This window comes from Girardinichthys multiradiatus, chromosome 18 (assembly GCF_021462225.1).
Source record: "Girardinichthys multiradiatus isolate DD_20200921_A chromosome 18, DD_fGirMul_XY1, whole genome shotgun sequence".
In the NCBI taxonomy this organism is placed as follows: Eukaryota; Metazoa; Chordata; class Actinopteri; order Cyprinodontiformes; family Goodeidae; genus Girardinichthys; species Girardinichthys multiradiatus.
In genome coordinates, this window is record NC_061810.1 from 47329427 (window position 1) to 47398961 (window position 69535).

The 69535-nt window shown below is 41.8% G+C and overlaps 2 protein-coding genes and 1 long non-coding RNA gene across 10 annotated transcripts; 2 read left to right on the forward strand and 1 right to left on the reverse strand.

The window, feature by feature from the left end:
* Positions 1 to 967: 967 nt before the first annotated feature.
* pak4 (p21 protein (Cdc42/Rac)-activated kinase 4) lies at positions 968 to 47446 on the forward strand. Of its 3 annotated transcripts, none has more exons than XM_047391495.1 (11): positions 968 to 1131; positions 29036 to 29275; positions 29912 to 30129; positions 30215 to 30413; positions 30836 to 31069; positions 31749 to 32207; positions 32535 to 32668; positions 33963 to 34089; positions 39539 to 39664; positions 41558 to 41692; positions 43066 to 47446. In XM_047391495.1, exons 2-11 carry the CDS (start codon positions 29075 to 29077, stop codon positions 43219 to 43221), a joined length of 1989 nt encoding a protein of 662 aa, XP_047247451.1. In that variant the 5' UTR covers positions 968 to 1131; positions 29036 to 29074; the 3' UTR covers positions 43222 to 47446. The 3 variants fall into 3 exon arrangements, with proteins under 3 accessions (XP_047247451.1, XP_047247452.1, XP_047247453.1); XM_047391496.1 differs by lacking the exon at positions 968 to 1131 and adding an exon at positions 16368 to 16745; XM_047391497.1 differs by lacking the exon at positions 968 to 1131 and adding an exon at positions 27466 to 27577.
* Positions 29181 to 32836, reverse strand: LOC124883971. Of its 3 annotated transcripts, none has more exons than XR_007042364.1 (4): positions 32592 to 32836; positions 32253 to 32354; positions 32070 to 32168; positions 29181 to 29314 (listed from the first exon to the last, which is right to left on the reverse strand). It is a non-coding gene; the product is annotated as an uncharacterized LOC124883971 (long non-coding RNA). The 3 variants fall into 3 exon arrangements; XR_007042362.1 differs by having other exon boundaries at positions 32482 to 32621; XR_007042363.1 differs by lacking the exon at positions 32592 to 32836 and adding an exon at positions 32456 to 32495.
* Positions 47447 to 56517: 9071 nt separating the features above from the next.
* zgc:152863 (uncharacterized protein LOC562658 homolog) lies at positions 56518 to 68295 on the forward strand. Of its 4 annotated transcripts, XM_047392310.1 has the most exons (6): positions 56927 to 57442; positions 57892 to 57946; positions 62479 to 62585; positions 63648 to 63848; positions 66272 to 66413; positions 66905 to 68295. In XM_047392310.1, the coding sequence occupies exons 3-6, from the start codon at positions 62492 to 62494 to the stop codon at positions 67233 to 67235; spliced, it is 768 nt and encodes a 255-aa protein (XP_047248266.1). In that variant the 5' UTR covers positions 56927 to 57442; positions 57892 to 57946; positions 62479 to 62491; the 3' UTR covers positions 67236 to 68295. The 4 variants fall into 4 exon arrangements, with proteins under 4 accessions (XP_047248268.1, XP_047248266.1, XP_047248267.1 ...); XM_047392312.1 differs by lacking the exon at positions 57892 to 57946 and having other exon boundaries at positions 56518 to 57442; positions 66908 to 68295; XM_047392311.1 differs by lacking the exon at positions 57892 to 57946 and having other exon boundaries at positions 56927 to 57414; positions 62473 to 62585.
* Positions 68296 to 69535: the final 1240 nt, after the last annotated feature.

Sequence of the window (69535 nt, forward strand, 5' to 3'; positions counted from 1 at the left end):
AAAAACAACCGTCAAGCCTTCTGAACTCAAGGGTTTAGTCCACACTGAAATCAGCTCACTCCCACCAAAAGAGAAACCATGGAACTACAGAATGACACCAGCAGACCCTTCTGTCCCATTAAAAGCGCTAATAATGAACCAAATAAAAGTGTGCTTAATAAAAACACAAAGAACCACGCCTAATAGTTGACAATTTTTATTTATTTGTTGATACAGTTTTCATCTAATACACCAATTGTTTCATTGAGAATATCTCAAGATTCCCCACGTGATCTTTGAAGATCTGCAGGTCATGACCCCAACTATGGAAACTACAATTTAAATAACATCTTTGCTAGTGAGAAATTGTCATACAAATATATATAGCTTAAAATAATGAATAGCTGTTAGTTTAAATAAATTAAGTAAAATATCTTGTTTAAGTAAGTTATTTGTATGTTATTTGTGTTGTATATTTGTGTAATAAACAGACAAACAATAAATAAATAAATTCAAGACTTTTTCTGCCTGTGTTGGCTTTGTTTGTTTTAATTATTTAAAACTATTGATTGTACCATTGCCTTTTTCATCTCTGTATGTTCAACACTATAGTTTTAAGTAAAGAAGATAATGATGATGAGTTTCTTTAAATCTGTAAATCTTTAAATCTGTAATAAACAAGAAAAAATGAAACGGGTCTAATGGACTGTTCTATGATGGCACTTTGTGAGTGGTTTGGCATTTATGACCACATCAAAAGATAATTTAAAATAAATTACAACACAGGCACTAGTCAATCCAAAACCGTAAACTCTGATAGGGGTTTTAAATTTATTTTGAGCAAAAAAAAATCTAATTAAAAATCTCCAGAATATGTTGGTGTAAGGACATGAAAAATAGAAAAACACAATAACAATCAGATGAAAATGTCGGCGGGAATGGCCGACGCTGATCCGTTTCCATGGTGACGCTCGGCTCCAGTTTCCCGGATGTGCTGTTTTCCCTGTTCAACATGGCGCTGGGAAAGTAAGAGACTTCAGCTAATGTCAGACAGTTTGGCCAAACTTTTCCCGCTCATGCTCTTCTAGGTCCGGGTAAAGTTTACAGACACCCCTCCGAGGCAGCGGGAAGAGTTTCTCCGTGTCCTTCTGGGTGAGTGCGCGGCCTCGGGTTTAATAAATGTATTTAAATGTTGTTTTGTGGCTCCGCTCCGCGTTCAGGAGCTAACAGGAGCTAACTTTAGCCGCTCTCAGTTCTCTCCAGGCTGGCTCCGAGGAAAGCAGAGCAGCCTCCTCTCTCTGTTTTAATAAAAACTCGCTCACAGCCAGGTGGAAAGTTTACTGGTTCTTATTAATCACCTAAGCTAAATGTGATAAGGCACTTATTAATGTGAGTCCAGTACATATCACCGCCTAAACTGGTTTTGGGATCTGTTTTTACTGTAAGACCCTGTAACGTCGCTACAAAGTACACCATAGTTCTGGTCAAATTAAACAATTTTATCCACGTTTAGACTGATTATAATCTGGCCTATTATTTTAGAGTTTGACGAATTGTTAAACTTTTGTTTCCTCTTACATGATGTACACGATGTATATTTGTCATTTTCGAGAGCTAAAGGAACCAGAGGTGTGTTTTCTTTCCACTAACAAGTATAAACTGATGACAAAACCGCAGCTTAGTACTGAAGTACTGATTTCATCTAAAGGATTCCACGAAATACGGAAAATATGCTGAAAAATAGATAAATCTGCTCAGAGTATTTAGGTTAATGACATCACAAAAGGCACAACTATCGATTTGACATTAGCAGTGTCCTTCGCTTTGTTTGCGTTTTAAAATCTGTTTTACTCTTCTTCCAAACTTTATTTTTAAGCATTTTAATGTTTTATATAAAAAATATAAACACCTGAAGATTATTTATTTATATGTTTAAATTTCACCGGTTTAATAGGAAAAGCAATCTATGCCTGGGATTAAATTGAATTCTATAATTTTAAATGCATAAAGTTCTTTAAGCTTTTCTAAATTTTCTTTTTTTTGGTAAACAAAAGGTAGCAGAGGTGCTTCATTATGAGAGGTTAAAAAAAATGTTTTTGGGAAACCCTCTATAAATATGACCTTACAATTTATATATTATTTAATCAGTTTTACAGACTTTGTTCAACTTTGCTTCTAGATGTTTTAGGATATTATGAATAAAATTCCACCTTTACCCAAAGGGTCCAGTGACATGGTGGGCAGATTTTTGGCAGCTACTCGTATTTTCATAATGACAGAAATTAAGGCAACTAGTCAATAATCTTTAAGAGAGTGGCTGTTTCTATTTTTTGGTACAGGAATGATTATTCCTTATTGAAAGCATGCTGGGACCTTACATACGTAAAAATAAAATGTCTGTAAAAGCTGTCAACAGCTCATCTTACAGAACAAGTTATATTTACAAATCAAAATGACCTACATGATGCTGCAACTTTTACTCTGAACATCAGTGTAAGTAGACAAAGTCCACAACTTCTGCGACATTGCATGTTTTACTGTGAATTTCAATTTTCTCTGCCAGATTCCGTGATTGCGTCTGTGTTTTCCACACTGCAAAACTCATAGGACCCTACATTAGTCACCATTATGGCAAACAAGTGACTTTTGACATATTTTAACATGGGATGTGACACGTTTGAGTGAAACCGTACCTTAAATCCATGCAGTGTTCTCACATATGCCTTAAATGTTTTACTGCAGCCATACGGGACACAAATAAACAGCTCTGAAGGAGAAACTTTAGTCAAATAGGACAAAAGAGGCAAACAAAAACGAGATTAGAAATTGACGTACACCAAAGAACTCACTAGTCCCCTGCCTCATGTGATGTCACCAGGCGTATGTATGGAAGGTGGATTCTGATCTTGATTGAATAAGGATTTACAGCAAAATAGCAAAACAAATAGAAAACTGGCCATGACATGCTCTATATTAACAAACGATACCTAAATTATACCTGGGCTGCACGGTGGTGCGGCAGTTAGCCTTGTTTTTGTAGCAAGAAGGTCCTGGGTTCGAATCCTGACCTCTTTCTGCCATAGTTTGCATGTTCTCCCTTTGCATGCGTTGGTTCTCTCTGGGTACTCCAACTTTCTCCCTCAGTCCAAAAATATGTGATTGTTTGGGTCTGAGTGTGTGTGTTTGTGGTTGTTTGTCCTGTGTGTCTCTGTGTTGCCCTGTGATGGACTAGCGACCTGTCCAGGGTGCACCCTGCGTCTCGCCCAATGATGGCTGAAAAGTCTGGGTAGTAGCTTTAAACTGTCACCAATGAACCGAAAACTATAAAATTAAAGTAGAAACTGTAACATTAAACCAAAGGTATAGTGATGGATATTAGCCGTATATAGAAAAGCTCTAGTATAAGTATTGGTCCTTTTAAAAAGCCTATGCTTTGACGTCTGTTGTTTTAAAAGGACAAATTACTTGCTTGACTTATTTTCAACATTTCTCATTTAAACTTGGCAACACTTTTCCTAAAATGAGTGTTTTCCCTAAGAAGAGACAAGCTGTCAGCCTAATTTTTATTTAAACTTGACACTCTTGTTCAACAGTGTACTAGAAATATAATTATGTCCAATTGCTCCTTTTTGTTGTTGTTCTGGAACATTTACAGAATATTATCTGCACTGTATTCGTGTTGTGCCTATGATCAGTCATGTCTGCAGTGAGTGGAAAGAAGAGCTTGCATTAGTAAAGTTGTGCGATTGGTGCTGGGCACACAAAACACATTCTTGGGATGCCAGAGGAGCATGCAGGGGTCACTGTTCTCTCACATTATACATCATACCTAGGCAGCAGCGTTGTCTCCATCTTCTCCAAAACCCTTATTGCACAGTTAGGTTGCTGTAGATTCACAGTCTGTAAAGGGAATGGTCATCTTAAATGCTTGAATAGACTTGATTGACCCAAACGTCACCATAAGTATAATTGCCCTAACAATAGTTTATAAGCCTGGAACTGATGATCCATGATTAGCACTGAAGATACAAGAAAATATGTCCAGGTGCCTGTTTGGATTGAACCATGGCAACACGGTGAAGATGGATTTAATGCTAGGAAGAAGTCAGGATTTAAGTTCATCATCATTTTTGGTGTCAGAAGAGTTCAGGTTTGTAAAATCTCTACTTATTGAGGTACAATTTGGTCTGAAGATAAGTTTCCTAATGAGAAAAAAGGTCATAAAACCTGTGATGATTATTGATAGGTTATCATTAAAGTGTCGAGTTTAAGAAGCAGGTTGTCGTCCCTTCGTTAGGTTGTACCCAACATTTCATCACAGTCTTTTATTCAGTCAGTCAGTCATTTCCTACCGCTTCTTCCATAGTGGGTCGGGGGAGCTGGTGCCTATCTCCAGCAGTCTATGGGCGGAAAACGGGGTACACCCTGGACAGGTCGCCAGTTCATCGCAGGGCAACACAGACAAAAACAGGACAAACAACCATTTACACACTCAATCACACTTAAGGGCAATGTAGAGAGACCAACCTAACAGTCAGTTTTTGGACTGTGGGAGGAACCCGGAGAACATGCGAACTCCATGCAGAAAGACCCTTGGCTGGAAGTCGAACCCAGGACCTTCTTGCTGCAAGGCAACAGTGCTACAAACTGTGGCACCGTGCAGCCCTGCGCCACTATGTAATGATTTATTATGAAATCAGAAACAAGCAAATTTTTACCCATGTGCTCAATCATAGATAGTCAGTTTTTCCTCTTTGTAGTTGAGTAATTTGATATTATGGAGGTTCTGGTTATCGAGGCAAATATAATATAATATTGATAGTGATTATGATCCTTGTTTGGACCAGTTGACTCTTAGCAAATTAGGCAGGAGTTGCTATAGAGGTTTTAAAAAGTTACAGTAATATTTTCAGTCATACCATTCCTAAAGTTTAAAGCTCCCAGACACCTCCTGCTCCTCTGGGGGGAGCCCTAGATGTTCCCAGGAGGCATCCGATACAGATGCCTGAGCCTCAACCTTAACTGAGTCCTCTCGATGTGGAGAAGCAGCAGCTGTACTTCGAGCTGCTCATCCTGTCATATCTCTAAGGGAGCTCATTTCAGCTACTTGCATCCGGGATCTCGTTCTTTCGGTCACGACACAAAGTTCATGCCCATAGGTGAGAGTAGGAACATAGACCGATCGTTAAATTGAGAGCTTCACTTTTCGGCCCAGCTCTCTCTTCACCACAATGGACCGGCACAGCATCCCCATTACTGCGGCAGCCGCACCGATCTGTCTGTCGATCTCCCACTCCATTCTCCCCTCACTCGTGAACAAAAACCCGAGACACTTGAACTTTACAAAACACATGTGGACCGGTTGGACAAACTCCAATGAACCGAACTCCTCCCAGGCCCGAGTTTGTGCATCTGCCACAGGCTGTGCCGCAGCTTGACAGCATCCCTTACTGCCGGTGTCCACCACCGGGTTCGGGGATTGCCGCCGCGAGAGGCACCGCAGACCTTGTGGCCATAGCTACGGGCAGCATCGTCGACAATAGATGTGGAGAACATGGCCCACTTGGACTCTATGTCTCCAACCTCCCCCCGGAATATGGTTAAAGTTCTCCCGGTGGTGGGAGTTGAATACATCCCTGGCCGAGGGCTCTGCCAGATGTTCCCAGCAGACCCTCACTACATGCTTGGGCCTGCCAAGTCTGTCTGGCTTCCTCCTCTTCCAGCAGATCCAACTCACCACCAGGTGGCATTACAGCCTCTCTTCACCCGAGTGTCCAAGACATGCGGCCGAAGGTCTGAAGACACAACTACAAAGTCGATCATCGACCTCGGCCCGTAGGCTGAAACGACACTCAGAGACCTGTCCCTGGCCCGAAGGCACAGGGATGCGACCCTCTCATCCACCGGGGTAAAAGCCAACACGAGAAGGCTAAGCTGGGGGGCGATAAGCAAACACACCACAACTGCCACCTCTCCATGTGGGCCCAAACGAGATCTGATGACATGATTGGTGGGCGTGGCCTACTTTTTCCACAGCGCCCCCTAGAAAATAAAAATAAAAATCAGCCCCAAACCATGCTTTCACTTAGGATTTTGAAATTTGGTACACATTTGTAACTTCTCAAGACCTACAAGAAAGTCTCTTGGAGCATTTGTCCAAAACCCACAGGAAATTGGCCATTTTGGATTGAAGTTGCCATTTTGACCCCATTTTTGCCATTTCTAGCCCGCGTATCTGAGCGAACTCCTCCTACAGATTTTGGCTTACAGACTTCAAAATTACTCTGGTTGCTCTGAAGGCAATGGAGATCAAAAGGTATCAAAAGCTTTTCACTACATGAAAGCATGTGGGCGTGGCCAAGCCTGAAAATGACCTCTCGCCATAAAAGACGAAATTGATATAGCTCCTATAAGGAAAGTCGCAGAGACATGAAATCTTCTGAGATTGATCTGCCTCTGGCCCCGAACAATATTCACTGATCAGATGCTGACATCATCGAAGCTCCGCCCCCTGAGACCAGGAAGTGTCATGTTTTCCTTTTAAAGCTCCAAATTTGATGTCCTTCCCCTAATTAATATTAAACTGTCCCAAGTGACAGATAACAAGATGGTCTAAGATAGAATCCAGTACTGACTTGTTTGGCTGGAGGGTGTGGAATTGCTGTCGTGGCAAAGTCTGATCTTATGGCATGGCCATACATTTGGCTCTAAATTACACATGCATGGTCCGATTTACTCCGAACTGAAAATGGTTGATCTTTGTCATCCCCCAAACAGCTCTATTGAATTACGTTGGAATTTGGATCACTTGAAGTGACCCCTAGGACACTTCAAGTGCTCTATATCCCTCATACATCATCGGATCCACTTGACATGTAGTATACATGATCATGGGTCAATCCCATTTACATGTTGAGACAGTCAATTGGTGACATCACTTTAGCCCTGCCCACTAACAAACAAGTGAGTGCATCTTTCATCAGGAAGGTCAGATTTGAGCTACAATTTTAATTCTTCTCGCCAGAGCAGTACTCGGCTTGACTGAAGATTGTATGAAAGCCTGCTATCACTGCCACCTAGTGGTAAGGTGAGGAACTGAGCGGCGGGATCGTCCGTGGCGTGGAGTAGGCGATGCCATGCTCCAGCGGTTGGTACGTAGGCCGAGCGGCGCTGAGCTGCGAGGGCTGCCCAATGCTGCTTGCAGCTTTAATTGTAGTTTGCTTTCCTGCTGGAAATGAAGGTCATATTTTCAATTTGCATTATTATTTAGTAGAAGCATTTGAGTAAGGAATTACGTATAATGAAGCTTCAAATTTCATTGTAGCTTCATTAATTCATAAGGTGTATTTTTTTTTTTTTTTTACTGAAGAGGCAAAAAGTTTTGGCTAATGTCATCAAATCACTTTCTAATATCAGGTCTCAACGATGTTTCTTCAGGGTGGATTTCAGCTGGTAAACTGAGGTATAAAGGTGGAGGAAAAAAAGGAACTGTGAGGTGGCGTTGACAGGCGAGTCCATCAGGGGGCAGAGCTGATGGCAACAGGGGATGTGGTCATTACTTTGATGGCAGCTGACCCAAAAGTTCCTTATGGAGATGAACAAAAGGCAGCTGCTGTTCAGATGTCTTCAGTGAACTCCAGACATCAATACCCACAACACCAAAAAAGATGGGAGCTACAAGCTAGAAGCAATAAGAGTTAGTCATGGGATGTGTCTGTTGGGATTTATTATAAAACATGATGATAAAAGTTAAGCCGACTTGAAAAGTTTACTTCACAAAGCTTACCTTAATGTGGAGCTGTGTAGCTGAATATAAAAACAGTCCATATTTATAAATCTGACAGTAAAGAAGGAAAACATTTAAACTTGTACACTGTAGAATTGCCGGCACCATTAAAACAGAATTTCTTTCTCACTGATATTGAGTGATTTATTTGTCGTATGACAGCAGCTTGGAAACATCCATATAGTAGTTTGTGATTTTAAATAAGGTAAACTATTGTTTATTCAGTTAAGTTGTTTGCAGTATCGAGCTATTTTATTATTGTATATTTGTGCTCTTAAACAGAAGATAATCAAGCATGCGTTAAAGTCTCATCTTCATCTTGCCATCAGATTTAACATTAAAATGGCTGATTATGATTGTATAAACAGGACTATTCTTGCTCATCAAACCGATGATTTCTGTGGCCAGTAACCCACATTTTCCTCACTCTTCTATTTCTTTTCTATAGCATTGATGTTCTCCTCATGCTCTGTGAGTTGTGGGTTATCAGGGGGAGTGAAAGTTTGTCCGACTGACCAAATATATTATTTGCATGCAAAGTTTGATTGCATAGCACATCCAAATAAAGCATCCATGCAGTCTTTTGCGGATGAAATGTTGCACACAATAATGTTAAAATGATTCCCATTCAGTACACTGTGCTGCTCTAGATTTAAAGAAAAATGTGGTTGAATATTTATGGAAGTTAAAACAATAGGAATGAGGGAATGTGGGGAGACAGGATGCAGAAATAACAGCTCAGGACAAATGGTTAAAATAAAAAACCTTACGACTGCAATAAATGTCTACAGAATCAAACTAAACATGTTTACGGAAGTCCTGGCTGGGAAATGGGAATATTCGGAGAAAACAAAGAAATAACAGGTCAAGCCCAGTGTTATGTAGTATTTTTAGCAACAGTTATAAAGAGCTGGACTTGGTGAAAAGAAAGAAAAATCCTCTAAGGAATGACTGAACCAGCCACCTCCAACCCAGGCCTGTAGGTGCTCGGGATCAGAAGCAACAACTATTGCTGGACTGAAAAAGATATTCCATGTTAGAAGAGCAGCAAATCAACAGCACTTGTGTTTGGTTAAAAACCCGTAATTATGTCATCTTGTAAATGTATGCTGCGGGGCTTCAACCTTGAAACATTTATCAGATTGAACAAAACTTGCAGAGTCTCAACACAGAATACTGGAAAATTCCTGCAACACATTTAAATTAAATGTATTGTGTCCAGCTAATGTCGGCACAGAAACGCTCCAGGAGGGGTCAACCATTGTCCTGGAGGGCACTCATGGTGCTTTGGGTTTCCGCTTCTGCTGTCTTTAGAGCATCTCTAACTGACATGAACATGGAGTGATTAGGTCTGAACAGTAGAAATCAGACTGTTTTATCAGACCTTTGCTTGTACAAGCACAAGCAAACTTTAGTGAGAAGATTTGGGGAGCCGGAGAAAAAGAGCCACAAGCTTGTTATTGTTGGTATCGACTGAAAGCTGTAGGCCTGATAAGGTGAAGGACAAACTTCCCTTTGTTACTTCTGCAGCAGATAAGATGTGAAGGAGCTGTTTACTTACAGTTTAGTGATGCAGAGCATTGTAAGTAGGGGATTATGTTTACATTCCAGCATCTTAATTAGAGTGAGGTGTTATTTGGGTTAATTTTGTGAAATTTGCTTTCTATGTACATAAATTCCTCTGATGTAGCTCAAATTGTTGCAGTCTAAAGAAAACAAGAGAATTCGCAAAAAACAGACTTAATTTTTTTAGATTGGAGAAACGTTGGATAATACAAAATCTAATTAAAGTAGTATTTTTTTAGTTTGTATAAATGGACACAGATGACGGGGTGCAGTGGAGCAGGAAGCAAAATGTTAACTTCATTCATGTTAAACCCAGTTTGATGGAATGAATGAATGAATAACTGAATTATTGAATGAATGAATGAATGAATGAATGGCTACAACAAAATAATGAGTTCTATTCCTGCAGTGCATGTCAGATTCACAAAATAGTTACACAAAAAAAATTTTCCTAAATGTGGAGGTACAGGTTTTCACTGACCTGTATCCCCTGTCTGATGGGATGAGGTGAAATTATTCTTCCTGCACCACGCTGACAATTTCTCAATCTCATCTGTATAATGAGTACTATCTCCCCCTGAGATGAGTCCAACAACAGTAGTGTCATCTGCATATTTGATTGTTGCATTGGGTGGATGGGCTGCAGTCCAGTCATGTGTGTACAGGGAGTAGAGATAGAGGACTGAGTACACAGCCCTGCGGAGCACCAGTGCTGAGTGTAATTAGGGTGGATAGGTGAGGCTCAAACCTGACGATTTGGGAGCAACTGGTAAGAAAGTCTTGTAACCAGTAAGAGATGGCGGATGAGAGGCCCAGGTGAGGATATCTGGAAGGATGGTGTTAAAAGTTGAGCTATAGGCTATGAACAGCATCCTCACATAGGTGTCCAAATGGATCAGTGCAGTATGTACGCCATGCCAATGACATCCTCAGTAGATCTGTTAGCACGGTACACATATTGATGAGGGTCAAAGTTGAATGGAAGGCTGAGTTTGATATGTTCAATGAGTCTCTCAGAGCTCTTCGTTATAGCTGGTGTCTGAGTAACAAGCCTGTAGCTGTTGTCGTAAGGGGCAGGCTTACGACAACAGGTACGATGATGGAGGATTTCAGACAGGATGGATCTTTAGACTATGTCAGGGAGATGTTAAAAAAGGCTCCAGCAAGTTGATTTGCACTGGCCTGAAGCGCCTTCCCTGGTACTCCATCAGGGCCATTAGCTATGTTTGAATAAGCCAACATCAGCACACGTCCCACATCCTGTTCCTACAGAATAAGGGCACTGCTGGTGTATACTTGTGAGGGTAGTAGAGATTTAGCAGGCTTACTGACTTCAAACCGGGCAAAGAAGTGGTTCAACTCCTCTGCCAGTGATGGGTCAGCCTCAGTGATGCTGGCTGTGTTTCCTCTGAAATTGGTAATTTGCTGGATCCCCTGACCTATCTTGTGCTGGTTGTTGTTGGTCAAGTGGTCTTTAATTCTCCTTCTGTAAGCATCCTGTACCTCTTTCATTACACGTTTCAGATTTGCTCTGGCAGAATTGTACAGTTCTTTGTCCGCTGTCCTGAGCAGCTTTTTCACTCTGCTCATCATCCAGGGCTTTTGGTTGGGAAATGTTTTAATATGGCTTTTTTTAACTGCGACCCTCTAAGCAGTACTAAATATAAAAAAAGAACAGTCTGTGTGTATTCCTCTAGACATTTATGAGAGAACAGCCCCCAGTCAGATGTATCAAAGCAGAAGGCCTACTTTCCTTCAGCTGTGTATATTTTGGAACCGTGCCATACTTTATTTGAGATACCTGTAGTGTTGTCTTTTTAAATGGCCGATGCGTTCTTTGTTTCTGGCTTGTGTTCTCGTGGTGGTTTCCAGTTTTGGTTGTAAAGTCATGCTCAGGCTTGTGTGCTCCCAGTGTTCTGGAGGCCTGACAAAAACAACACAGAGAGACTTCTGGATGGTGGCAGCATCAGTTCCAGTGTTTCCTGGTATATGCCAGTTTGTTACAGTGAGAAGGGTAACATGAAGGCATGAAAGCTTTCTGCATTGCAGTTTCAATAGTCTGGATGATATGGACTGGACTTGACCTTTTCATAGCTGCAAGATTATTTCTCAGGATCCTTTTGTAGTCTCTATTATTATGGTTTCCAGAACAGGCCTCCTGAAAGAATCTCTCCATTTATCTTTACATTTCTCAATCTGCGAGTAATCTTCAAACGGCTTTACTTGATCCTGTCCAGCACAGCGGTAGCTCCCCAGCAGGTTCACACTTCACATGTCTGCTCTGTCTGAATAAAGATCAGCATTGTCCAGGACTGTCTGTAAATCTGAGATCACATGAGGACTGTTTTATCCTAATTAGAGAGAAGGATGATGTGGTGCCATTCAAGAGAATGTCATCCTCTCATTGCTTCTGTTTACAGCTACATGACATCGTTATGTAATGACTGCTGCCATGATGTTTAACAAGACACTGTATAAGAGTATACTCTCAGTGGTTGCAAAGATTGGATGAAAACTTGGAGCTTTTCTGTTGCAGCTCCTAAACTGTGGAGGGCTCTGTTACTGTCTTTAAATCTCGCTTAAAAACAAATGTTTACTCTCTGAACTTCACACCAGCATGAGATGCTGACTACAATGAATTTGCATTTGCTTTTTGTTGTATGTGTGTAGAACTCATTTTTTAAATGAACCTTCATGTCCCATGTTTGTTGTGTTTTACATTTTATGCTCTGACCTCAGTTTCTTTCATGATGCAGATTATTGTTCAGCACTTTACTCAGTGTTGCTTTTGTTTAAAAAAGGTTTTCTAGCTAAGGTGGTGTAGTAAATAGATTGATTAAAAAAAGGACATCCCTGGATGATTATAAAATGTGAAAGCAGTCAACATGAAGTCATCTGGTGGTTTATTTACTACATTGAGCCAACAGTTTAATCATTTTAGCCTTCTGTGTTTTGGGTTATGACTTACTGACAACAGACTGTATAAACAGGCCTGGAGAAAATTGACACAAAACGGCTATATAATGCACAATGTATACATTTTATCAACTCCAATCAGACGTTTGTGCTTGGATAATAAAATTGACATAGATGTTATATTTAGAGTTTGGAGTCTGAAATTGGATAATAAAATCCATTCACATTTGTCGTTTTTAGGGTAAGAAATGAGTAATTGATAATAAAGCTCCATTAACGGGTAAAAAAGAAACGGTTTAGTGTTTTACTACTTTAAAACAAAAATAAAATAACAAAGTTGACATTTTATGCTGTATCAGCATCTTATGTTACTGATTAGAATTGCCAGAATTACTAACTGTAATCGTTGGTGTATCTCCTAGGGAAGCAGATCTCCAAACTCTCATTCCCCGTTTAACAGTACTAGACTGAATGAAGAGCGGATATGCCTTTCCTTTCAAGTAGTTTTTTTACTTGCAGTAACAGCGTCCACACCGAAGAGAGTGCAATTAGTGCCTAGCTAGGATATGTTCACTGACCAGAAAAAGGTCAAATGTACGAGTTTCTAACCTCTACCCATTACCAGAGTTGTTTAAGCTAAAGATCTTTATTTGTACCAACATTAAGGCGGCTTATGGTTATTAATAAAAACATTTCAAAGCTTTAGTTACGACTCTCCCTGTGCATCTATTTCCTGAGAGGCATTATAAAGGTTGTTGGTAGTAGAAGCTGTTACCCGTGTGACTCCTCCCTCCATGCGCTGGTAATAAATGACCCCCGGGCATCTCCGTAGATGAACCAGCATGTTGGTCTTGTTGCTGCTAGCTCAGGCCCCACATACTTGCACAGCGACACAGTTTAATCCACTGTAAATACTTTTACTTTGATATGTTGCAGAAAGAACAGTATAATGCCAAAGGTGCTGTGCGTCTAGTCACCATGACAACCATCTATTTATGTGAGGTATGCTAGTTGAAATGGGAAAATAAAGACATACTCAAAAAGACCTGCATGAACCACCTTCTTACCTCCACCTCTGTGGGTGTTATTTTCCTTTTTTTGTAAACTGAACGGTACCATTTCTAGTATTCATAAAAATGTGATCTAATGAAAAAACGCAAGCTAACAATTCCATCTTGTTTTTTCTGTTCCTGTTGAAGTCGTTTTTGTTTCCTGCAGGAACAGAAATCATCACTGGATTTATCATTACTCAAGTGGCCAGTCCAGTTATACGAAAACTCATATGACATTTTCAGTTGCTTATGACTCATTGAATGCTGTTTCCACTGAAGCACATCGAGGGCAGACATATTTTCAGTTTTTCCCAGAGCATTTCTAGTTAAGCTTTGACTCATATACCTTTCTTTCCCATAATTAGTGATGTGTTTCCTTCTTCAACATTTATCAGGTTACGTTCTATATCCTTGACTTTACACACATTTAGAACAGCTTTTATAGTGTAGTTTGGTACACATGGCTTTAATAGAAAGTTGAAGCTTTAACCTGTCGTCATGAGAAATGTAGTTAAAACAAGACACAAATAACTTCATTTTAAAAACATTTTCCTTGTGGTTTCTTTGTTCTAGATTGATGATTAGGCTTAATTTTAATGGGTTATTTCTATGCTGGTATTGTAATTTATGCAGGTGTAAATTAAAAGTTCAAATAATTTTAAAATGGACAGAACGTGCGGAGTGCTTTTGTTTGAAAAAGATGTTTGTGTCCCCGTTAAGTAAAAATGCCATGAAATCACGTAAACATTAGAAGGATGGAGAACACAGCTACTGTGTGATACATCACTTAACCTTCATTGTCAAATTTGACTGTTTTGCATATTTTTGCCATCTTTTCATAGTCATTGTTCCCAAGCATATGTTTGTGCCCTTTTGATTGTATTTGTCGCCATAATTGCCCTCTAATTAATCTGTTAAACTTCAGTGAAGTTTTTAGAAGTATTTATTTTTGGGGGTCAGAGGATGGAAAGCAGGAAGAAGGTTCCCTCAGGCGTGTTCAATCAGAACGTATGGAAGTTACCTTGTGTACTCATTTACCCTGCTTTTCCTGCTTGTCTTTATCATTGACCTTTCCACTTTCCACATTCCACAACCTGCCTTTGAAAGTCAGCCCTCATTGGCTGCAACACTGCGTGCTTTGTGTGAACTTGGCCTCTGGATTGGCAGCGTTGTGCGTCTCTGGCTCTGATACGTCGGGTGAACCAGTTTTTGCTGTATTTGTACTCTCACAGGAATGTCAACAAGCTTTGTCCTTATTGGGGCCGAGGCTTTGTAGTCTGAGTGTAGATATTAAATATGTTCCTGGGAGCTCTAACAAGCTCTCTTTAGGAACTTTAAATTGGACATATTTGTGTTCTGATGAAAATGAAGAGAGCAAGCTTCCTTATTAAATGTTTATCCATTCATTAATTAGCATTTTTATTATTCGGCCTATGTAAACTATCTGTTTATTTTGCGTTTCTGATCGTAGGTAAGAAGTGATCCACACTCTTAATTCTGTTGAATTTCTTCCTGAAAGCAAAGCAAACTATTTCTAACATCATGTGTAGTAATTTGGCCATTGCTGTCTCTGTGGTGCTCAGTTTGGTGATAAATGTGTTTATATTAACAGGCAGACTTGGTATTTCACAGCAGCGTGCTTTGATTAGATAAACAGGCTAATTCGAGGCAGACTCAGCCTGTTGTGTAAGAGGGAGTCATCATCAAGTGGCACAATAAGCATTTGGAGGTTAGGAGCACAATATATTCTCATTTTAAGCTAAAGTGTTGACTACTAGGGATGTAACGACACACATATTCGTACAGAAAATATCCAGCACAGCCGTGTCAGTTCATTACGCACATGTACCCTACGAATACAGCGTTGTTTTATACCTGAACACATGCAGGATGTTTGCGTGTGGAACTAAGTCTGCAATGCAGCGTTCTGTAGGACAGCTTTAAAAGGTGACAGCAATAAGAAACAGAGAGGACTCAGCTTTCACTGAACTCTGATATTTGGGAACATTGAGGTTTATCATGCAGCTACAGTGGAGAAGGAAAGGCGGACGGAACCAGAACTTTGTCAGCGTATTTCAACAGCAGTAAGGTGCGTGCAGTGGCTCAATCTACACTGAACTTAGTCACCTTAAACAATGTAAACATCACAGGTACTGGAAATAAATTAGCTGATGTCCAGTTGATTACCTGTAGCATCCAACATCCCAAACTCCGTACATCCCGTGCATAGGCAGAAATCACATTGTGGATGGGGGTCTGGACCCCCCCAATCTGGACTAAATGTAGGTTTGTCCCCCCCAATAAATCTTTAGAGGAAGCTATATAAAATGAAATAAGAGGAACCTAAAAATAACTGTATCAACAACAGACTAAACCAGATACAGCTGGGACACTAGGTTCAAAGCAACTCCAAAGGGATTTAAACACGTTTTACTATTAAATATAACAGTCTTAATGAAACATTTCTAAAGCTTAACATTGATCGTTTTGAAGTAGTTATTGTAAAATCTCATCTATCCAGACGATGGCTATGCCTGCTTATACTTCTATATTCAACCAAATCATCAGTCAGTTCTATACTTTCTACTTTTTAAAGTTTTAGAACATTCTAATTAATTTCAGAAATTGAAAAAGGTTCTTTGTTGACAGTGACCTAAGTAAAAAAAATCACATATTTTTATTAATTTTTCTTCAGTGACACCGAACTGGGACTTTAAAACCCAAACACCTACTGAACTGGGATTTTTGTGTACCATAAACTTTGCACTTGTTTTTCTTTTCATTGTCAAGTTCATAGAACAGTACGATTGTTTAAAAACATGCATTGAAATCTGTTACATGTTGTAAAACAGTAGTTGGGTCTATTTAATGGATCAGCGCCGGCAGAACCACCGACAGTGAACACATCACGGCTTGTTTTACATGTGCTTTCTGTCCGCTGCTCACCGCCTTTATTACCTAAAATAAAACAGTCGCGGCCTGGAAATGAACCTGCCAACAGGAAGTGTAAAAAGTCAAATCTGCATCACGTGACTGCAGGTTAAAAAAAAACAAAAAAAAACACCTGCAGATCCGTTTGTGGGTCGGGGAAAGGGAAGAGAGGAAGAAGAGGCGTCGCTGTCTGGGTTATAACCCGTGTTTGGCTGCTTACAGAGCCGTGCTAATCTCCCTCCCCTGACCGGCTGTCTCACCCTTAACGTCACGATACTGAAACCAAAGGAATGCGACACGTTCAGTGTTTCCGAGCCCACGGCCACTCCACACGGCGCTGCTCCTCACACGGTTAAATGTCACGGCTTCCGTGTCCGTTTGGAGTGTTTTAATGAAGACTGTGGACTCGGTTTGACTTGGATTTCTCCGCGGAATCAACTTTGTTGCTCCAGGGTGTCTGCTGGGTTTTCCCTCGACGTGTTCTCAGGTGGATTCGGTTCTGCTTCGGGTTTAAAGTGAGTATTACTGAGAGTAAACGACCCTAACTCTGAGTTTTAAACACACGAAACAAAGTTTGATTTCTCCCACTGCTGGTTTTTCAAACAGAAATAAAAGCCCTCATGTTAGAATCTCACGGTGAGTCAGTGGGGGTGGCAGAATAATAACCTTATTGTCATCAGGGGGGATGATTTCTACCGGACTGCTGCTCCCAGATCTCCCACTGTTCCCATTCAGACCTGTTGCTAACTTGGAGACAGCTGGTGGACTCCACCATCACAGTCATCTGTCTTTATTTGCACAAGTGTTAGTGACACATGGAGCTAAACAGAGAGGGGGAGGATGGTGATGCTTGCAGTTTAACCTGCGCGTGGAGTGGGTTTTTGTGCAGAAATTATAGTCTGTTTTATGAAAACGGGAAGAACCCTCTTGAAAGTTAAGGTCTGTGCAGAGAAAATGGAGCTGCTACTGCCTGATCTTTCTCTCTTTGTTTTTGTGCTTTCAGCTGAAACCTGGAAGAAATAAGCATTTTTTTATCAGTACTAATAAAGTAATGAACCTTTGCTGACATGCTACCACTCACTGACTTTTACCTGCTCGTAAAAATGTCTCATTAGAAATTAAAACTATGTGAGACATGTGGTACTTTCTATCATAGCTAGAAAACATAAAATGGATGATTATTTAAATGTTCTTTTACATGGAAAGGACACCAAAAGATCCCCATCTACGAAGGTAGCTAAAGAAACAGAAAAGTTATAAAACATTAATCAGCTTTGGACACTCCTATAGCCTAATACTCACTCGTTTCACATATTTGAGAGTGTTTTGTTATCTGAAATTAAATGGCAAATAATCACAATGTTAGGAAATCAAACAACTGCAAAAACGCTGTTGACAACAGAGTTCTAGATTGATTCTTCCACATTTTCTCACATTTCTTGTTTTCCAGCATCAGTTTCCACAATTTTCCAGTTTTTAAGAGCGTAAGCTGTATGTCAACTCAAAGCGCTATCAGCTGTGTGCATCTAGGAGTTAGCCAGCTGGTTACATAAACTGTTTGCATGCAGAGCATTAATACATGGTCCTTGAATTATAAAAACGTATTAAATATATCCAAGCACCTTGTAGCGATTATGCTCGACTTGATGCTGCAATGATGATTGTGATTGAATTTCTTCTGCAGCTTTAAATATGATCAAATGGACAATAATAAGAATATATTTTTATGTGACATTATAAATATTGTAAATAAATATTAAGTGTGTATTTAGAGACTACTACATAGATATAAGCATGATCCAGTTTCTGCCATCAAGGTAAACCGAGGTTCTCCTGAGGCAGGATTTCCAAATTGCTAAAACTGTTCTTCATACCATTTCAATAGTTAAAAGACCCATTTTTAATGAGAAAGTGCCTGAGTGGCTGATATTTTCACCTGCTGCACACTGCGCCCCCATGTGTTGCTGGCTAAAATGGGACTACCACACCATTGATCCATTGGATTGGTGAAAAATTGCTGATTTGGCAAAAGCATATGTGCAAACACGGCCTCTGTTCTTTTCAGTTGAACAAAATGGACAACACTCACAAGTTTTCATTCTGACCTTATGGACGACCCCAGTATTGTTTCTGGATAAGATGTTTAAATAGGCAGGAGATCTAAAAGCTGGAGGTTTTGTGAACAGCATCTCTATGATCAGTGTGATCCATTCTTGTTAATGCGTGCTGATTTTAACCATTTTTTTAGTGGAATTTTGGTTGAAATGCCCATCTGTAGTTCCCTTCCGCTACCACTGTGTTTTTGACTAAAACTGACCTTTTTATGACATCCTACGGCCACGCAGTCTCTTGCCGTAAGGAAACCACAGCACTGCAGAACCTTCATGTTTCACCTCTGTGTCCAAACTGTCCAAAAAATCGCTTCTTATGGACTGAAGCCTTTTATGCAACACATCGGATGTCTTAAAATAACATTACATTAGAAATATGTGTAACAAAGTCCATTTAGGCTAATTATTAAAATGTTTTGACACATGAACACAGTGCTGTGAACAGGCTGGTAGTCACTAGTAGCACCCAGTAGATCCAAGGTCACAGGCTGAGCTGTAAGTTTGCACAGGCCTTTATAAATCTGGGAAACACTGCAAGATGGCCGCTGTCCTGTGTCTGCAGCAGTGAGAGAACAACCTATAAATTTTCACCTCAGATTCAGCGGCAGCTAGCTAATATTAGAATATCACAACAACAAGGGCAACGTGAATGCTGCTTTGTGGTGTAGAAAGTTTAAAGCTGACGTGGCATTGTTGAAAAGCTATGTCGAACTAACACGTTAGAAATTGTTGCTTTTGGCTGGTAACCTTGTGTGCTCTGCTAGTTCGTTTGGCAGGTTACCAGTCATCACTCAGAGACAGTTTATTATCTCAGTTCTGTGGTCAGCTGTAAAATTTCAAGGTTTATCTGTCATTGTGGTCAGCGTATAAAAAGGCATTTCAGTAGTTTAATTAAACAGATTTCTAAAGTCTAAACCATGGAAATCAGGATTTATATTGGATTGGAGTGAAAATCAGTAATAATATACCTGAGCTTCGTTTTCACAATTACCAACTTCAGAATCATCATTCTGTTCAGGTACAAAATAAAATGAAGTTTTTGCTTCACAAAAACTAAAGTAGAAAACCTTGATAAACTGACTTTGCACCTCAAGTGTTTCATTTCATTTACCAACAGAATTGAAAGATTATAACATAGATTGGGATAATCTGGTACAGCAAGTTCCATAAAACCTCATGGTGCTCTGCTTGCATTGGCAGGCTTTCCCTTCCAGCACACACTACATCTTAAACCTATTTTTTTAAGAACCATCATTCTTGTGGTTTTAAGAGTTTTTAGCTGTCAGTCAGCTGTGTATGATAATGTCAGTTATCGGTTCAGTTGCGAGTTGTTCCATAGATCTTTATTTTGGTAGGTTTTTGGTAGGCTTGGTTTTTATAATATAAGTAAATCATTTCAGGTACGTTTATATCTGGCACAAGGTCTTGCAATATGAAATGGCCAAAATATTTCTCATTAGAAGTGCTGCCTATTTGCAGCAGGCATGACCTTTCTACTGTGAAGTTAGCTTGTAAAGCTGTTTGTACTTCAGTATTTCTTTAGAAGTGCACCAAACTAAATGTCAGGAATACGTTTCATTGGAGTTTACAGCAAATTTTAAAATGCGCTTTCCTTGATGTTCTTTATAATTAATATATATTACTTGGGCATAAGCCACAGCCCTGCTCCATATATGATGCATATTACACTCCCTGGCCAAAAAAAAGTCACACCTGGATTTAACTAAGCAAATAGGTACAAGCCTCCCGTTGGATAATTGCTGCATGGGCGATTATGTTTCAGCCGGCAACAAGTTATTTAACCCCAACTGGTGCAATGAGTTGCTTCTCATTTCTTAAAAAACCATGTCGAAAGACACATCCTGTGGTCGTGGAAAAGATGTCAGTCTGTTTCAGAAGGGTCAAATCATTGCCATGCATCAAGCAAAGAAAAGATCTAAGGAGATTGCAGAAACTACCAAAACTGGGTTAAGAACTGTCCAACGCATTATTAAAAATTGGAAGGATAGTGGGGACCCATTGTCTATGAGGAAGAAATGTGGCCGGAAAAAAATCCTGAATGATCGTATCGGCGATCACTTAAACATTTGGTGAAATCAAATCGAAGAAAAACAAAAGTAGAACTCCAGCCATGTTTAATAGTGAAAGTAAGAGCATTTCCACACGCACAATGAAAAGGGAACTCAAGGGATTGGGACTGAACAGCTGTGTAGCCTTAACAAAAACCACTAATCAGTGATGCTAACCGGAAAAAAGGCTTCAATTTGCTAGGGAACATAAAGATTGGACTCTGGAGCAATGGAAGAAGGTCATATGGTCTGATGATTCCAGGTTCGCCCTGTTCCAGAGTGATGGGCGCATCACGGTAAGAAAAGAGGCAGTGATGCTCCCATCATGCCTAGTGCCTACTGTACCAGCCTGTAGGGTCAGTGCTATGATCTGGGGTTGCTGCAGCTGGTCAGGTCTTGGTTCAGTAACAGTATGTGTTCAAAGAAGGAGGTCATCTGACTACCTGCATATACTGAATGACCAGGTTAGTCCATCAATGGGTTTTTTCTTCCCTGATGGCACGGGCATATTCCAAGACGACAATGCCAGGATTCATCGGGCTCGAACTGTGAAAGGGTGGTTCAGGGAGCATGAGACATCATTCTCACACATGGATTGGCCACCAGAGTCCAGACCTTAACCCCATTGAGAATCTTTGGGATGCTCTGGAGAAGACTTTGCGCAGCGGCCAGACTCTACCATCATCAATGCAAGATCTTGGTGAAAAATTAATGCAGCGCTGGGTGGAAATAAATCTTGTGACATTTCAGATGCTTGTCGAAACAATGCCACAGCGAATGCTTGTTGTAATCAAAGCTAAAGCGGTCCAACGAAATATTAGAATGTGTGGCCTTTTTTTTTTTTTGGTGCCGACTTTTTTTTTGGCCAGGCGGTGTATTACAGATCCTCATCAGACAGTTTTCTAACTCATTTCTCAGTGTGTTCTGGTTGCTGCATCTTGTTGCTCTAATAGCAGAGATTGATGGCTAATACTATCTCCAGTGTTATCCTTAACAAGCTTGGTCAGTTTAGTGTTCGATTCTCTTGTCAAAGTCGCTTGGCTTATGAGCTTCCTCATCTTTTACTTCCATTTTCCGTTAAATACATCCCGTCTTCTTCCATCTATCTAAAGCTGAGGCCACAAAAAGGTTTTATCTCCGATCCTGCGTCGGTCTGCAGTGCGAGTCGGCACTAAAATCTATTTGTGTGAGAGGAGCTGAAGACTGGACGCTGCATGTGTGAGAGAGGAACCGACCCGGTCCGACCTCAGTCACAGTTAAACAAACATGTTTGAATTTTTTGAGGCGGATTTGGACCCAGTCGGGTAGTGTGGTTTGATAACAGCCCCAAGTGCAAACGCCTGTAGCTCACAGCCAATAAAAATGATCGGCTGGGACACAGCAACAACTGCAAGCCGACTTTTTCTTAAACTTTATTTGTATCTATGCAACATTATGAACGTTAACATACAACTGCTCTATAACACAACTGTTAACTAATTACAATTATGTAGTGATAATAAACAGAGAGATACTGAGATATTTAAGACTAAAACGGTAAATAATGAAGGGCTTTACTGAGAAATTTACATAAAGAACATAAAGGTAATGGGACTTAATTTAGTGAAAATAACATAATAAATCTACTTATCAAACATTCTAGGCTATCTTCTGTTAGCGCCACCTATTGGTATATTTGTCTCTGCAAACGGTCGCCTTCGCGAGAGTTTCCATGATGGTCTGACGTGCTCAGTTGGCTTTAGCTGTGAAAATACTAAAGAGGCTGTTTTACATTTTTTGGTATCAAGACCCCTCTAGATGAGATCCCACTGAAAAACTGAGTGTATATATATATATATATATATATATATATATATATATATACACACACTATATTTATTTTTTTGAGCACTATATATATATATATATATACACTGCTCAAAAAAATAAAGGGAACACTTAAACAACACAATATAACTCCAAGTAAATCAAACTTCTGTGAAATCAAACTGTCCACTTAGGAAGCAACACTGATTGACAATCAATTTCACATCTTGTTGTTCAAATGGAAAAGACAACAGGAGGAAATCTTTGGTGATTAGCAAGACACTCAATAAAGGAGTGGTTCTGCAGGTGGGGACCACAGACCACTTCTCAGTACCGATGCTTTCTGGCTGATGTTTTGGTCACTTTTGAATGTTGGTGGTGCTTTCACACTCGTGGTACCATGAGACGGACTCTACAACCCACACAAGTGGCTCAGGTAGTGCAGCTCATCCAGGATGGCACATCAATGCGAGCTGTGGCAAGAAGGTTTGCTGTGTCTGTCAGCGTAGTGTCCAGAGCCTGGGGGCACTACCAGGAAGCAGGCCAGTACACCAGGAGACGTGGAGGAGGCCGTAGGAGGGCAACAACCCAGCAGCAGGACCGCTACCTCCACCTTTGTGCAAGGAAGAACAGGAGCAGCACTGCCAGAGCCCTGCAAAATGACCTCCAGCTGGCCACAAATGTGCATGTGTCTGCACAAACGGTTAGAAACCGACTCCATGAGGATGGTATGAGGGCCCGACGTCCACAAATGGGGGTTGTGCTCACGGCCCAACACCGTGCAGGACGCTTGGCATTTGCCAGAGAACACCAGGATTGGTAAATTCACCACTGGCACCCTGTGCTCTTCACAGATGAATGCAGGTTCACACTGAGCACATGTGACAGACGTGACAGAGTCTGGAGACACCGTGGAGAGAGATCTGCTGCCTGCAACATCCTTCAGCATGACCGGTTTGGCAGTGGGTCAGTAATGGTGTGGGGTGGCATTTCTTTGGAAGGTTGCATGGTCCTCCATGTGCTCACCAGAGGTAGCCTGACTGCCATTAGGTACCGAGATGAGATCCTCAGACCCCTTGTGAGACCATATGCTGGTGTGGTTGACCCTGGGTTCCTCCAAATGCAGGACAATGCTAGACCTCATGTGGCTGGAGTGTGTCAGCAGTTCCTGCAAGATGAAGACATTGAAGCTATGGACTGGCCCGCCCGTTCCCCAGACCTGAATTCGATCAGAGCACATCTGGGACATCATGTCTCGCTCCATCCACCAACGTCACGTTGCACCACAGACTGTCCAGGTGTTGGTGGGTGCTTTAGTCCAGGTCTGGGAGGAGATCCCTCAGGAGACCATCCGCCGTCTCATCAGGAGCATCTCCAGGCGTTGTAGGGAGGTCATACAGGAACGTGGAGGTCACACACAATACTGAGCCTCATTTTGACTTGTTTTAAGGACATTACATCAAAGCTGGATCAGCCTCTAGTGTGTTTTTCAACTTTCATTTTGTGTGTGACTCCAAATCCAGGCCTCCATTGGTTAATAAATTTGATTTCCATTGATGATTTTTGTCTGATTTTGTTGTCAGCACATTCAACTTTGTAAAGAACAAAGTATTCAATGAGAATATTTCATTCATTCAGATCTAGGATGTGTTATTTGAGTGTTCCCTTTATTTTTTTGTATGTATATAGTATTTTTCCTGGAATGGAAATGAATGTAATGGAAAGAAGCGGATCTGGAGCATATTTTGTCCCTATGCTTATAATCTACATCCCTTTATATATTTTCACATGTGGTTTCAGTTCAGTTTTTATCATTGTAGCGACCAACTGGCATCATTCACAGTGCAGACCACCCATGCACAATCCTTGAATCAGGCCAGAAGACAGCAGCTCTGTCCAGAGCCCATCAGCCCAGCTTGGTCCACAGAGCAGAGAGGCTTTCTCACTGTTCAGCCAGGCATAGATGGATCCATGCATGAAGAGAGTGGTGGGACAGGGAGGCTCCATTTAGCAGGGAGGAGGGTGGGAAACAAACAGAAAGACCAAAACAGAGAAAAATGACAGAGGATGGATAGATGCAAGCTTTTCATTGCTATTTAATATTTTATTATTGGTCTTTGAAGAAGGATGATGGATAAGGGGAAGAGAAATACAGCAAATCTAGTGTCTATGATTTGCCTCTGAGGTGACATGGTTTGACCCATCACTTGTTTCTGCTCTGTTGGGTCAAAGTAAACAAGCAAGATTCAACTGTGACCTTTTCCAGGTTTATTATCCCAATAGATGAAGTGATTCCTAAATAACTTGATATATTTCAGTTTCTGCTTGGATCCAGTCACCTGTCAGCAGCCTTCTTGGTTAGTATTAATCAGGATGAGCCCTTAAAAAGCAGCATTATTTGTCTCCTACCCTGTGATCCGCTTCCTGTTTGTCATTTTTCTCTCATTGCATCACATCATATAATTTCTTGGCTCCTCGGGGCTGCAGTAAAATCTTGTTTTTCACCCACAGCTTGTTGGACTCAGATGAAGGACATATCTCCAGGTTTGAGAGCCAAAATTTCTTTTACTGCCAGGCTGTGAACATGAGACCATCAGAATGATTTATTATGGTCAGAATCTTTAGCTGAATTTGTGTATGAAGCAGCTCTTTACTTTGAAAAACATTTTAAATAACTTTTCCAGACGATTCAGAGAGAATAAGTTTATATCTTGAACTTTTCGCTTCTGTCTTGATCATTTTTAGATTAGTTTATTTTTGAAAATAAAGCCTGGTTGGATACCGTTTTTGGTTTTCTTTCTACTAAATGAGAGACCTAACATTGGAAAAAAATTAAAGAAAAATTCCTTGTCTTCCATGTTGCTTTTACAATATTTCTTTTCTTTTTAATCAGAGCAGCACAACACATAAAATTATCAGTCTTATCAATGAGCGCATAATCTGTGTTGCGAAGGACTTCTTGAAGGCTTTATTAGGCAGGCCGTTGTATTTCAGATGCTGTCTGTTCATGCTTTGCATGTCAATAATGCAATCAGTGACAGTTAAGCACCCTGGAGGATTGTCTGATTTTGATGTAATTTTCCTGCAGAAGCAGAACGGCTCCAGACATATAATTTTCAAGGATCTGGCAGGTGTTGAACAGATAGTGGTGGCATTATAAGTGCTGTCAGTAAGAAAAGTGTTGGAAGCAGTTGCTGAAGGGTCAAAATGTAAGACTTAACGGTGCGTGAAGGTCATCAGACACTGAATGCACTGTAGCACTTAATGGAGTGAGTTAGTGATGCATTCTGGGGAAAGGTGAGTGGTTGTATTGTTCAGTTGCACAGAGTGTGGGGTGTCCTTTCTAAAAACATGGTCCAGGATGTTGCACTGATTTGGTCCAGCATCAGGCCTGTGTGGTACTGAGCAGTATAACTGGCTTCAGGTAAACCTCCAGTATGACTCCTATTAAACTTGGTCTAGGCTGGTAATGCTGTGAAATTCATCTACAAGACATTGTCTGTCTTCACCTTTGCTCTGTCTGTCGGACTCTCCAGCGCTCGGTTCATGTCTTCATCACTTACCCCCGCTGGTGCCCTTTATAAACATGCCAGTTTCTTGCCCATTGACTCGTCACCAGTCTCCATATTGCCCAGGTCAGACCTCCTATTGAAAGGTTTAACTTGTTGTTTTCCTCAGTGTTTAAGCATTTCAGGGATGACTGCTGCTCTTAATGCCCACACCTGATATAGATGATAGAGCCCAAACAGTAAAGTGTGAGGAAAACGTTGGTTGGTCACAGCAATACCATCATCAGATACTCAGCAGTAATGCAACAAGCGCATGTTTTCCTATTATTGTGCAGCCCTTGTGGTGATCAACCCCCTTGACTCACATGCTCAACATTTGAATTAATTCCTGTTTTCATTTTCATGTATTGAAATTTTCGGCCATGTTATGAGTCTTGTTGTTGTTTTCTCTTCCAACGGACAGTAATAGTTTTTTCTCTTCCTCGCTCAGATGTGCTTGCAGTGGTGTCTCAACCCTGTAACTAATGATAGGCCTCTGTGCTGATTTATGCTCCTCTCCTTCGTTGTCACCAGACTCCTTAAAGGGTTATTCATCACAATTTGTTAGCTTGTTGTTGTAAGATAGATATCAGGCTGAGATCCTACCGGAAAATGACTGAAACTTCGTGACTTTGATAATATTGGGTGAAGTAATGTTTCTGTATCTCCATGTTTAATCTTACAGTTAATAAAGTAACAGTGATTCAGAAAATTATTTCAAATTCCTACATTTACTAAATCCCTTGAGATTTTAAAGTTGTATTTATTTTCTATCAGAGCTATTTATTTAGCCTTCATTAATAAACACCTGTCTATATTTCATTTCTAACGTGTAAAACATATCTTGCTGATGTTTGTAATGTTAAACTGTTGTGCTGCAGTTGTTCCAGTGCAACATGAAGTCAATTTGTTCTGTTCTGTGTGTTTCTGGGCGGGTCTCGCTTCACATCAAACAGTCCTGCTGTGAAACTCTGTAGTAACTCTGCAGACTCTATGGGCCAGCAGCATGACTCATGGCCTCTAACTTATGATCCACCCGAATTCCCACCCAACTCCGTCAGCCTCTCCCACCATACCCTGCCTCTTCTTTTTCCTGGTTCGTTTATATTAATTTAGCACTGCTTGAGGGGATTTCTTTTTTGTAGGAAATAACAGAATTATTTGTTGGATGCATTTAAGATCAAAAATCTCCAGGAATCGCCTCCACCCCCTGGAGCTGTTGTGCACGTTGCTAACCAGCGGGACTCTGTTTTATCACTGGAGTGTTTTCTCTCCAACCTGCAGGTTTTTATGTAGTTAAACCACAACACCCCTCGGATTTCTATGATTTCGTGCTGTAGATGGGGGCGTCAGATGTTCCACTTCTTCCTGTAAATGTTTCACAGTTGCATGAGATTACTGCTGCTCAGCAGGCAGAGGACAAATATTAGGGCTGCTGCGATTGCTGAGCGGCACATAAAGATTTTCAGCTTGACTGGATTTAACGAGCAAGCCATCACACATTTGAAAATCCAAAGTTTTTTTCAGGCCATTTAAATGCATCATAGGTGAATCAAAATGTTGCAGACAAGCTCTTAAAGTTTGGGTGGCTTGTATTTTCTTCTGAGAGGCAGATGTTTACGGACTACTGTCTGTCTCACATGGACCATCTGAAACATCTTGCATTTAAAATGTTTTAATTTTTTTTTTTTTTGCAGGTGTTTTCACACCTGAGGTGTTTAGTCCGTTCAAGATAAGTTCTTGGTGCGGTTCCTTTGTGCGGATGTGAACACAGCAATCGCGGTGCAAAGACCACCTCCTCCAAGTGGTTCTGGTACGGTTCCAAACTGTTTTTACATCTGGTTCTCTCGACCCGGTCACATCTGACCCATAAACAGACTAAATGTTGTCACGCTGTTTGTAGGGGCAGGTTCTGGTTCGCTTGGAGGTCTCTCCATGTGAAAAGAAACCGAGCCGCAGGAGAATGTTACAAGTTAACAAACTCATTAACTGATTTAGACCAACGTTAAGGAACTATGGATGTGAACAAGTTTACACTTTCCAATTGAGTTGGAGACAAAGACTCCTCATAGAAAGAGAAATGTATTTTTTATTCAAAAGGCTGATGAGCAGATCTGTAGCAAACTCCACTAAAGATTATTTTCTTGACAGAAATCAGTGTCCAGGAATTATGATACAAAGCTGTTATAAACTAATATTCTCATTGATTTACAAAGTATTATTCCCATACCTTCAAATCCTTTGAGTTAAATTATCGGTTAAATTATCTATTTGGGCTGCACAATATATCACAAATGTATCGCTATATTACTGTATGCAGCATTTATATGGCGAAGAACTCCCTGGACTGCAATAAATCTTAGTTGCTTATTTAGGTGCCATGCATTCAGGCTGTCTATGTCTGTGGTCTGGTCTATAATGCAGAAGATTTAGAAGGTAAGGAGGTTTTAAAATCATTACAAAAATAAAGTTGTTTAGTTGGAAATTATTTTCTTTTGCTTTTCCAGCAGCTGGATAGACTCTGCCTCAGGTTTATGTTTGAACTGCGGTGAATCTAGACATGTATCATATACATATGTTTGTTTTTGCATTACAACAAAGATTTAGTTTAAGGTGATTTCCATTATAAACGCTACCTTCTCCTCACTGAATTCACCTTGAAGATCCTGTTTTTACTTTTCAGATTTGTTGTTTGCTGCTTTTTTCTGGTTGTAAGTCGGTAGACTTGTGCTGATGCTGGAACGGATCACAGCTGAAATGTGTTCATCCTATCCTCTGTAATTTAGGTGACTGGGGTAATAAAATCTGCCTGTTATGTTCAGGAAGTGACCTTTTTAAAGATGCTTCTCCGTCTCCATAAAGTGTTATCCCCGTCCAAACTGCCTGTTACATTCCCTTCAGGAAATGCTTGGAGCTCTTGTCTTGTTAGCGTTATTGGGTTCAAGGTCTGGTTGAGCCTGCTGATGACCTTCAGCTAAAGGTCAGAGCTAGATAAATGCCACCACGCAATCTAATGGTCTTCTGGTTGAGGTGCACCAGTGTATTGGCTGTTAATTTAATTAGATGAATCTTAACACTTTTATTGTGTTTAAAATTAGAATCACCCGATTCTTTTTTTAAAAGCTGCAACTAAGAGAGAAATACAAAATATAACTTTAAGTGTTTTTGCTTCTTTTGTACTTGTTTTCTTATTCACATTATTTGTCTAAGGTGCTTTTCATCCTGTGTTTTATCCCTCACTCTTCTTCTCTTTCCTCTTTCATCGATGCAGGTCTGATGCTTGCTTGCAGCAGCCTCGGCCATCGCCACCATGTTTGCCAAAAAGAAGAAGTCTCGAATCCAGATATCTTCCCCCTCCAACTTCGAGCATCGTGTCCACACGGACTTTGACGAGCAGGAGCAGAAGTTTGTCGGGTTGCCTCGCCAATGGCAGTCCCTCATCGAAGACACGGCCAAGAGGCCCAAACCTTTTATCGACGCGACGGTCATCACAACTGTAGAGCCACGAAAGGTGGGATGAGCCACAGCCAGAACTTCCTCAATGTCTCCCCTGGGGTAGAAAAGCAAATACTGACTAATACTTAGGAGTGATTTTAGGAAAACGTTCAGTTAGATTTATTCATATTACCAGCTTTAAGCAGTTCGTGCTGCGACTTTAAGTTGATATGTTGGCGGAGATTCTCAGTCATCCAGCAAATGAAGGTTCTGTTTAAGGACAGCTGTTTGGTGACTTCTAAAGGTACTTGGTTGTACTGGATTTTATGAAGGGGTATCAGAGTACTGGGGGCTGAATACAAATTGATGCCACATTGTTGAGTTTTATATTAGTAAATAAATAACTTTCCGCCCACTTCACATTTATGCAACACTTAGTGTTGGTCTGTCAATACTTTGATTTTTGAGCTTATAACACGACAAAATGCGACAAGGTTTAAAGGGTATTAATAGTTTTGCCTGGTACTATAATTGCTACTCTTCATATGGTTTTAAGCCTATTTTTATCTGATGTTTTTTGTAGAGAAAACCTTAAAAATGACTAACCGCCTTGAACAACTGAGTAATATTTTTAACAGTGTCTAATTGAGATGAAAGCTCCTTTCCAGTTCTTCTAACCCTCATAACAAAAGCATTTTTCCCATAAACCTAGACAATCGTAAGAGGCAGCAAGCTGGGAGCAGACGGCTCTTTAACGTGGCTGCTGGATGAGTTCGACACCATGTCTGTGACCCGCTCAAACTCCCTGCGACGAGGCAGCCCTCCCATTCAGCCTCGCAGAGACTCCGGCTCTTCAGGTGGAGTAGGGGGAGAACAGGAGAACGGAGACCCTCAGCACAGGCACTACTCACACCCAGACAGACAAGACAGGTAAGAAAAATTAGAGGTTGTTCCAACAACCAAAGACCTGCAGGACCACGGATGTTTAGACTAACTGCATCAGTCTGATTCTCAGGGACAGACACAGGCAGGACCACCAGGGTGGAGTAGACCGTCAGCGTGGAGTCCATCCTCATCTGAGAGATGAGGGTATACAGGGTCGGCCCCAACAGCAGCCTCGGGGCCAGGAGCCCAGCAAGGCCTACAGGGACCGAGCCGGCTCGGGACAGCACCCTTCTACTCACAGAGACAGAGATCCTCGGGACCGGGACCAGGTACAGGAACAATAGATCCAAATTATTCTTTAGTCTTGCTAACCTTTTCTAAAACAGATGCAGCAGTTAGTCTGCCAGAGTTTGTATTTGGCCAATTTTCCTTTGATCGGTTCTGATCAGCGGTCGGTGCTGAAATATAGAAAAATCTGCACCTTTTTAAATCTGTGAACATGTCATATGATGTCATCTTTGATCCTCTTTTGCAGCACATCTTCTCATTTTTTGTCATTATAGTCTATAGCAAAAAATAAATCATAATTGGTTAAAATGGGAATCAGCAGTTCAAATCCCAAAGAACTTGGTATCACCCAGGAAAAGCATGATCGGTGCATCTTCTTTGTGACATTTGATTCTGATTTACTCTTAATCTGCAGAATTATCGTCCTGCATGAAAAAAAAACCCCAATATTTTCATTTTTCAGGAGCAGGTGGTTCGCAGGGACCAACCAAGCGACCACAGGCCCAAGTCCAGCTATGTGGCACGCGACGGCAGTCCCACGTCTCCAAGGGACAAGAGGCCTCTCTCCGGACCAAACATTCGAACCCCAAACTTGCCAATAACTGAAGGTGTGATGAAGACCTCCCAACAGACCACAGGGCCGTTTAATACGTACCCGAGGGCAGACAGTGAAGGTGGACGCAGTCCCACGGGACAGGTAAGAGGCTGATTCTGTATGTCCGATTCTCCTCTTTTGCCCAGCAGTGAGCGCCTCCACCGCCATCTCTGTTTTAGTGACTGAATCTAATAAATAGCACATGAACATCCAGAACCTGCTGTTCATTACACGTTGGACTGATGAGCCGTCCTAATGTGTCTTAGGAGATTTGCCGCAGCAACAAGTCCTGCTAGCTAACATCTGTCAGTCGTAGATTGGGTTAGCTTTAAGATTTTATGCTGTCAAGCTCACAGCGTGACCTGTTCGGCCTCATTGTGTGCCGACCTGCGGGAGCTTTTATTAATCTATTTATATTTAACTCAAGATGTGTCCAGTTGAAAGTTAAGACAAAATGATGTTATGGGCTTCAAATCGCTACTGTTATTATAGCAAAAGGAATGGGTTCTTTTATACGTGTATTTTTAACTTTCAGCAGTTTGCAGCTCATGAACGTTTATATCCTAGTGAGGTTCTCTATACTGTCCTTCAGCTCTCAATTTGACTTAATTAAAAAACTGATTTTTATGCCAAATTCTCCTTTCCTCTCCTGGAGGATAATAAAGATAAAAATGAGGGAAACATAATGTGGCTGCCACTTAAATACATCTAAGTTGTTTCAGTGAAGTATCTGTTTTTACTGGATCCAGTGTTGATACTGTTTTTATTCTCTAACGTCCAGGTGGGCCGGCACCATGAATCCTCGCCCCAGAATGGACCCTCCAGCAGCTCCGCCCGAGGCTCTTCCACCTCCAAACCCCCGGTTAGCCACCCGCATTCCCATCATGCCTCCCACCCCAGCCTGACCCATGACTCCTCTCAGCACCCGCACAGCCCTCACCCCAACGTCCCTGCCCCACGTCCCCCTGTGCCCACCGGGCCACCGGGATCAGCCGCTATGCCTCAGGGCCGCTCACCCCAGAGGGAACCGCAGAGGGTTTCCCACGAGCAGTTTAGAGCGGCGCTACAGATGGTGGTTGATCCTGGCGATCCGCGTACCTACCTGGATCACTACATTAAGATCGGTGAGGGGTCCACGGGAATCGTCTGCATCGCCACGGTGAAGACCACAGGAAAACTGGTCGCTGTGAAGAAGATGGACCTGAGGAAGCAACAGCGCAGAGAACTTCTCTTCAATGAGGTAAGAATTTAGGATCCAGTCACCATTTGAGCTCCAACCACTGACCTGGAGATGACAGACTGAAGGTGAATGTACCTGTGAAGGTGTCTGTGATGGGATTGAAGGCCAAGGCTACGTTATTGTACATGTTCATACATTGTAAACCATCTGTGGAAGCAAACAAAACTTTACCAGTAAAATATCAACTTTTATGGACAAAAGAGCAAAGCTCCATTTTACACCAACATCTACTGAGAGTTAGACATTACCAAAATCCTATGAGTCTTAGCGGTACCTCAACTGTGTAACTCTTCCTCATTGTCCGTTTGTCTTTCCTGGTGACTGCAGGTGGTGATCATGCGTGACTATCACCATGAGAACGTGGTGGAGATGTACAACAGTTACCTGGTAGGAGATGAACTCTGGGTGGTCATGGAGTTTCTGGAGGGAGGAGCTCTCACTGACATCGTGACGCACACAAGGTGAGACGAACCAAGACCTCGAAGAACATCATGCCAGTCTGATGTTACCTGTTGTCATGGCAATCAAAAAATGAACTGATTCATGTTAAATGACAGTTAGTCTTTGGTTTTTCACTTCACAATGTTTTGGTTTTTAAATGACTAAGAACCCAAAGTTTGAAAAAGCAGTTTAACAGCTGCTTTTAGGGTTCCAGACAACTGGACCTTTAGCTTTTAAACTAGGCTCTGGTTTAGATGCCAGCAAACAAAGCAGTGAAGCTACTGTTAACTAACACCAGAGCTGTATTTATGTCTACTTTTGCAAGTCTGTTGTATTGATTCTCAAAACATGGGTCTAGATTTTAAAGTCATCTTCAGCTTTATATTGCTCCTTGGTTTATAAAGCATAGATAATAAAATCTGGCAAATAAAAGAACTGCCAGGGGAAATGTGTTTTTTCTGAAATCTTCATAAATTCAGACAAACAGCCAGAAAAATCTAGAAATATGAGTGTAGAAAAATGAAATGATGAAATAAAAGATGTGCTGAAACCCTGGGTTCCTATCATTGAAACAGTTATTTCTTTTAACATTTACAGAACAAATGAAGGCACCAAACATCACAAGCTGCGATTAAAGAATATTTGTACTCAGTCCAGCTGTTAAAAACCCAGCTGATCCAAGTTGGTCCAGATGCCAAACAGCAGTTAAAGAACCCTTTGCCTTCAAGGTTCTTGTTCTTTCATGATTTACCATGCTGATAAAAACACAGCTAGGTAAATGTTTTTATACTTAAATATGCAGAATGTTACAAAAATGTTGAAATTTGACTCTGGGAAAAGTGTGGGAACCCTTCTATAAGGTGGAACCAAAAGAAAGCATGCTGCAGGAAGTTTAGGTTTTCCACAGACTAAAGCTTCTGCAGCGTTTTCCAACTTCTAAAGAATGGAAGCCACTCAGGTAACAAAGCAATCATCCAGAGTAATGGTAACACGTTTAACTTCACTTTAGTCATGAAAGGTTTTGATGACTAGTATATGTAGTTGATCTGGTGTGGGGAGTGTTTTCATAATTTCCTCACTCAGCAGAAATATTTGTGTCCATTAGGGGGCAGTGTTACACTAAGTGATGTTTAATGGCCTTCTGGGTCTGGTATTTTTCCATAGTAGCAGATTTTTCAATGTCTGTGCAGAATCTTGGGCACCACATTGAAATCCATAAAATTTAGTGAAAATCATCACATCCCAAAAGAAACAACTGGTTGCCAGAAAACGTCCTAATTGCCTAATGTCTCTGCTGTCTTCTCGACTCTCCAGGATGAACGAGGAGCAGATCGCCACCGTGTGTCTGTCCGTTCTAAAGGCGCTGTCCGTCCTGCACACTCAGGGTGTGATCCACAGAGACATCAAGAGCGACTCCATCCTCCTGACTCACGATGGCCGGGTACGTACCAGTCACACGTGTGAGGTGCCTTTCACACGGCTCGTTCAGAAACACAACGTGAAACAGTTGCTTCTGTGGTCATTTTGTGTGGATCACAACAAGTGACTGCTTGTGAAAAACCAATCAGATTTTAAAAGAATGTATAGGACAAATATTAATGAGCCGACCAGTCATAAGAGTGAGATTATTTCACATTTTGTGCTTAACAGAAACCAGATTAATGAATCAACAGCAGCTCAAAGACAGATATACACCAGTAGTTTGTGTCCTTCACATTTGAGACCTCTGAAGCTATGAAGCCTTAAAATAAACCAATCTTCTACTGCAGCCGTGTAGTCTTAAACTGTACAACATGGAAAAATCTAACCAGTTCAGAAATATTTGGTTTTTACTGTGTCATCAGTGCCACACTGATATCCACCCAAGATAGCACCTCCTCTCCTCCATACAGAGAGGGGGGTGTTTGTTCATTCCTCTTTATGCAAACTCTGCAGGAGGTCCTACGTCCTGGTTCCTCTTATGCTTTTCCTTTACAGTCCGTAGGTTTTGTATCGGAGTGAGCTCTAGTAAACCGAGATGATTTAATGTGAACCATGTCGTGTATTTGGCCAGATGTTGTGGATCGTTATCTCTCTGAGAGCCCCAGTTAAAACTGCCCTGGCACTTTAAAGAGCTCGTGATAAGATGCATACCAACACGTTTCACAGGGCGTTTGGAAGAAAAACGGGCCCACAGCATCACACCTTTTTCTCCTTGCTCAACAGTGGGCTTAAGGTGCTTTTCCCACACATTCAATGCATGCAGCCTTTTATTGCAAATAAAAGCAATAAATTTTTCTGACAAAACTGAGACATGCAGATAAAAATAGTCTGAAATCAAAAAATAGCCTAACCTGGCTATGTTAAAGACTATTGTTGCTGGGCTGCAGCAGATACCAGATCACTTCCTGCGTGGTGACAAGCAGGTTTCTGCTTTTTACAGAAAATGAAACCAGCCTGGTTGCATAGCAACTCCAAAAAGAAAAGCGCCTCGGTTTGTTTTGTGTCACAGTCAGCACAACAGTTATAACACTAATGTTGGATCTGTAATGTTGGTTCAGATGAGTAATAAACAGAAAAAGAACATTACAGTGTGTGATAGATGAGGTTTATTGCAGGTTTTTATGGCTCTCAGTCTTTCATCGGGTGAAAACTAAGCTTTGCTATCTGGATGCATCAATAACAAGTAAATAAAGGCTTAGATTGACCAAAACAATTGTTTGCAACGATCATTGAAAAGCCAGTTTATTCACAAATTTCCTTATTTGCTATTTAAAAAAAACAATTAACTATTCAATCATTTTCCACCTGGTTTTCACACCACAGCACTGAGGGACACCAGTTGGGACATGACTGCTTTGGTCACCCGAGTGTTTAGAAAAAGCCAGATGAACATTTGAATAATAATAATTCTCTGGATCTAAACTCAGTATAGCAAGTGACCTAATTACATGGTGCCGAGCTGACTCCGGACCCATTAAGAACCAGCTCTAGCACTGCAACCTGGGAATGCTTCGCTTCAAGTGTGTGTTTCTAGTGTGAAGTGCGAAGAGCAAAACTGAGCTAAATTAAAATAGTAATTCTGGGTAAAGTAGTTTTTACTGTATCTGCATTGCTTTGTCGTTGTTGTCGTCTTCCGCTTATCCGGGACCGGGTCGCGGGGGGCAGCAGACTCAGCAGAGACACCCAGACGTCCCTCTCCCCAGACACCTCCTCCAGCTCCTCCGGGGGGAGCCCAAGGCGTTCCCAGGCCAACCGAGAGACATAGTCCCTCCAGCGTGTCCTGGGCCGTCCCCTGGGCCTCCTCCCGGAGGGACGTGCCTTGAACACCTCCCGAGGAAGGCGTCCAGGAGGCATCTGGTATAGATGCCCGAGCCACCTCAACTGGCTCCTCTCAATGTGGAGGAGCAGCGGCTAGAGGGGGCCAGCAGGACCACATCATCTGCAAAAAGAAGAGACGAAATCCATTGGTCCCCAAACCAGACCCCCTCCGGCCCTTGGCTGCGTCTAGAAATCCTGTCCATAAAAGTTATGAACAGGACCGGTGAAAAAGGGCAGCCCTGCCGGAGTCCAACATGCACCGGGAACAGGTCCAACTTAGTGCCGGCAATGCCAACCAAACTCCTGCTCCGCTTGTACAGGGACCGGATGGCCCCTAATAAAGGACCCCTGATTCCATACTCCTGGAGCACCCCCCACAGGGCATCACGAGGGACACAGTCGAATGCCTTCTCCAGGTCCACAAAACACATGTGGACCGGTTGGGCAAACTCCCATGAACCCTCGAGCACCCTGTAGGGGTATAGAGCTGGTCCAGTGTTTCACGGCTGGGACGAAAACCACACTGCTCCTCCTGAAGCCGAGGTTCGACTATCGGCCGGACTCTCCTCTCCAATACCCTGGCATAGGCCTTACCAGGGAGGCTGAGGAGTGTGATCCTCCTGTAGTTGGAACACACCCTCCGCCACCCCAGTCTGCCAGTCCAGAGGCACTGTCCCCGACCGCCACGCAATGTTGAAGAGGCGTGTCAACCATGACAGCCCAACAACATCCAGAGACTTGAGGTACTCAGGGCGGATCTCATCCACCCCTGAAGCCTTGCCACCGCGGAGCTTTTTAACCACCTCGGTGACTTCAGCCTGGGTGATGAAAGAGTCCAACCCCGAGTCCCCAGCCTCTGTTTCCAACAAGGAATGCGTGATGGCAGGATTGAGGAGATCCTCGAAGTACTCCTTCCACCGCCCGATAATGTCCTCAGTCGAGGTCAGCAGTCTCCCGCCCCCACTATAAACAGTGTTGGCAAAGCACTGCTTCCCCCTCCTGAGGCGCCGGACGGTTTGCCAGAATTGCTTCGAGGCCAACCGGTAGTCCTTCTCCATGGCCTCACCGAACTCCTCCCAGGCCCGAGTTTTTGCCTCTGCCACAGCCCGAGCCTCCGGCACGCTTGGCCTCACGGTACCCGTCAGCCGCCTCTGGAGTCCCACTAGCCAACCACAGCCGATAGGACTCCTTCTTCAGCTTGACAGTGTCTCTTACTGCCGGTGTCCACCACCGGGTTCTGGGATTGCCGCCGCGACAGGCACCGCAGACCTTACGGCCGCAGCTACGGGCAGCAGCATCGACAATAGATGCGGAGAACATGGTCCAATCGGACTCTATGTCTCCAACATCCCCCGGGATCTGGTCAAAGCTCTCCCGGAGGTGGGAGTTGAATACATCCCTGGCCGAGGGCTCCGCCAGACGTTCCCAGCAGACCCTCACTATGCGCTTGGGATGCGACCCTCTCATCCAATGGGGTAAACCCCAACACGAGACGGCTGAGCTGGGAGGGGGGGGCAACAAGCAAACCCACCCCAGCCCGCTGCCTCTCCCTGTGGGCCACTCCAGAGTAGAAGAGAGTCCAGCCCCTCTCGAGGAGATGGGTTCCAGAGCCTACGCTGCGCGTGGAGGCGAGCCCGACTATTTCTAGTCGATGTCTCTCGACCTCCCGCACAAGCTCAGGCTCCTTCCCCCCCAGTGAGGTGACATTCCACGTCCCTAGAGCCAGCCTAAGCATCCGGGGATCGGGCCGCTGAGATCTCCACCTTCGTCCGCTGCCCAATCCTCTTTGCACCGGTCCCTCACGGTTTCCCCTGCAGGTGGTGGGCCCACTGGGGGATGGCCTCGCGTCTCTCGTTCGGGCTTGGCCCGGCCGGGTCCCGCGAGGAGCAACCCAGCCACCAGGCGCTTTGCTTTGTAATGAGTGGATATCAAAGTTCTCATGTCAATGTTTTATGGTGAGATTTCATGTGATGGACCTCCAGAAAGTGTTGCATAATTATAGATTGTTTTTATTTTATGTGTTTATTTAGTTAATAGAAATTGGGAAAGTGTTTCTATTCAGAGACTCTGAGTCCAGCAGCGAGTCTTTTCAATTCAATTCAATTCAATTCAAAGATACTTTATTGATCCCCGAGGGGAAATTAGAATTCCAGTACAACCATCCAAACATACATCATGACACAAGACAAGGGGGGGACGGGTCACCGAGGCTTTGCTGCCCACTCACAGGCGCTGGCCTTGTTAGATGAGAAAAGAGGCCACATTAAGTAAGTAGAGGGAAAAAAATCATATTTCACACTTTATCCTTAGCAGGATACAGTTTGAGATTAAAAAACCTCAGAACAAAGAAGCAACAAGTTGACAAAACAACATCATGCTGGGAACGGTGAAGGTGGTGCATATGTTTATCTTGAGCATGTGTGAGTGTGTAAGTAAGTCCATGAACCACTGTCACAGAGGTCATTGTCCTTGATGGTTCGTTGGAGTGTTCATCAACCGGATCTTTACCTGCTTTGCACATTCAGACACTGAAATTTCTGTCCATTTGTTGCTAAATATCTGAAGTTCAGACAGACAGATCAAGTCTTGCCACAGATTCCCAGTTGGATTTAGGCCTGGACTTTGATTAGGCCATTCTAACACATGAATCTGTTTAGATCGAAACCGTTTCATTGTAGCTGTATGTTTGGGTTCGTTGTCCAGCTGGAACCTGTTCTGTGAACCTCGACCCCGGATCTATCTAGCAGCTGTCCTATAGGTAGTCTATATACCATTTTGCATGTTGGGTGGAAAGTTTGTTTTCAGCATTTATGTGTGTGCAAGTTTTGGGATGCAGATTCCACTCTCCGTCTGCGATTGTAATACTTTTATCAAGAAAAGATAACTTGCTCGCAGGAAGACTTTGCTTGGGGCTCAGCTCCCACAGAAGGCTGCAGAGTTTGGGTGAGTAATTTAGTGGTTTGGCCTAGCAGGGGAAGCAGACTCGACCAAGCCTGAAGCATTTCTCCGCAGAGGGATGGGTGTTTGACCTTTCGCATACAGCTGCTGCTGCCGTGTTTTTATTTTTTATTATAAAAGTGGTTTTTGTTATCGCTAGTGTTGAACCATTGAACTGTTCAGTTAAAAGATGTAGTTTCCTGTGAGGTTCAGGTGGTGATTGGCACCCACTGAGGTCATGCATTTACGTTGTGAACATTTTTGTATAAATGAGAACCACTTCTCTGAACAAGCTTGTTTCATTTCCCTCTCTAAATTTGAGCTGCAGTCAGCCTTGTGGTCAGCTTCACAGGCTACTTCTCAACATTAGTCAGCCATGCACAAACCTGCTGAGAAAGGGAAGGGTGGGTTCTGTGAACCTTATCTTTTGAGTGAAGGAGGCTGAATTTTACTCAAATGTTGAATTTAAAGATGGAATTGTGCCCCACATAAGTAAATGAAAGTTTTATTACAACTTTTATTTGCTGTGCATTTAAAAATGCAAATAATAGCAGAGAATTAGTGGAAAAAAGATTTCTAGTTTGTTTCTTGTGATAAATGATCTTAACGTTGCTGTGTGTTTTTCTTCTTTGCATCCATCTCTCTGTCTTCAGGTGAAGCTGTCAGACTTTGGTTTCTGCGCTCAGGTTTCTAAGGAAGTCCAGAGAAGGAAGTCTCTGGTCGGAACGCCATACTGGATGGCACCAGAGCTTATATCCAGGCGGCCTTATGGACCAGAGGTGAAATGACCTTTTATATTCTTCTCTGTTTTTATGATGTTTTGTATTTTCCTGTCCTGGAATGTTTATAGTCGTAGTTTTAATAGATTTTATAGATTACTGCTTCCTAAATCATAACATTCTGTTGTCACGACTCAAACAACCTGTAGGTTTTCCTGTCTTTTCTGCAGCTAATTTAACTTATGGGGTTCCTCAAGGGTTTGTTTTAAATCCACAGCCTTTTATTCTGTATGCGTTTTTTAAAAAGCATTTCCTTCTATTGTGTTCTTTGGCCGTATGTAAATGTATTCGTCTTTGAAAACTAAAGTTTTTTCTTGGGCCTCTCCTGTCCTGAGGACATTTGTTCAGATGCAACCTTGCCAACCTTCGTCTTGCTGCCATTTTCTTTTTAGAAACGGAGGCTTTCTTCTTCATCCATCCAAACCATCAGCTTTTTATCACCGTCTTGTCATGACCTTTATGGTACTCTTTGTTTTTTTGTTGCCAATATGTCCGCTCCTGAGAAGATTGGCATAAATGTTTTCATTTCATGTCCCCTCCTAGATTGATGTGCCATAATGTTTTCATCTCTAAGGTCATTGCTAATATCTTTCCAGCTTGGCATTGTGTTGACACACGCTTACAGGGTTCAGGGTAGAAAACTGACAAAACTCCACGCGTCTATAGAGGCGATCACGCTAATAATCCGTCAGTCGGCTGAGTTGGGAAAAACAAATTTAACTGATAGACTATATAAAATGTAATCTTCTCGATAACCTTCATTCCTTCAAGTTGGACGAGGAGATGAATGCCGTCGTAGATTGAATCCTACTAACTGATCATCATTACCAAAATGAAGCTGTAGATCACTGTCAGAGACCTGAAGATGTGATTAAGTCTCCTTAAGACCACTAGAATGAGCTCTGAATGCGTTGTCCTGAACGCTTGTTTGTTTTTTACATGAAACATAAGTTCCCAGAACATTTTCATCAATCTGTGTCGGTTTTTTGCTGGTTTCTACTGCAGGGTCCGACGAAACCGGTCCATGTACGTAGATTATGTCGCCTGAGGCCGCTGAATGGCCCTTCTTCGTGCAGGAGGAATCAGGGAACAGTCCTCCACTCATTGTAATAGCAGAGTTCAGAACACCATTTAAAACAATGAAATCAGACCAAAACCACATTAGTCTCAGATTGATTCATAGCAGTTATAATTTCAAAGCTACATAGTGTCACTTTAACTGTGTAGAAATGTTTAGCTAGAATGGGTTTTAAATGCTTTGGTCTTGACTCCAGACTGCTCCGATCAGGTTTACATCTCTGCATACATAATTACTGAAAAACTTATAGCGGTTACGATCTGAAACTGAATAAAAATCAGTTATAACTCCACAGGTCTTTTATAAATAAAACCTGCAAGTTGTGTCCTGTAGGAACAGGAAGCACACATGCAGCAGCGTTTCGGATCCATCCAGACTTAAGATGGGTGAATGATCAATAATCTTAGAACAAAAAAACCGTAAAATTAACATTCTTATACTGAAAAGCTCCAACTTTAGTCCATCCAGAAAGTCCTACCAACCTACCTTGGCCATTTTATGGACTAGGAATCTACCCCGATACTCTGTTTTGGTCCTGGTTCCTGCAGTAGAATCGCACTTTAAATCAGTTTGAGCGCTGACTCTGGTTTTTTAAATTTTAATGGGTCGGTTCCCGTTTCATTTGGTCAAACTTTAGTCAACATCCACGTGGACGTAAGAGGTCTCCAGTCATCAAGCCAGGTGGTGAGAGCAGAGGTGGTTGCGTGTTTAGATCTTCTCTGACTTGACTGAAACACTTTGGTGAACCTTGGTGATCTTTGGATTTTTTTTCTGAATTAATCTGATATTTGGCTGCTCTGCCTCTGTGTTTGCAGGTGGACATCTGGTCTCTGGGCATCATGGTGATAGAGATGGTGGACGGAGAGCCACCATACTTCAATGAGCCGCCGCTCAAAGCCATGAAGATGATTCGGGACAATCTGCCCCCCAAACTGAAGAACTTACACAAGGTTAGAGCAAAACCCACTAGAGCAGATGGACCAGATAAAACCACCATGTGAAAATCTTTGTGAGAAAGTGAAATTGTGTTGTTTCAGCACATCATCTTTAAGGACTTTATTGACACTAGATGAAACAAAGTGTTTGATGATCTGAAACTTCGGTGACTTCGGTTGGGTGAACCGCAGCTGCTGCCGTCGCCGTCCTCATTAATATTTCCGTTTACAGGTGGATGTGTTTCTGAGAAATATTCCTTACTCGTCTCTGTCTTCATTTGTTGTGAAAACAAGCAAATTAGGAAAACAAACTAAAAAACGTAAAAATATAGTTTTGTTGCTGTGATCGGTCCAAACGTTGTTTTCTTTAAGTTGTACCTTTGGGCCGGTCCCATTCAGCTTATTTGTCTGAATTAGCCGGCTGCAGACGGGGCGTCAGTAATTGTTTTCTGAGAATTTCACTTTTAAACAGTTTATCTTACAGTTCATCGGCTCTGTCATTGTTTGGCTTTTCTAGAGAGCTGAGAAACAGCAAAAATAACCGCTGTTGAGAAAAACATGTACAATTTATGGGAAACATTGCTGCGCAATAGAAAAATTACAACATTCATGAAAAGGCAGAAAATGACAAAGGAAGGTTTAAGAGTCGAATGAGTCGGACTGGCAGTACATTGGGCCACTCGTATTTAATTGGTTTGTAAATGTTAAGATATGAATTTGAAGAACTGAATTATGAAATAAACAGCCAGGACAGTGATGCTGAAATCTGTGTAATATTTGGTCATTTACAAATGTAGTTTATGAGCATTGCAGCAGAGTTTTGAACATTTTGGAGATGGTCACACTCTTTCTTTTAAAAACAGTGAAAAATGCTGTTTAATTCATGCAAGTATAATGATGTCCAGCTCTGTCTCTGACTCTACAGCTCTACGCTTGGCTATGTTCCTAACATGAGTTCCTACTAACAGTTTGGATTGATGGTAAAGGGGAAAATGCAGATTCAGATGCTACACCTCAGCTGGACAGAAAACCCCAAGGAATTTAAATGTTGCTCACCGCAGTAGAGCGAGTCAAGGTTTCAGGCCTGCTGGGATTGAAATGTTGTAGTTATCCTTTAACCACTGTCTGAGGCTAAGTTCAGATAACTCTTGGTCTTCATGGAGGAGTACACCTGAATATCGTCAGCATGAAGATGGTAAGAGTTGTGTTTAATAGGGAGGAGGATAGGTCCTAATACCGAGACCTGTGGTCGCAGGACATTTCTCTAGAATCTGACAAAATCTGCTTAGCATGAACGCTTCCTTTCTGGGAATCACGTACAGGATTTTAACCCTTTCCATTCATTTTGTTTACCATTAAAATAAAACAAATGTGATGTCTTCCTGCAGGTCTCCCCTCTCCTCAAAGGCTTCCTGGAGCGGATGTTGGTGTGGGAACCGGCTCAGAGGGCCACGGCCAACGAGCTCCTGAAGCACCCCTTCCTGTCGAAGGCCGGCCCTCCGTCCTGCATCGTCCCCCTGATGCGGCAGAACAGGTTGAGATGAAACGGGACACTAAAGACCTCCGGGCTGTGAAGGCGACTCAGGTGGAACAGAATACTCCTGCACACACAGCCGAGGCCTGTTGTTCACGTCGAACATTCGGGAAAGGAAAAGAAGCTGTGCGGGAGTATTCTCTTTATCTGGTGTGAGTCACTGAACTGTGGGGAACTCGTTCCCTGAATAAGAGGCAATAATGATGGTGTGTGTGAGTGTGGGTGAATGTGTGCGGCGTATGTTTCTGACGCTGCTAGCCGCAGCGTGTCACGACTCGAGGTTGAGTTGTGAAGGAGCAGCAGAGGAGCCGCAGCTCCTGATGTTTCTTTTTGTCATGGAGGAGCTGGACGCAGTACAGGCTCGTTTTATATCGTCTGCTTGGTCTACAGCCGGTTTCTGTGAAGGTGGGGTGTGCCCACCAGTAGATGCTTTGAAGGAGTCTGTGACGGTTGGAGTAACTTTCTAATCTCTCTTACGGACAATCTGCAAACGTTTTAACTACAGAGACTGATCCTGACCTTTGAACCCCTCACGCAGCCTGAATTTACTACTGACAGCGGCGACCTTTGGACTCGGACTGTATTTTGTAGCTATAAATGTCCTAGCTTCCTGTAAACAAGCAGAAACACACTAAGTGAACATGTAAACACTGGAGTCATGGTAGCAGAGGACGTTTTCCACTTATTTCCTGGTATTCCTGTGTAAGGACAGGGACCGTAGAGAGCGGTTTATCCTTTTTATAATTTTCTGTCTTTGTTTTGTGTTTGTTGGATTTTGTTTTTTATAGAGTGAAACTTATCAAGCACTGGTGAAGAGAGATGCATAGAAGCTGCACTCCCACTTCATGTTTGCTTCACCAAACCTTTTAAATGTAGTTTGTTTTGTTTTGTTTTAGATTAGACACGTCAGAGCATTAACCAATCAGCACACAGTCCCATAACACTAAGTCAAAACTAACCAATTCACGGTTTATTTTTTAATACCCTAAACTGTAGCATTTTAGAAGGATAGACTTTTCCTTGTTTGATTTGTAATTTAATTTTTTACTGGAGAAAATGGACTAAAAACACTCTCTTCTTAAAATTTTCTCTTCTGTGATGTTTTTTTTATTTCTCCTTTAACAAACTAATTTTACAGTAAACGACCGATAAAATGGACCTTTTTTGTTCCTGAACTACACTGTTTGTCTGCTTAATGCCACACTGTTCTTCTCCTGATTCCTGCTTTCCTAATGAGCCCTGAAAGCAGCACATGGTGGGTTTTAGGCCTCTAGAGTAAATCTGCTGATTTCCAGTTTACAAGCTGGTGGTAGCTCGTGTTGGGCAGTTTCTACCATCTGAATATGGCTTCTTGGTTAGAACCTGTTCTTAACTGGTTCTGTAGAAACAGCACCAGCTCACTGCCACATAATAACGTCTCTTCCAGTAAATGTTTGACCCTCCCCTTGTTGTATCCTGGGTTTCCTTCGAGCATCACTGTTTGTCCCATTATCACTGCAAACAACTGTCTGACTTATTTTATAACAGCTGGTGTTTTTTTTTGAACAGTCCTTACGAATCAGACCAGCATTTCTGACCAGTTACCAGCTTTTATAAACAGCCGAATTAATGTTAGCTCCACTCACAGTTTGCCCTTTCACCCGCTCATGCTCCCAGTTTGTAACCAGCAGTTGATATTCATCCCAGCTAATTAATCTCATACGCATTATCAGACCATCGGGTCGTGGGGGGAACAGGTTCTGGAGAGAGACCCAGACAGCCCTCTCCCCAGCGACATCCTCCAGCTCATACTGGGGGATCTCAAGGCGTTCCCAGGCCAGATATAGTCCCTCCATCGTGTTCTGGGTCTTCCCCGGGGTCTCCTCCCAGTGGGACGTGCCAGTGAGGCGTCCTGATCAGCTTTCGATGCGGAGAAGCAGTGGCTCTACGTAGAGCTCCCCCCAGATGACGGAGCTCCTCACCCTATCTCTAAGGCTGAGTCCAGCCACCCTACGGAGGAAGCTCACTTCATCCGCTTGTATCTGGGATTTCGTTTCCTTCCACGTCTCATAACCGTAGGTCAGGGTTGGAATATAGACAGTAAATCGAACGGAGGGAGCAGACGAACCCCCAGTGAGTTCGTCCGTCCCCGTTCCATCCAACCATCACTCGTGAACAAGACACGGCCATTATCAAACCAGCTTCTACTAAATGTGCTTAGCCTTTGTGTGTCAGTTAATATCTCTTGGTTATTAAACATATTCATTGGTGGTAATTAATCATTATAAAGATGTTCATATTTCTCTAAGAATTTACTTGCATTAGCTGCTGAAGGTTTTAAATTACACCTTACTTCCAGTGGTTAAGGTTCTGATCTACATTTGGGCCAGCTGGCTGCCATGATGTATATGAGATTATGACTCATTTCCAAACAGAAACTCCTGCCTGGCAGAAGATGCTACAGTTCAAACCACTTATTTAAATAAATAAACCAGCACAAACCCTTTTTATTTCCTTCCGGTCTGACATTTAATGAGAATATTTCTTGATTTTTAGGATTAATAAAGTCGCTAAAGGATGAACTCAAAGGATTTTTAAAGATTTGTTTAAAGCTTGTTAGAATTGCTCTTTAAGTTTCAAACATTTTGGGTTTTCTTCCACAATCTTCTCTCAGACGTTTGCTGAAGTTTTGGCCCATTCCTCCGGACAGAACTGGTGTAACTGGGTAAGGTTTGTAGACCGCCTTGCTCACACACACCTTTTCAGCTCTGTTTAAAAATGTTCTATTGGACTTGGATCAGAGCTTTGTGATGGCCACTCCAGAACATTGATTTTGTTGATTGTGTGGCAATTTGTGACCAATCAATAATTTGTGCCCAAACCTTAACTTCCTGGCGAGCGTCGTGAGACGTCTCTCTCCCTGAGAGCATTTACTAACCGTAATTTAACTTTATTGGCCTGTTTTGGAGTAATATCTTCTTCCTCGCTGAGTGGCTCTTCAGCCCATTTCAGTACAGGACTTGTTTCACTTGATATCTTCAGCAGCGTCTGCAAACCAGCTGGTTTCATAAGAGCGAACTGGCCCAAATGTGGAACAGAACCTAAATAAATGGAAAATAATCTAAATGTATTTTAAATAAATCAGGAAAATGCTACCATAAAGAGAAATAAACCGATGCACAATATATATATTACAGATATAAAAAGGAAATGGGGGGGGGGGGAGTCAGAAATGGCAAGACGTTGGTCCAAAAACGGTGGTACAAGACGGTGAAGATGGTGAACCGAGCCAGAGCCGAATGTTCAGGTGGTCGGTAAGATAAAAAAGCAGACGGCTCTTTTTTATCTGCAGAGGTCGGATAGGAAAGAACTGAAACTAAAAAGACTTGAATGATGTTCTGTGTTGTGCAACAAGCAGAACTGACTTTGAGTTGAAAGTTTCAACCGTCTCGTTGCAACCACCTCCAGCAGAACTTTCCTCTGGCAGAAGCAGAAACACATTATGCTAATCCAACACTGGAACCATGAAACTGGACCGATAAAACAAATGGCTGAAAGACAGGAGACCCTTATCAGCTGTTTTTATGAAAAATATACTATTTTCTACATAAAAACTAGTTAATTTAGCAGCCAAATGGCAGTTATCGTAAAGGCTAACAGTGAAGGTGAAGAACTGGTTAACATCACTGTACAAAGAAAGCTTTAAAACAGAAGTTTATTTTCCCTCAGACTGGAAGATAAACAGCTGCAGAAATGTAATGTTGACATTCCTTTATGATGATTCCTCGTGTTCGATGTGCTGATAAACAGACTGTTAAACTGAACAACCTGCAAATAAACCGTGGCCTTCGGCCTTCCGGTTCAGCCGCTGAATTTAGCCTCTTCGTTCTTCCAGACTCATCATTCAAACGAAATGACAATCGGATGCAGTGAAGATCGTCTTTATTGGTGAACTTTCCGTTTGAAAACCGAGCTCGGGATTTAATTTGGATCAGATCACATAGAATCTGATGGAGACCTCGCTTTCTGCTGGAATCCGGTTAAAAAGGCGAGTCTGTTCAATGTATCCTGCTGTTTTTTATGAGAATAAACCGGAACAAACGGTCTGTGGTTCCAAATCTGTGGTTTTGAAATGAAATATACAAAATCAATGATTCTGTGACCTGCAGATCATTTTTATTTCTGTAAAATGATGTTTTTTCCTCTGTAAACTCTAACATCCACTACAAGAATAAAAATAAACACATTAAAACCTGGGTTTTACAGACTTCCTAACAATATCATGATGATTGGTCACCGATTGATTCCTTCTAGCTTTCATTTTTACTGATAGATTTTTAGTTTTGGCTTTAATCTGTGAGTTTTGTCTCTTTGGGTATAACAGTTCCCTGCTGGGAACGTTTATTAACTACATGTTCTACTAATCACCTTAAAGGCTACAGTAAAAAGTAAGTACACCCTGTTTCAGTTTTATAGTTTGAGTGATTGGGACATAATGCAGATTATTTAACCCACAACAGGTTCCCTGTAATCATTTTGTGGTAAACAAAACCAAAACACTTGAGCATTTCAATCACGTTGGGGTCTGGACTTTGACTGGGCCTTTGCATCACTGTGATTATTTTCTTTTTCAACCACTCTGTTGAAGACCTGCTGCTGTGTTTGGATCATTGTCCTGTTGGTGACCCTGCTTGGGTTGCAGCTCGTGATCGACATTGAGCAACCGTCCAGGTTTCTTTCTCCTTAGTCCAGGTAAGATGCTTCTGACGTCTCTGGTTCAGGAGTGTCTTGACACAACGAATGCGACGTTTGTAGCCCATGTCTAGTATTCATCTCTGTGTGTTGGCTCTTCATGCACCAACTCCAGCCTCAGTCCACTCCTTGTGAAGCTCCCCCAAATTCTTGAATGGATGACACTTGACAATCCTCTCAAGGCTGCGGTTCTCCCTCTTGCACCTTTTCCTACCACTCAATTTTCTGTTAATGTGCTTGAATACAGAACTCTGTGAACCACCATCTTCTTCAGCAGTGACCTTTCGTGTCTTCCCCTCCCTGTGAAGGGTGTCGATGACGTCCAGAAGACCGTCTTCCCCATGATTGTGTAACCTGTGACCCAGAGTGAGAGACCGTTTAAAGGCTCAGGAAACCTTTGCAGGCGTTTTGAGTTATTAACTGATTAGAGTGAGACACCATGAGTGTCCGACAGTCAACTTTTTCACTGAATTTTAGGTTTTCTTTTACCTAGCCGTAATCATCAAAATGACAAGAAACAAAGGCTTGGAATATTTCACTATGTGTTATTATTCTATATAATATATGGGTTTCATTTTCTGAGACGACTGGCGAAAGGTTTTGCACATTGCTGATGTCTTGCCACCTTGTCATTGTGTTAACACCTGTATGCTCCGGGACAGCGATCTGCTAAAACTTATAGGTGATGTTCATCAGTTAATCAAGTAAATTGAATCAAAAATGTTCTCCATTAAATTATTAGTAAGCAATAAAGGGTGTACCTAGTTTTTAGTTTTTGTTGCTCTGCTTTTCCATGTTGGCAACATCTTGTTTAATCAAAAGATTAATCTGTTGTGTGTTCTTGAACAATTGATGATAGATTTAAATCCTTTTAGAACCAGATCATTTTTATTATGTCCTGATACATAAAACCAAAATATTGCAACAGGGTGTACTTATTTAAATGTATATTTACATTTATCATGATTTCACACCAATAAAACCATTTCTGATCCATCAAAGGAGAATTTCTGTCATGAACCAAGTAGCAGCTGTTCACTGATTGGATCATCAGGAACATGTGGGTCAAAAATGGTGGCCTTCATTTAAAGAAGCAGATTTCTGTTCATGTTCTGGCCCTGACCAGTTTTTGTACATTTCACTGTTGTAAAAACATAGAATTCCCTTTAAGAGTTTTTGCAAATACAGATTTTTTTTGTTAAAAGGATAATACTGTCTGTGCTCGGCTTGACTTGGCTGTTTAAGATGTTTCTCCTGAGCCCAAATATGTGCTGATGGTTGGAGAAAAAAGTGCTACTTTTGGAGGAAGAACAAACCAACAGGAGGTCTGGTACCGATGATAACATTAACCTGACGGAAGGCGTTTTATTTTTCAGGTTTACATCAGCATAAAACTTTGGTTGTTTAGAAAATGTTCTCATAATAACTGAGTTTGCATATTTCTCCTTCTCCATTGCAGAACGATATTAAATCATTTAGGGTAATTGGGTCCAAACGTTTGGCTTCTGAACAGGTAAAAAACATTTTTGTTTTACCTGTTCAATAAATTAAACAAGCATTATTTTAATGAAACAGACAACAGTTTCATTAAAAAAAACAAAAACATAATTATCCCAAGTTCTGCAGATGACCCCAGGGCCACACTTTGGACATTGGTCAAATTGTGGTGCATGGAGAGGAAGTGAGCACAGAATCACGAAGTCTCAATATTATTAGGGAGTATAGAGGAAAATGTTCAGTTTCATTCATATAAATCCTGAGACCAATCAGTGAAATTCATTCCTTTTACCATACAGCTGTGGTTGGCAGTTTAAATCCAGGTTGAGCCTTTATGCTTCAGGCTAATTGAAGCATAAAACATGCAGAAACAAGATTTATTTGATCAGGTTAAATTTTTTATTTTTCTGTAATGTATCCATCCATTGTAGATACTGGCTTATCCTTGCTGGGTCACAGCAGAGCTGGATATACCCTGGACAGGTCTCCAGTCCAGGGTATATTTGTCTCCAGAGACAAATACAGACACACCCTTGTTCCTAAGGGCAGTTTAGAGAGACCAATTAACCTACCAGTCATGCTTTGGACTGTGGGAGGAAACTGGAGTACCCAGAAAGAACCCAGGCATGCACGAGGAGAACATGCATACTCCACACAGAAAGAGCTCTCGCTGGGATTTGAACCCAGGACCTTCTTGCAGCAAGGCAGCAGTGCTACCAACTGCTCCACTGTGCAACCGTAGGTCCAAATCATACATGCGTGTTCAAATCTAGAAAACATTCACCTAAATCCTTCAATAAGTGGTTCTGAAGGTTCTTGAATGTGTAAACTTGACATTATCCTCTGGTTGGCTATAGTGGTTGAGTGCAGCTTTGCATGAAAGGATCTGCTTGGTATCAATTACTGTATTGTCCAACACTGAAGAATGAAAAAGTCCAAGAAACACGGTCAGTATCTATGAAGGACAATTATAAATTATTTGGGAAAGTCTTTTTGAAATTGCTCAACTTCCCCACGAATAAACAGCTGTTTGGTTGAAACGTGTGAACAACTGGATGTTAAAGCAGGCTAACATTTAGCTACTAAGTTGGCCTTGCTCAGGCCTCCGTCTCTCAACCCCGTAGAAAACGTATGGACTATATTTAAAAGCAGGTGTCAGGAATTCGTAAGATGTTCAATTACCTCAACCTAGTCTGCCAAAAACAGCCGTCAGATTATTTTAGAAGCTTGTTCACGGCTATACAAAGTGTGTGGTTGAGGTGCAACTTGCTAAGGGACATTTAACCAAAACCAAGAGGGGTGTAAGTACAGGGATTGGACAATGAAAGTGAAACACCTGTCATTTTAGTGTGGGAGGTTTCATGGCTAAATTGGACCAGCCTGGTAGCCAGTCTTCATTGATTGCACATTGCACCAGTAAGAGCAGAGTGTGAAGGTTCAATTAGCAGGGTAAGAGCACAGTTTTGCTCAAAATATTGAAATGCACACAACATTATGGGTGACATACCAGAGTTCAAAAGAGGACAAATTGTTGGTGCAGGTCTTGCTGGTGCATCTGTGACCAAGACAGCAAGTCTTTGTGATGTATCAAGAGCCACGGTATCCAGGGTAATGTCAGCATACCACCAAGAAGGACGAACCACATCCAACAGGATTAACTGTGGACGCAAGAGGAAGCTGTCTGAAAGGGATGTTCGGGTGCTAACCCGGATTGTATCCAAAAAACATAAAACCACGGCTGCCCAAATCACGGGAGAATTAAATGTGCACCTCAACTCTCCTGTTTCCACCAGAACTGTCCGTCAGGAGCTCCACAGGGTCAATATACACGGCCGGGCTGCTATAGCCAAACCTTTGGTCACTCATGCCAATGCCAAACGTTGGTTTCAATGGTGCAAGGAGCGCAAATCTTGGGCTGTGGACAATGTGAAACATGTATTGTTCTCTGATGAATCCACCTTTACTGTTTTCCCCACATCCGGGAGAGTTACGTTGTGGAGAAGCCCCAAAGAAGCGTACCACCCAGACTGTTGCATGCCCAGAGTGAAGCATGGGGGTGGATCAGTGATGGTTTGGGCTGCCATATCATGGCATTCCCTTGGCCCAATACTTGTGCTAGATGGGCGCGTCACTGCCAAGGACTACCGAACCATTCTTGAAGACCATGTTCATCCAATGGTTCAAACATTGTATCCTGAAGGCGGTGCCGTGTATCAGGATGACAATGCACCAATACACACAGCAAGACTGGTGAAAGATTGGTTTGATGAACATGAAAGTGAAGTTGAACATCTCCCATGGCCTGCACAGTCACCAGATCTAAATATTATTGAGCCACTTTGGGGTGTTTTGGAGGAGCGAGTCAGGAAACGTTTTCCTGAAATATTTATCATTTTCCTTCGACTTTTTCTGTTTTCCTTTCTTTTGCATTTAGGGATTATTAAAATGTCCAGTCTGGAACCACTCTACTAAAAGCCCTGTGAATCCAGTCAGGCAGAGCAATGATGAAGACTTTCTCACAGAGAGCCCTGAGCTGAGGTCTCCTCCATGTGCCTGCTGTACCTGTGAGCTTCTCACCTCCTTCCTGACGCTCTGACGCAACAATCAGTGGAAACCCAGAAGAAAAGCTCTTTCCATGTCGTGTTGACATCAACAAGCAGAGTCAGCAGGGTTTGTATTTTTAGCACTTCCGCCTCCTCGGTGGAAGCTCTGCAGGCTGTAGCTCTTCTGCAGAGCTTCTGCTGCAAGCAGTCAAACCAACAGTAGGGGGTTTTAAATAAGAAATCGTGCTAATATTTACCACAGAACAGCTTTGTGTTTGCGGTTCTTCTGGAAACCAGAGGATCAAAAGCAACACAGTGAAAATTGTTTCTGTGGCTTCATAAATAATCAAATGTTTTTCTAGTTCATGTAATTTCTTCTAATGCCTGATGTTGTCAGACGGTTGACATCTGATGGAAAGGCTTTCAGGCTTGCCGTCGTGTGTTTTAACCTAATTGGTTAATTTAGGTTGGAAAGATCTTCAGCCATGTTTGAGCTCTTCTCATTGGAGAAAACATTCAGTGCATTTTCATGTTACAACCACAAGCTTTAATCTGTTAATTGGGATTTAATGTGATGGAGTTGAAGGTAAACTATGCACGTTTTTAAAGATTTTAACAAATAAAAATACAAAAATGGAGGCGTGCATTAGTAAGAACTTAGCCTGTCAGCCACCCAGTTAATAAACATGGTCCAGGTATAAATGCAGCTGTTTTGTTTCTGGGCTCAAAGGTCTGATGGAGAACAAACAGCATCAAGGAGAAAGTTGTAGAGACGTTTAAAGCAGGGTTAGGTTCTAGAACAATATCCCAGAGCTCTGTTCAATCCATCACCTGAACGTGGAAACAAGATGGACCACCTGCACATCTAGCAAGACATGGACGTCCACCTAAACTCTCAGGCCAGGGAAGGAGCATCTTTTATAGTCAAGCAGCCAGGAGCCCATTGTTGACTCTGGAAGAGCTCCTGAGATCTACAGCTCGGGTGGGAGGATCTGTCAATAGAACAACCACCAGTTAATGTGATTCACAAATCTGGCCTCTGTGGAAGAGTGGTGAGAAGAAAGCCATAAGACGTCCTCCCCACTTTGCTGCAAGACATTTAGGTGATGCAGCAGACATGTGGAAGAAGGTGCTCTGTCATACATGATACATGCCAAAACTGTATTGCCAAAAACTAACATTACACACCACCCTGAACATGTCATTTTCCTGGTGAGACATGGTGGTGGCAGCATCATGCTGTGGGGTTGCAGAATTGGTGGGTAGGTGGATGGAGCTAACTACAGGACAGTCCTGGAGGAACGAAGCCTGTTGGAGGCTGCAGAAGGGTTGAGACTGATGTGGAAGTTTACCTCCCAGCAGGACGACCCTAAAAATGGAGCCAGATCTGCAGTGGAAGGTTTTAGATCAAAACATGCTGAAGCTGTAACAGCATGGAAAGGTGGGTCTACAGGTCCTTCTCAAAATATTAGCATATTGTGATAAAGTTCATTATTTTCCATAATGTCATGATGGAAATTTAACATTCATATATTTTAGATTCATTGCACACTAACTGAAATATTTCAGGTCTTTTATTGTCTTAATACGGATGATTTTGGCATACAGCTCATGAAAACCCAAAAGTCCTCTCTCACAAAATTAGCATATCATTAAAAGGGTCTCTAAACGAGCTATGAACCTAATCATCTGAATCAACGAGTTAACTCTAAACACCTGCAAAAGATTCCTGAGGCCTTTAAAACTCCCAGCCTGGTTCATCACTCAAAACCCCAATCATGGGTAAGACTGCCGACCTGACTGCTGTCCAGAAGGCCACTATTGACACCCTCAAGCAAGAGGGTAAGACACAGAAAGACATTTCTGAACGAATAGGCTGTTCCCAGAGTGCTGTATCAAGGCACCTCAGTGGGAAGTCTGTGGGAAGGAAAAAGTGTGGCAGAAAACGCTGCACAACCAGAAGAGGTGACCGGACCCTGAGGAAGATTGTGGAGAAGGGCCGATTCCAGACCTTGGGGGACCTGCGGAAGCAGTGGACTGAGTCTGGAGTAGAAACATCCAGAGCCACCGTGCACAGGCGTGAGCAGGAAATGGGCTACAGGTGCCGCATTCCCCAGGTCAAGCCACTTTTGAACCAGAAACAGCGGCAGAAGCGCCTGACCTGGGCTACAGAGAAGCAGCACTGGACTGTTGCTCAGTGGTCCAAAGTACTTTTTTCGGATGAAAGCAAATTCTGCATGTCATTCGGAAATCAAGGTGCCAGAGTCTGGAGGAAGACTGGGGAGAAGGAAATGCCAGAAGTCCAGTGTCAAGTACCCACAGTCAGTGATGGTCTGGGGTGCCGTGTCAGCTGCTGGTGTTGGTCCACTGTGTTTTATCAAGGGCAGGGTCAATGCAGCTAGCTATCAGGAGATTTTGGAGCACTTCATGCTTCCATCTGCTGAAAAGCTTTATGGAGATGAAGATTTCATTTTTCAGTACGACCTGGCACCTGCTCACAGTGTCAAAACCACTGGTAAATGGTTTACTGACCATGGTATCACTGTGCTCAATTAGCCTGCCAACTCTCCTGACCTGAACCCCATAGAGAATCTGTGGGATATTGTGAAGAGAACGTTGAGAGACTCAAGACCCAACACTCTGGATGAGCTAAAGTCCGCTATCGAAGCATCCTGGGCCTCCATAAGACCTCAGCAGTGCCACAGGCTGATTGCCTCCATGCCACGCCGCATTGAAGCAGTCATTTCTGCCAAAGGATTCCCGACCAAGTATTGAGTGCATAACTGTACATGATTATTTGAAGGTTGACGTTTTTTGTATTAAAAACACTTTTCTTTTATTGGTCGGATGAAATATGCTAATTTTGTGAGATAGGAATTTTGGGTTTTCATGAGCTGTATGCCAAAATCATCCGTATTAAGACAATAAAAGACCTGAAATATTTCAGTTAGTGTGCAATGAATCTAAAATATATGAATGTTAAATTTTCATCATTACATTATGGAAAATAATGAACTTTATCACAATATGCTAATATTTTGAGAAGGACCTGTACAACGCGTTGACTCAGGGGAGCTGAAGACAAATGCACACCACACTTTTCAGATTTCTGTTTATTAAAAGGAAAATTGCATTCAAAACACTTATGCACCAGTTTGTGTTGGTCTGCCACTTAAACTCACAATAAAATACATCAAGGTTTGTGGTAGTAAGTTGCCAAATACTTAAATCAAGTAGGGATGTAATTACTTTTATAAAGCAAAGTTCCTGCTATCGTTTAATGTCTCAGGATTCATGCAGAAGTTTGTATTGTTGGATCAGATCTATATTCACAGGGCTTCAGAGGGTCGGCAGTGCATTTACTTCCTTTAGCTTAAATGGAGTTAGTTCTGTTAGAAATTTGCATTATAAATTAAAATGAAAGAAGGACCTGAGATCAAACAGAGGTTCCTGTGGTGGTTCCAAGCTGTTTTAAGGGAACTGTGAGAAGGCGGAGCCCACAGCACCACTCTTTTCATGCGGCGACCAAAAACAAACGCAAACAAGTTTTTAAGCTTCTAATAGTCAAATTGTGAAAACTAACCAAATAGGAAGCTATTGTGCACTGAGGATGTTTAAACTTTAAATCTGGTTTCTGCTGTAAAGCTTTGCTGAACTATGGAGCTCCGAGGTGGGCGGAGCTTTCTCCTGCCTTCTGGCAAAATTCAATTATTGCTAATTAAAAACGTTTTGCCTTTTAGAAAAAAAGGTTTCATTTCCACCCTTCTTCTTACCAGACGTCTTAGCACATTATTCCTAAATAAACAGCTTTTTATGAGTTTTTATGTTTTTTTTCCAGTGCTGGTCATGGAAACTGATAGAAACTAAAGAAGAAATGCTCCATATACTAAGTGTGCTTCAGTCTTTATGCTTTAGCATAAATCATTATTTTATCAAGTCATCTGAAATCTATATTTGTTCAGAAACTGCTGTTTGCTCATTCAGGACTGATGCGGAGCGATCTGCTGATATGGAGGGAAGTATAATGCAGAAACGTATGAAAATAATGAAGAATAAGGCTGAGTTCTGAGATCGACTTACCAACAACCAGAACTAATTAGTGGATGTTTACATTGAGTTTCAATCGCATTAGTTGTGCAGATTTATCCGTTTCCCATCCAGCTCTCAAACCTTTTTTTTTTTCCTGGGTGGAATGATTAGAAAACATGCAGTTTCAGCAGAAACCGATGAATTTGAACTTTGTCTAATCCTCATTCTGTGAAAATTATATATACAAGCTCAAATATATGCATACATCCCACAAATATCTGGCTAATTGTCCCTTAGCAAGCTGACCCTGAACTCCACGTTTCTGGCACCTCCAAAAAGCTTCTGGTATATCTGGATATTTCACCACTCTTCTTGGCAGCATTAATAAAGTTAATGTAAACTGGTTGGTTTTCAGGCACAGATCTCACTTTTAGGGATCAGAACCCCAAACTGGGTCTATTTTTGTAACCAACTAGCTGTGGATATGATGAGAAGCTATATTACTCAGTCCACTTGCTGTAAAGAAAAGCCACAGTAAATTCAAACCTGTGTACCCAGTTTGTGTTAAAATCTGTTTAAGTTGCATGTTGTCTAATCATGAAAAGCCCAGGTGGAAAGAATGTAAAACTTCTGACCCGTGTTGTATTTCCTGCTCTGTTTGTATTCATAAACAGTAGCCTGACCTCTGACCCAATGCACCAATGAGACCTCAGCTGCTCATATTGCTGCAGCTGATTCTAGGTGTTTGCTTTTATTGCATACTGCTGTTCACAGACTCAGAGATTCTCCAGAAACAAACATCTGCAGGATTGGATCTGTTAGATGCTGCTGTGCACGCTCTATGTACAGTCCTATGTACAGAACCTCTTGTAATTCCTTCATTTATTGTATCTACAGAAGTGAGTCTGTTTTTAGCAGTTTTCACCAAATACCTTTAAGTTTGAATCATCTGTGCTCTGAGCATCATCGTTCAATTCTGGGAATTTGGTTTTAAGCCTTCTGAGTAAAAGTTTTTAATACCTTCTAGACGTTTATGTTGATGCATACATTTGTTTTATCTCTCTGGCCACGGTTTCCTTTTCTCTATATGTGGGTCTTTCTGTGGTGAAAAGGGGGCGGCGTTACCAGAATGTGACGGCGCCGCACAGGCGGGCGGGGCTTGGCTGCCAGCAAGAAGCCAATAGGAGGCCGGGGTGTTGCTGCCGAGCACAGCTGATCGATGAGTCAAAGCGGCCAGCAGCCGAAAAGGTCTCACTTGTTGCTGAGCAGGAGCAGAGAGCGTCAGCTGACCGCGGAGATCCGATCTCATCCCCATTCAGAAGCTGAAACCAAACCGGGAGTCGATCTGCTGCCCCGCCGCCTCCTGCCGCCTCCTGCCGCCTGAGACTCACCGCGCTGCCGCCTGAGACTCACCGCGCTGCCGCCCCACAGGTGAGGCGTCTTAATCCGCCCTAATTTTCAGAGGATGCTGCTGGGATTTAACTTTTTATCTTCGCCGTTAGAGAGCATGTTGAGACATGAAACACCCTCCTCACATCACTGTGGAGGGATTTGTGTTTATTTTGCTGGTATTTATAGAAAACGGCTAAAACCAACAGAGCTGAACGCTGCTGCTCTCCTGCTGAGGACCAATTGAGGATTTCTCTGTTTATTATTTACTGTAATCTGTCAACTGGGTCCCAACGAAGCCTTAAAACCAGTTTCACTTTTTCCATGTTTACAGTTATCCTTGGAGAAACTGGTTAAGGGGTCGATTCAAGGCGAGTCTGAGCTGGTTTTATTTTAGACTGGGTGTAGATGAGCGTGATGAGGTCGTTCTTCCAGCTGATGCTCCTGGAGATCTGTTGATCAGAAGCGATTTAAAGTCCTCCTTATTGCAGGGCGGAGGCTGCTGAAGGGAAGGCAGCAAATTAAGACTCCTGGATTGAAGTGAAGGTAGGCTTAGATGAGATAATGGACCTGTGCAGGGCCGGGTCTAGTAGGATGTGGGCCACTGGGCTGGAGTGGGTTTTGGTGAACTACCAACATGCCAATTATTATGAATTGAAAGATAGGACCACATTTTTAGGCTTTGGGTTTGCCCATTCAGCAGACTGGGCTTATTTGGACTGTTTTTGCCTTTTTTTATATACTAATTCTGTAATTATTTTTGCCCTTTTTATATATAATATGAAAAATCAGCCCAATTTTGTCTATATGATGTAATTATTAGTTTGTATGGAAAAACTAGTCTTACTCTGACAAGGCCTTCACACGCAAAGTTTCAGTATAATGATCAATCTATTGTAATTTACAGAAATGAAAAAAGTTGTATTGTTTGGGCACCAAAGCTGGGTTTAACCCTGGGGCTCATCCTCCTAAATCCAGCCCTGCACAAAAATGCTCTACAAGCTAGAAGTCTGATATGAACCCTCAGAATGCTTAAAATAAAACGGGTCAGATGGAAGTTAGTATCGGTATAAAGTTCAGATTAAAAACAGCAGAAGACTTTATAGGAGATATAAACTCTGTTAGAGACACGGCAGCATTATGTTTTTAATATTTTCTGGTGACCCCTCCATGACCAAGTGGCTAAATAATTTAGTTCAGAAAGCAATTGTTTGTAGGTGTTAAAAATCAACTTGTAAGAGTTTACCAGGTAGAGGTTTCTACATAAAATAAATCAGTTTTAAGTGGCATTTAAAGCAAAAGCTGCTTGTGTTTTGATGTCATTCTATTGTAACCACTCTAAAATGATCTGTCAACGAGCAGAAATCAGCTGAAAAGCCCCAGCTCATAATGCAGTGTCAGCATTGCTTCTGTGCACTGTCTGCATGAATTCACAAGCCCTCTTGGTTTTTTTTGTTCCGAACCCTGCTAAATAGTTTCTCTCACAGCTCGCTGCACCTATGAGAGCAAAAACAAAGCGTCCTGCATCCATGTGAGCTGAACGTGGAGCAGTGGGGTTGTATATTATGTCTCCATGGAGAGTTTTTACCTGTGGCGTCTCCTAGGAACACGGTGGGAGACTGTAGAAAGTATTGTTTTCTGCAGCAAAGGTTTAAGTCGAACTAAACTCTCACAGGGGAAACACTGTTGATAAGTGAAGAAAAATTATTCAGGCATGTCTCCATGACAATTTAGCTCCGCCAGGGCAAAGTTCAGACCTTCTCTGCAGCTACCTATCAAACCTGATTGTTAGATGTGGGAGATGTGTGAGCTTGATTCTGGTGTCCACAGCTCCATCCTGCAGCATCTTCCTCCTCAGGGTTTTCTCGCACCACCTCTTCTTATCTGCAGTACCATCTCTCCAGCTACCTTCTTCTGCCTGTGTTTGTGTCAAACTGTTGTGGCTGGAAATAAAATGCATCACTTCTTGTGTCCTGGAAAGTTTTTCCATGAAAAGACCATCAAGGCAGCAAATGATGCTGCTCATTCAGCCTGACATCATGTGTACATTTTTCCATAAACTGATGCGGGCCTCCGGTAAATGTTTGAGCTGAAGTGGCCTGAACCATGAAGGGGAAATGAGAGTGCAAACCCTGCAGGAGGAAATATTATCCTTGTGAAAGTGCCAAAGTCATCTGCAGGTTTTTCCATGTTTATGTGAAGATCAGACAGTTTGGTTTCAAAGACCTTTAATGCATTCTTTCACCACCTGCTTTTTGAGAACTGACAGCAGATTCTCAGTGGGGTTCAGATCTGAGGAGTTTCCTGACCACAGGTCCAAAACTTCAGTTTTCTGATCTGTGAGCCACTTCGTTATAACATTAGCCTTGTGACATGGTGCTCCATCATCAGTAGATTGTTCCCGGTTTGATTGAAAATGTTGCTGTTGGAGGATGCCCACTCCCTTGGATGAGACATCTGAACCCTCCTCCTCTGCAGGTGAACCTCTCACCTTGAAGCTCTTGGTGCTATAGAAAGCTGACCCTTCAACTGCAATCTTCTCAGCAGCATTTTTTCCAAGTGATGATAGCTGAAGGCTTTTCCTTGGAGGTAACATTGCCAACACAAGAAGAGATTGATTTCAGTGAGGTCTTTTGCAGCAATTTGTCCATTAATTTATAGAAAAGATTAAAATAAATCTTATTGCTCTGTACAATGACCTGAAAACAAAGTGAAGTGTCATAGCTGAGACTGAAGCTGCAAAACTTGCATAAAGAAACGCAGTTGTGCTCCTGCACATGACTGTATTGCTGATGTCTGCAGGAAATCTCACATTTATGGCGCTAGAGATGATTTTATTTTTTTATACTCTAAATTTGGGAGAAGGCAAATTGATAATTAATCTATACCTGTAGGTAAAACTGATCTGATGCTAATTTTCACTTTCAATGCAGTTGATTAAGTTTAAAGGTTTGTAAAAGGTAGGCCATTTTTAATGTTTGATCTGTCACTTTAATTCTGCTGCCTGCCTGGTTCTGACTCGTCCATCATTGCACCAGATGGCCTAATATCACAGAGGTCTGTGCTGACTAAGATGCAGAGCGCCCACGCAGGTCGCGGTCTCACCAGATGGAGGTGTGAGTGTATTCGTGTTGAACCTCTGATGTTGGTGGCGCCGGGCCCTCCCCTGCTGCTCTCGGGATGACTGGCATCTCTGTTGACATGAAAGCTCACAACACACATCGAAGGCAGCGAAAACACTCCCCCACACCCACATTTTCACACTCTGTGGCATTTAGTTTGATGCTGGCAAAAATCCGGCACTTCACAGGAAGTGTTTGTCTGGGACTAAGGTGTGCTGCAAGTCATTGGGAGAGAGGGCTTCTAAGGTGATCGGTTTCTACCCGTGTTTTTGTAGATGCTGCTCCGACAGGTGTCGGTCAATATGGGCTGTGTTGAAACTGTAAACAGTCTCAGGTGAAGGGTTTCACTTTGAATTGGTCGAAAGGTTGAAGCAAGGCTGCGATTCATGGTGCCCGTGTGTGAACAGAAGACATCAAGGTGCAGCAAGATGATTCATTTTAAAGGCCATTGAGAAGTTGTTCTCAGTTTAACTTCAGCAAAAGCATCATGTAGCTAGTCAGGTGAAGTTTGCATGTATTTTTCTGCACTACAGGGGAGAATCTGTCAGGCCTACGTTTCTCAGTGCAACTGAGTGTACAAATGTCAAACATGCCACAAAAAATGGAAAAAAATGTTTATCTGAAAGCACTTCCTTGCAAAAATGAATGCTTTCCAAGTGCTTTATTTTTGGCATTCTTTCAGATTTCTGCTATGTTTACATCAAACCAGGTGATTCTCATCTTCAATCTTTCCACTTCCTGTCATGTTTTTTTTTTAACTCCTATTTGCACTGTAGAGAAAAATGTCTAAATGCGAGACTCAAAAGGAAATGATTTGCCATGAGCTTTTGCAGTAATCCATCATATAGTGATTATAGGGATTTTTAGGGAAGGAGTGAGACAGCCTCACCTTCTTTGGAGCTCCACAGTTCTTCTTCACACTAAAAAAAACCCAGTTCAGACTCTAAACGGGTCATGGAAAGTTGGACTTTACTTTATGAATTGACATTTTGATACATTTTTTATGGTGTTTACACAATGACGGTCCAAGTTTTATCAACGAGAGACTTTTACCATAAAATGTTCTGTTTAGTGTGTTTTCCTGTTATCTCAGCCCAGAGCATAAAGAGGATCAACACTGCCACCCATTAACCTCCATTATGCTTTAGCCTGAAGTGAATGCTCTCTTTAACCTGCCATGTCCCTCAGAAAATGCACCATGAACACACAGAAGTGTACATGTAGGACCAGCAGAACCTTCTGCTTGTCATGGTTAAAGAACGTAATGATGGGGCTTCTTGTTTTAGCTCAGTGACGGTTTGAAGCTACGGCTCTTGTTTGCCTGTGTGTTAGCGGCGCTTTAGGCCCCCTGCTCCCCACGCAGGGAGGGGATCACCACGGCAACCAGTGACTCATCATTTCAAGGCTCAGGTTCCTAAATTACTCAGAAGCTTCTTCTTCATTGTATTAATCAGAGAAAGTGTGTGTGTTTAGGACCCTTTCTGGTATATTTACCAACCTTCTGAAGACTAATGGGCCTTATGGGGACCAAAGCCCGGTGCTAATGCAGCAGACCGTCCTTTTTTAGGATGAGGGATGCTTTAGATTTAGAGAAAAATGAGTATAAATACAAACATGTGTATTTTTTTTTCCTTTGGTATTCTGTAAAATCTAGTTTTATTCTTACAAACTCCTGTTTTTTTTTGTTGTTGTTGTTTTATAAACCGCTGTTCTAAGTTTAAGCACAGCAGCTTCATCATTGATACCAGAAACAATATAATGTCTTTAGTCATTATTAGAAGTTTTTTTTTTTTTTATAGTAAAGTGTTAAATCTCTTTATCCACACCTATGATGTAATTTCGTTTTGTGGTGTTCAAAAGAAAAACCCAATAATAAAATAATACCTCTGTGTGTTTAGTGTTTGTGATATTAATTTTTCTCTTCCTTTTGACTCTTGATCTCTGTCGGGTCCTCAGGAAGTCTGGTTTCATGTCTACTTCAGTCCCGTATCCATGGCCGAGGGGACACATCTGTCTCGTCTGTGGACTCCTCCTCCTGGTCTCCTCCCCGCTCCTCACTGCAGGTACTTTCTCCACAGCTGGTGTTGCTCTTTTGTTCCTCTATATTTTATCTGTATTTCTCTGTTCAACTGTGTTCCTATTAAAGTGCGACAAAAGCTGGAAATGTGCCTCATATATGATGTTAAAGTATAACCTTTGACCTCTTCTGTTGCTCACCACTCTACAAATAAAGGTCTGCAGTTGATTTACAACATTTATTCTTTCAGTTTTTCTTTTAACCCCCTGAAATAAAAAAATGAATGTACGTAAATGGAGAAAAAAGTGATGTTGACACATTTCATTCAAGTCACCAACAGGCTTAAACGTGATTTTCAAAAACCACTTTCTGAAGGTGACTGATTGTGAAAAGCTAAACTTTAGCTGGAGTTTCTTATGTTGTTCTTTTGCTAATGATGTTCGCACTTCGGAGGTTTGAAACTCAACATCTGGTTTCTTCTCGTCTTATTGCAAGCTTCTTCTCCTGAACAGGTCACAACCTTCAGGTTTTTGTTTTGTATCAACGGCAAAATAGGTTGTCGTCACTGGGTTTTTGGAGCTCAGAAGCATGAAGATGTGACGGAAACTGTCATTCTGGAAACATTTGGGTGAAAGATGTTGAAACTTGCAATGTTGCCATGACTTCTGTAGCAGAGCTTCCTGGCTATGGGGCAATGTACGTGTTTGGGTGGCGGCCACAAGTCTCAGCCCTCGCTTGCTTGTGTCAGCTTTTGTTTGCTATAACATTGCCCTCTGACCCTGATCTCATCTTGATGTAAATAGTACAAAACCTCCAGCAGGAAACGGACACTAGGAAATCTTTTCTAAGTTATAAAGGCTTGAATATTGATCTATTTATACACAGATTTAGGACCAATCAGAGGTTGTCTAACAAAGAGACTGTTCAAACAAGACAAACTCAGCTGACCTGTCTTCAGGAGAGATCTGGTCTAGATTGTTTGTTTTCAAAGAAAAATATGAATATGGATTAAAGTTGAGGAAGATGACTGTTTAAATCGGAGAATAAAAAAAACAGTATGGTTAAAGTTTTGAAAACTCGCTCATATGTCTGTTTTTGATCTCTGCAGGCAAACTGAACTGTTCTCACCCCCTGGTCCCAGAACATGGAGGTTTTCGCTGTGAACCGTCTCCGTGCCGCGGTTTTCCTCATAGGAGCTCCATCCGGATCTTCTGCGAGACCGGATACCACATGAGCAACAGGAAGTCCATCTCCAGGTGTCACCGGGGGAAGTGGGTCCCACCCATACCCTCCTGCATCCCCATGAAAGGTACGATTTATACACCAAAGACAAGAGGTAATCATGATATAGCATTGATTATGTCCAGTTTAAATCCATTTGGATGTGAGTTGAGTCCAAAACAAATGCCACAAATGTTCTTTTATTGGCCCTCTTGGTTGTTATATTTAGTTTAGTGATTGACCCTTTTTGAAATTTTGTTTTTTTTAAGTTTTAAATCTAACATAATCAAGATAAATTAGAAAAAACTATTTAACAACAAAAAACAAACCTGATGTGACCATATGATGCCCAGGTGGAGAACAAAACTCCATCATTAAAATGGGGAGGGATGGATAACTTCTCATTAATATCAACAGTTCATTATAACATTTGCAAATAGTTAAAAATATGATTCATAAACTATAAAACCCATGCAGTTAATTAAGATCAGTGACCCAATCACTCAGCCCTGTGGTACCCCTTTAGGTAGATTTGGGTTTCTTGATGACCTATCTGTAATATAACTCTGCCTGTAAAATATAACATGCACTCTGCTGAAGATTGAAATGTCAGAGTAGGTGACTGTGGTTTAGAGATTGAAAAGCTGCTGATGCTTCCAACAAGTTAGAAACCAAAGACTGAGCTGCAGCTTCCAGCGAGAACATCCTGATCTGAGGTGATATCCGCAGTTTTTGTTTTATGAAGGTCAGAGATTATAAAAAACACAAATCTGTGATATTTAGACTTTTTCATAATTCCTGTTCATAATTTTAATGAACAGCAAGGTTTCTTTTAAACAAACTCAAAAGAGGAAGAAAATGGGTCATGCTGACAAATCCTTCTAAACCAGGTCCAAATTATATGGAGAACTAGACAAAAACTCTGTCAATATTTGCTGTAAATATTGCACCAGGTCAGCAGAGGAACTTTCACAAGTTTCAGATTCAGCACGTTTTCAGAAAATATGCCAGTTGTGCAGTTCGGGTGTTTGCTGGAGTCCTTGTGCAATATCTGAGTTTAGATGTTGTCAGTTTAACATGCTCTTCAGAAATGGTAAGCAGATGTTTTTGGGCAACTCGGTCACATTAACTGACATTTCCCAGCAGCGATGACCCGACGCAGCATTTCTCAGTTAGTACCTCAGTTTATGATCTACTGACTCATGGTCGTTTTTGACCCAGACTGTTTAAAGAATGATTAGTCATTTTCTGATGTTCATAGTTATTTCCAAAACTTGCTTTGCAAAATTGTTTTTGTTTGAACAACTTCACTTCCTTATTTGCATTCTGTCCTTTCTGACTGCAAATGTTTTTTTTTAATCTGTAAAATCAATAAGAATAATTTCTGTATTTTAATGGTGGTGCCATCCCTCCAGTTCAGCCGGAATACTAAAAATCATGCAACCTTCCACAGTCTGAAAAGTGAGATATGCTCCTTTCAGCATCACACAGCAACTTTATCACCACAATCTCTTGACCTATTTACCAGATCTGCTCAGACACTTCTTGATTCTCTGCAAAGGAACTAGAAGCTTCAGCCTCCTCAAACTAGTTCCGACTTCCTCTGTCGCCATTCAGTCGAACGCACTGCAACAGGAAGTCGGAACGCATAAAGAGGAAGCGGGCAAAGCCACTACAAAATAACCGAGAAATATTTCCTTTTAGTTGACTCTGTCAGCCTGCTGAAAACCTACAGAGTAAGAATCTTGAATTAAAAAACTAGATTTTGTAGCTGCTAAAATCTGTTTAACACCCTGAGCTGTTTCCACAGACATATACGTTTAGGTTTAATTCATTACTTTTTCCTTTTTTCCCAAAAAACAAAGCTCTGCAGTGGCTCCATTTATTGATATCAATAATTTACAGATATCAAAGCGGTGTCACCAAAAATAAAACACTAAAGCATGATTTGGAAATGATATTTGACTGTAGATACAAACACATAACTTTTAGACTGCTTAGTCTTGTTATAATCTGAGAAATGAGTAGATTACTTCAGTTTTAACATCAAGGAACAAGGTCCAAGCACTCAGCCTTGTGGCACCCCTTTAAGCAGATGATGTCCTTTCCATTTCTCCTGTAAAGCCAGCATTACAAACAAGGAAGAAACACCACTATATAGCAACTACATATAAAGACGTGCATTGATCCTTCAAAAACCTAGACTCTGCATTTTATATCATTTGCTTTAGTTTAAATGTTTTGCTAGTTGATGCCATTTCCAATGATGTTAAATTGAGTTTTATTCACATTCAGAATAACGCAGAATCAAACCCTTTGGAGAGCGTCTCCTCCTGCTACCTTTTATTTTCAGACACACTGAGTTAACAATGTGATATTTCCACCTTTTTTTTTTTTTGACTTTTCAAACCAAAATATTCAACCTTTCAGATGGGATTTGGAAGAGTTTATACCAACTGTGAGTGTTTTCTGTATTTCCTGAACGTGTTGGACCTCTGCCCCCCTCCACAGACAGTCCTAACATGAAGTCTGATGGTGGCGTGAACGACATGCCCAGCATGGCCACCACCGCAGTGGGCGTGTCCATCTTTTTGCTCACCACCACTGCCTGCCTAATCATCAAGTCCCGCCTCTACCCCTGCCGATCACACGGGTAAGGAGAAGCTCTGAAATGTTTTTGTTGTCGGATCTGAGGTTCCTTAACTTTTCAGCTTCTAAGCAATAAATTTGCTGGGAAAGCTAGTTGCCCTGGTATTAGACAATTACCTCGATTATTGTCTGCGAGTTTTCTTAGGAGGGTTTCTTAAGGGATTGATGCAAAGTTGATGCAATCAGCTGGATTTCCTTATTAACGTTTTACCAATTTGCATTAAATGATTGCCAAAACTTTAAAATTCTGACTGGATTGGATCTGAATCCGGCTTTCTTGGCCATCTTTACTTGTCCAGTAAAGTGCCTTGAGATAAGATGAAATTTACTGGAAACTGTTGCTATAAAAAAATACAATCGATTTATGTAACTAGACATCAGTTTTTGTAGACTGACGCCTCTGAATCAGGTTTGTTTTCAGAACTTTTTTAATGATTTAATTGTCAATCTGAGGAGCCCATTTTAACCTTAATAAACTCCCTCTCTGTCTCCCAGCAGCCGTCGTTCTTCGGACCAGCTGGACCTGATGGTGGACGGACTTCCTGTCTCTCTTCCCTCCTACGAAGAGGCGGTGTACGGCAGCTGGGGCCAGCGCATTCCTCCCTGCTCCGCTCCCGGACCGACACAGCTCCTTCTGGCTCAGGATGATCCGAGCTACTGCCCGTCGCCTCTGAGCAACCAGCCGGACAGCAGCCACCAGCCCCTCCTGTCCATCCAGAGCCCTGAGAACCCCCCTCCGCCCTACGAAGAGGTCCAATCATCACATCCTAGAGACAGAATGAGCGACGGGAACATCCGGCATCTCTCGGATGATAAAGACACTTGATTGTCTAGCTGTGGGGTTCACGAGGAACTCCTGTGAAGATGTGATTGTGACAGCTAATAATCTTCAGCGTTTCATCTGATGAAGATGATTGGGGGACAGCAGACACTGACGGCTGACTCCTGTACTGCCTGCACTTTTCCTGGTTGGCTGCAGCTCCGCAGCATCGAGACCGATCTGATTTTAGACGAAGCTAACGAGCTCTAATCGGCCAGCTCTCGACAGCCTGGCTAAGGAGGACTGAAGTGTTTTTATAAATGAAATGTTGACTGTATTGTGTGTGTGTGTGTGTTATGGATGTATGTGACACAGAGTGGATGTTATTTTGTTGTCTCCTGGTAACAAATTTCTGGCCGGTCTCTAAGCTGTTGAACATTAATTTATGTAGATGTTTTGAGGTCTTGGCGTGTTTTCAGTGCTGTGCTGGAGACGTTGTTTATCCTTCCCGTCAGTGACGGGGCTCGTCGAGGCTTCGTTCGTGAAGCCCGCTGTGTGCATTTACAAAAACGTGCCTGTTTCCATGGCGATTGACTTTACACCATTCGGGTCTGAGACTTTTGCACAGCACTCGTCTTCAGGTTCAATCAGACTGTGGTGCAGATTTTAAGCCAGCACAGTGCAGTTTGATTGTAATAATTTAAGCAGAATATTAATTATATGTACAGATATTATTATTATTATGTATAGAGATCAAATCAAATGGGTTTCTGTTCTTTAATGTGGAGTGGATTTTTTTTTTTTATGACATTTAAACTTATTGTGTCAAGATTGAATTTAATTGAAATCAGTCAAAACTAACGATGTTTTTGATTTGTTTTTGTTTCTGGGAAAAAAAAAAAAGTTTGACCTGAAACCTTCAGACCTGTAAACTTGATCGTCCTCGCCTCGAATGCAGGACTACTTTTATGTTTTATTTCTGCAGCGATGCCTTCACAGACCTTGAATGTAATTAATGTTTAATTTTTTTGGAAGCTGGATTGTAATACTTGCATATGATGATTTGTACATTGTATTATTGCACAGAATTCTAATATAAATAAATGTTTGAAGTGTTTTATCTGTTTGACGTCTCGGTCTGATTTCTGGCCTAACAAGATTCAGCTGTGGTCGTTAGTTTCAGATCGTACCTGCTGGTTTCAGCTCAGCAGAAGGACACAGCCAGGGCTGTTTCACTTCCTTTATCACCAGGGTTGGAATAAAAAAAGCTAAAGTATGTGTGAAGAGTGACAGAGTAGGAGCTTTTGGAAGTGTTTGATTCCTCCTGTTGCAGGTCAGTTAACACACATCCCACCAGAGCAGTTTGCTTTGTGCTGATGGTGAAAGAAGAAAAATATTCTGTAAATGCAGAAGGATCAAAGCAGTTACGAGAACATTTTAGTTCCCTTTTAAGATTAGTTTTATTTTACAGGGAATGTTCAGATTTGAGAGACTGACTGCATCATCAAAAGACAGTCAGAGAAATATCAGTCCAGAGACTCGGAGAGGAAATCTAATGGGAGAGTCAAGCAGATTCATTTTATTCCTTTCTTCATTTCAAAAGAGACGGTTAAGGTTGTTAATGTCTGAAAATGTAAACTTTAGGTGGGATGCTGCTTTATTGTAAAAGGTTAGACATTAAAATTAGGTGTTATCAAGGAAAATGCAGCAAGTTTTAGCAGAACAGCATGCGCAATCCCTGGTAAAGGTCTGTGAAAAGTATTTTCTCCCTTAAAGATTTCTGCTGTTTTTTACTTTTTTGTCAAGTTTAAATGTTTCAGATCATCAATTTTAATATGTCAGTTAATCCAAAAAATCCAAAAAGCAGTTTTGAAATCATTTGATGTATTATGGGGATTGGGGGACATCCGGAGCAATCTGGCTCTATGTGGCGTGTTATTAACCAGTATTTTTGGAAAGCTGAGGACTCTTTATCTACCCAAACCTGATTCTGATTACTGCCTCAGCTGTAAGATCAACATGAAGAAGGCTTAAGGATTTCCAAAAGCAACATATGGCACCCCAATCTAGATTACATTCAAGATCACTGACACTGTCACTCTAGAAAGGGTTACAAAGCCACTTCTAAGGCTTTTGGACTCCAACGAACCACAGTGAGAACCATTATCTGCCATCGATCCATCCAGGAGGTCCCAGAAGAACCCAGAACAACATTCAAAGCTCATTGGGCCTCAGTTAGGATCAGTGGTCATGATTAAACAAGAATGACATTGTGCAAAAATAGCCTCCATGGCAGAGTTCAATGGCCAAATGTACTGTTGACCCAAAAGAACCCAAAGGCCTGTCTAACATTAACCAAAAAAAAA

Coding starts and splice junctions, on each gene's coding strand:
- pak4 (XM_047391495.1), top strand. CDS start 29,075: ATGTTTGCCAAAAAGAAGAAGTCTCGAATCCAGATATCTTCCCCCTCC. Junction 31,070..31,748: donor GACGCAGTCCCACGGGACAG/GTAAGAGGCTGA, acceptor TCTAACGTCCAG/GTGGGCCGGCACCATGAATC. Junction 34,090..39,538: donor TCCTGACTCACGATGGCCGG/GTACGTACCAGT, acceptor CTCTGTCTTCAG/GTGAAGCTGTCAGACTTTGG.
- zgc:152863 (XM_047392310.1), top strand. CDS start 62,492: ATGTCTACTTCAGTCCCGTATCCATGGCCGAGGGGACACATCTGTCTC. Junction 62,586..63,647: donor CTCCCCGCTCCTCACTGCAG/GTACTTTCTCCA, acceptor TGATCTCTGCAG/GCAAACTGAACTGTTCTCAC. Junction 63,849..66,271: donor CTCCTGCATCCCCATGAAAG/GTACGATTTATA, acceptor CCCCCTCCACAG/ACAGTCCTAACATGAAGTCT.